We start from the raw sequence: 72,089 nt of genomic DNA, 5'->3' as shown, positions 1-72,089 counted from the left end.
CTTTATTACTTTGCTAATAGATGGCTCTTGCTGTCGCCAAACTCTTCAAATAGTTATACGCTTCTCTAAGAGATGGCTCTGTCCTTACGCATCAGTTTCTTCTTGTGTGAATAAGAAAGTGAATTTCCTCTCCTATATACAGCGTTAGCCAGTAGCTCAGTTGGTTAGCGCGCGGTTCCATAAAGTTTGTGATTTGTTTCTTACAACGTAGGTTCAAATCTTTGCCGAGGACTTGCGAATTTATATCTGCGGCCGGGTATAAGTTGGTAATTTCTCAAGGAACTGTAAAGCGAATTGAGCTAAGGGTTGTGTACCAACTCAGATGCCTACAGTGTCCTCACCTCTGACTCATGGGCTGGGCGTCTCTGATGCTTGGAACCAACAAATTAGAAGGAGATTGAAAGGGGAAACCTGGCGCCAGGGGTAGGATTGAGGACAATAAGATTGTGAGCTGTGTGGGTGAATGTCGTGACTCGTATTCAGATAGGTGACTATACCGAGGCTGGGTGGAAAGCCACAAGTTCACTTACAGACCTCAAAGTAAGGAAGGAAGGTACATAGAAGGTGCAGGTGAACAAAAAATCCTGGGATCTATCTGGGGGGAAACAACAACGACAAACATCAGCTCTGATCTCTCAGGTGGATCCAAGGATTTCTGCGACGGCAGTTTTGCTAAAATAAACTCTGATTTTTTAAACATTTATTTAACCTATTTCTTATGATCCCGTGTTAGAGCGTTCTAGTGCTGGTACTGGACTCGTTCAAATGAATCAGTGATAGATCATCTGTTCCAGCAAATGCTATATTTATTATACATTCCTTCTCATTGAATTTTTTAAGTTAATTTTTAACCGATTTTAATGATTCAAGTGTCAAATGAAAGAATGGAAACTGGAGATTAAGGTTCTGTAAATATATTTTGTGTAGGATCCCATTGTAAGATTTTTAGATGTAAGTTTTTATGATTTTAAATGTCATAAAGTAATATGCAATCTCACTTTAACATTGTGCTATCCTTCTGTGTTAAATAATATTTGCTAAAAGTATTGGGAGATGGGAATTTATACTTAAACTAACACCTGGAGGGAAAACGATAGTCAAAAAGCATGCATAAGCTATTTTTTTAAAGATTTGGGCTAATTCGTTGGTTAGGGGGTGCGCTAGAACCAGTATATACTCCACTGCTACTACTACTACTACTACTACTACTACTACTACTAATAATAATAATAATAATAATAATAATAATCCAGTCTTCCAGTCAAGACTCTGAAAGGGTTTCTACTTTCTTCCATTTTAGCTACATGACCCGCCCACCTAAGCCTCCTAGACTTGACGACCCTAACAATGTTGGGTGAACCATATAAATTATGTAGTTCCTCGTCATGAAGTTTCCGCCATTCCCCATTTCCGTTCCTCTTGGGTCCGAATATTCGCCGCGGGATCTTGTTCTCAAATACTTTCAGTCTATGTTCTTCCCTCAGAGTAAGTGCCCATGTTTCAAAGGCATACAGAACAACAGGCATGATTATCGTTTTATATATTTTAAGCTTCAAATTCCTCGATATAATTCGCGACGACAAGAGATGTTGAGCCGAATAGTAACACGAATTCCCTTCTTTTAGTCGACATTTAATTTCTTCGTGAATATGATTTTCGTCTGTTAATATTGATCCTGGATATTTGAAACTATCCACTTTATCAAAAGTATTATTTAATATTTTAACGCGTCCATAATTTGCCGTATTACGGTCCCGACGCACTTCCATGTATTTAGTTTTCTCTGCATTTACTTGTAAACCCATTTCCCTGCAAGTGTTAATAAGATCTCTGCATTTCTTTCTATTGTTCTCCTATCTTCTCCTATTAAATTTACATCATCAGCATATGCCATAACCTGGTGAATACCGTTCAACTGTAGGCCCTGGTTGCTATCTTTGATTTTTCTTATAACGTATTCCAGAACGAAGTTAAATAATCATGGCGACAACGCATCTCCTTGCTTCAGGCCATTTTCGACGTGCAAGCTCGTGGACAAAAATTTTCCTACCCTGACTTTACTTTGGGATTCATTTAAACATATCTTAATTAATCTAATTAGCTTGCTCGGTATTCCAAGTTCTGTAAGAACGTTGTATAATGCTTCTCTCCTAACCGAATCGTACGCCTTTCTAAAATCAATAAATAGTTGATGTACCGGGATATTGTATTCCCACTTTTTTCGAGTATTTGGCGAATGGCAAATATTTGTCGATAGTTGATCGATTTCGTCTGAGTCCGCACTGATAATCTCCAATAATTTCATCTGCGTATGGGTCAGTCTTTCTAATAAAATATTTGAAAGGATTTTATAGGATGTTGACAGAAGCGAAATGACTCGATAATTATTACAGTCAGTTTTGTTGCCTTTCTTGTGAATTGGAACAATGATTGATTCTTCCCACTCTTGTGGCGATTCTTCCTTGTTCCAGATAAGGAGAATGAGTTTGTGTATCTTGTTTTTCGCCTCCAGCTAAAATTAACTCTGCCGGAATTTCATCTACACCCGGAGATTTGTGTTTCTTTAATTTCTTTATAGCCGTTTCTACTTCTATTCGGTTGGGTTCTGGAATATACGGATTTGCGGTGTGTATCTCCTTTTCTCCACGCACACTAGTTTTTGGTTGCGTGTTAAGCAAATCGTCAAAGAAATATTTCCATCTATTTAAGATGCTATCCGTGTCAGTGGGAACTGTACCGTCAGATTTCTTTAATATATAAGCACGAGGTTTATAGCCTTTCTTAAATTCATTGATTGCCTTATACATGTCCCGGATGTTTTTATTTTTACTATTATCTTCAAGTTCCTTAACTTTAGCTTTCAAAAAATCGCGTTTCTTTGTTCTAAAAGTTTTGGAAGTTTCCCGCCTGATATCTGCGAAATTTTGTGTAGTTATTTCATTCGGGTTTTGTAGCCAGCGTAATTTTGACGGTTTTCTCTTCTCTGCTAGTTTTATGCATTCCTGGTTGAACCATGGTTTGTTCCTACGTATTTCCGTGTCCCAAATTTTCATTTGCTGAAATTTTAATGCTATCACTAATTTCAATCCAGGTATCCTCAACACTAGCACTCCGAATCTTCTAAAGCCGAGAATCTATTCGAAACTTCAGTCTGGTATTTCTCTCTTACCTGGCTCCCTTCTAATTTCTTTAAATTGAATCTCTCCGTTTTCGGACAATGAATATTATCTTTATTCAACGATAACCTCTCGTATTATCGCTGCTACCAGGTAGTGGTCAGTGTCACAATCAGCTCCTCTAAACGATCGGACATCAATTATGCAAGATTGTCTTGTTCTATCTACTAAAGCGTGATCAATTTGATTATGTGTTTTGCCGTCTGGTGATATCCAAGTGTATTTATGAACGTCGCGATGTGGAATTTTGTACACTTCACGATTAGGTTTTTGGATGTTGCAAAGTTCACGAGTCTAACACCGCTGTCGTTACTTTCCTTATGCAGACTTTCGTTCCCTATAATCGGTTTGAAAATATCCTCTCGTCCTACCTTCGCATTGAAATCCCCTAATAGAATTTTCATATGGTATCGCGGGAGTTGGTCAAATATCCGTTCCACTTCTTCGTAAAAACTGTCTTTTAAATCGTCATCCTTATCTTCAGTTCGGGCATGTATTATCTGTCAGGAAAGTAAATGTACACCTATACTTCGAGTCGGGCATTCTTGCGCTCCATCCATGGAGAGTATGAGAATTAAGTCAATCAAATGTTACTCAGGAGCAAGAAGAAAAGTCTAATCTGAATAAGATATTGTAGAGGGGCGCAAGCTGTGAATACGAATAGTGCATAGTGTAAGTAAAGGACGACACCGAAAGAGAAAGCCAGAAACAGCTGTTAAACGGAGAAAAAAGAGTAAAAATTGTCGAAGTGGGAACATAAAACACAAATAGAACAAATGCACCGTCTACTCAACGTTCAACAAACTATGATTTTGGTGTAGTGGTTAAGGTGCTGGTTTTCAAATGCAAAGAATGCCAGTTCAAATCCCCGGCAAGGACATTTTTTAATTGTTTTGTTAATAATACATACAGCTCATGACATATGGTAAAAGGGGTCGTATTTAGTCTTTCGTAGCAATTATTATTGGTAATGTTTAGTACTGATAATACTTTTTGCGTATTGCTTTTATTCTGGTCCTCATTTCGAAAGAGAAGAATATCCGAACAAATGCCACCAAAATTCCTCTTATTTTGAATGTAAACGCCATTTGCAATTAGTAAAGAATAAAAATTGAACGTTCCGACGTAGCTGCAAAAAGTAAAAAAAAAATATGGAAGTGGAGGGGTTAGAAACCCATACTCATGGTTATTAAAAATACAATCATTACCGGTATATGACTTAAACTTATCGACCATGCTTCTACCATAACTACTAAGAGGCTTGTGTTTAGGTTAGGCTGGTCAATACGTTTTGCAAAGAGGCCCGGTTTAGCTCTGGCGCAGCACAGGTGCGAGAAGGGTGAAGGGCGCAATACACTTTTTCTCTCTCCCTCTTTGTGTCTATCTATCTACCTGTCTCTCTATATATAACACTATTTGTGAATGCCATAACCACCGTAATTTTCAGCGGATTGAGACGGAACTTGGTACAAACATTAATTGTTGAAATATCTTGACTGAGTTCGTTAACCAGAATAATCAGATGAAAATGTTAAAAATGGTTTCCCTTCAAACTCTTAAAAAGTTCCAAGGCATCCAAATTTCGTCCATAAATGGGTATTCACAAAGTTTGAGTAACTTTTCCACTTTTACTGAAATATTTGTGTGTAGGGACTTATCCTCTTTTATTAAAATGTTGAACCTATTAATCACCTAAAGAAGGTTCACGCCCTTTCGCTACGGTCAGGCATTTTCTTTTGCAAGGGGGGGATAATTTCCTATCGGAACAAGATAATTGTTAGTTAGGATTTGAAGTTACACATTGAAAGTGAAATAACATGTGAAACGTGTTATTTGAAAGAATAATATAATAAATGTGCTGTCCCCTAAAACAGAGAACTGTAAATAATGCATTTCGAGTTCGGGAGCGTGAATGTCGATGAGTGTTATTTGATTTGCTTTTTAGTAACACATTGCTTTGCAAATAGTGGTAGGCAACATTAGTGCTAAGTAAAACAATAATAATAATAATAATAATAATAATAATAATAATAATAATAATAATAATAATAATAATAATAATAATAATAATAATAGGTGTTGTTTGTGGCAAGGCAATATCTTCTTCAATTCTTCTTCAAACGTAATGATTGTAACGCCATATCCCCATTACAAACAAAATATTAGCAATGTATATCGAGAGAACGGTAAATGGTAGAGTGATGGGAGCAACGTTGGACAGTATGCACGCATAGTACTCAGAAAAATAAGCGATTTCAATGCAAAAAGAACGAAGAGTCATTGTCATGGGGAGTCATGGGACCACGGCAGACCCCTCTTTAAGCAAAATGTTGATAGCTTATATCGAGAAAACAGGAGGTGATAGTGGGATGGGACCAACGTTGGACACTGTGGACCCATAAGGCGCACCGAAAAATTAGGGAGAGCGCAAGCCAACCTTACTTATGTCCACATGATAATATAAAATTATATAGTGCGAAATACACACACGACTTAGCTAGTAATATTTCCTATTATTATTATTATTATTATTATTATTATTATTATTATTATTATTATTATTATTATTATTATTATTATTATTATTATTATTATTATCAACAGCGTCTTTTTATTACGTCTGCATGTTTGACATGAAACGAAAGAGAAGATCAATCATTCGTAGAAAGAATAAGAATTGCCAGCTACTTTGACTGTGAAGGACGGCGAAAAATACGAAAAGAGTGACTACCTGTAGCGAAAAGAAAAATCAGTTTCTCTCACAAGAAATCAAGCCAAGATAGATTTGAACTCCCATGAAAGGCGCGAAAAGTCAGTGTTTTATAAACTCTGTTCTTTAACTTTCTCACCGAAGATTTTTCAGTAACTTACTTTTTGCTAATTTTACTTGCTTCACTCGTTTAACTTGCTTTTTCTAATAACTTATAACGACAGGGACACTAACGCAGAAACATCGAGGACAGTTAAAAATCATAAAGGCTCTCCCGCCAGGAATCGAACCCGGGACATTGTACACCAAAGACGCACGTGCTAGCCACTAGAACAACGGGAAGAGCACCACTCATCCTCTTTGTCGTTAGGGATTACGACCACTGTATTACCAGCTATCACTTCTGTGGGTTGTATACTATAATCGCATGTTCTTTCTTTGTTGGAAGAGTTAAACCTACATTCTATGTAATACATGAGGTATTTAGATCCACATGCTCTTCATATAATGTAATAAAAGGGTAATGCTGGGAATAAGAAAAAGAACATTCCTTGGACAAAACGGAAACTATTGGCATCAGAAATAATTATCTAAGAGGCATGCGCAGTAATATAATTCAGAATAGTTACTGTTTATTTCAGTAAACGAAGAATAGGGTATAGAAACCAGACATGATGCGTCAACGAGATCGACCAGAGTTGACAGAAGCGAAAGCAGATGTGTAGTAATACAACAACTTGATTAAATTGATAATTCGTTCTGTATCCTGTAGTAGATCGTATCACAACTTTACGGGAGAGCAGAGAAAGTCTTACTAACCCTATCATATAGAAAGCTTTACTGACCCGATCATATAGACACAAATGGAAGTAACTGTGAATACTACAACTTGGATTTAACGAAAGCCGTTTAGACATTCAGTGGTTTGCAGGGTTGTATAAAACACAAAAAGTAATATACAATACAATTCTTCATACCTCAACTTCCAGTAGCTAGATACATGCAATTTCTGGTTAGATACTGGAACTCTTGTGGGATTTTAATACATGACGCATTGCAGGATACAAAATGCTTTGCATTACTTCTTTGTTTGTAGACAGCTGTTAGTTTAGTGTTCTGAAAAGTTGTGTGTAAACTAGGGATGGGCAATTCCGGAATTTTTACTTTCCGGTCTCCCGAAAGTAAAACCGGACATATTCCGAAATTCAGAAAAACCCGATTTTGGAAAAATTCCGGAATTCGGTAAAATTCGGAATGTAGAAATTTCTGATTTCGTAAACATTCCGAAATTCTGGATTCTTTCCGAGTTCCGGAATTTTACTTTATTCCGTAATTTTCCGAGATCCGGAAAGTGAAACTTCCGCTTCCGGAAAATGAATTTCTGTTGATTAATCTGTAAAGTGGCGGACATGAGTCTTTGACCAGGTAAGGGCTTCAGTTTTGAAACAAATGCAAAGTATGAGAATTAAATCTGTGTATCTGTAGTTTCGTGTCGAGAAAAAACAAACTTGTGAACCAAAGGTTTAAGAACAACTCAAGTTATTAATATAAAGTTTGGCGAAGATTATTCACAAAAGAAATACGAAAGACGTTTCGAATCGAAGAAAAATAACATACAACTTTGCAAGCGGAGACAAAGAAACCTAACGTAACCAGACTAAACACGAATCGTTTACCACGTAGGGATCGTGGTTCAGTGGTCAAGGTGCTTGTTCGAATCCACGTTGCACATTCTTTTTAGGATTGTTTATGGCGATTGATTGGCGATGACATACGTTTTATTATATTCAGACATTTGAACACTCGGATATTTCAATACTTGAACTATCAAATCTTCAGGAATAATAATAGTAATAATAATGAACTAATAATAATTATTATTATCCCGTAGAAGATTAAAAGCTAGGAGCTAATTATCGCTCAGGCCATACCATTACAAGCAGAAACGTGACATTTGGAAAGAATATTTCTGTTTGGTTTAATGTTGCCCATGAGAAGAGGAATTCCTCATCTGGTTTCTAAAACAAACAAAATAACATGAGAATTAACATTTTACATTCTAGACGAAACGAGGCTAACTCAAAATGTTCGTCTCGCTTTGAAAACGAGAATCGAGACGAGACGAGACGAAAAGTATCGTAAACATTTCCCGTCTTGTCTCGATTCTCGAAATAGTGTATGTCCATTCTTTAAGTAAAAATTCCTCTGTAGACTGAATCTTATAGGCTATTTCGTTACATTGTATTTCAGAGCTCATTGAATTATGATCTGTGTAGGTACTTTTGTAGCAAAGCTTTTATATTTACCTGTGTATATCCTAAAAAATAGTTTATTATATGCCTTAATGTTGCGTGATATTCAGTTATTTTTATTACAGTTATTTTCCTTAAACATACAGTAGAATACTTTCTACATGAAACTTCACTGGAACGCTCTAGTTTAAAATTTTGGTAATTGCAGAATTGTGTCTTGAAGGTGCGAAACCCTTTCCCCGAAATCTCTACTTTTAGGTAAGTTATGCCAAATTTTAGGGCAAGTTATAATCTTTAAAATATATGCGGTTTGTATCTGAACGGTAAAAGCTAACTGACTGTCGATCTCGGTCGTCGAGAAATCTTCAAGAGGCAAGGATATCGGTCACGTTCTGGGTTTGAGTTCCGAAGGGGAGAGAATTCGTGCTCGAGCCAAAAAATTGTTAAAAGTTATAGGCTTCGGCCAAACATGTTCATCACAGCTGGGACCGGGTTTAGGCTTCTCAACGGCTCGAGCGGCTCGGCTTAGAGCTACCGAACCGAACCGAGAAGTGAGCCGAGCCAACAGCTCACCCAACCGAGCCGATGCTGCTTAGCTGAGCTGAGTCGAACCTTGCCGATGGATTAATTTCAGCTGGCTCGAACCGGTTCACATGAACCGAGTGAGTGACCCATATCAACCGAGAATATTCGAGCCATCGGTTCAATTGAGCCGAGTCGCTATCTCGCTCCAACTGAGCCTTCTCAGGTCATCGGCTCAATTTTGACGAGCCGACGGCTCATCCCAACCGAGCTGACTTTAGATGTTCGCTCAGTTGATACGAGCCGAGCCGGTTGATATCACCTTCCAGGCTGGTCTTCTACTTGTTCTCCAGAATTCGACCGTGCAGGTCTCAGCCTTGATTTTAAGAAATACACTATATACTTATATTGGTGAATACGACATTTGAGACTGTCTCGTAATAATAATAATAATAAACTCTTGTCCTCTCGTTATCTGGACGAGCCGACATACACTAAAATTGCACCACGAGATGCACTAACATTACGAGACGAGTTGCACCCCTATCGTGAGCAACACTAAAAGTGTTCCACATTACTGCTTACATTTATCATGGGTTTCGCTTTCCAGTCTAATAAGGCCAATATTTCAAAACGAGTTAAAAAGAGCATAACCAGCGAGCGAGCCATTATCAAACTCGACTCAACACGAAACTCGACCTCGGAAACAGCGACTTGGTTCGGAACTTATCTCAAGAAAATTACATTTGACTCGACTCGAATTGAACTCGAGTCAAGTCGAATTTTGGCTCGACTCGTGCTCATCCTAATTCGTATTTGTATTTTATGTTTCACTTCAACAATTTCTACTATTTTTTCTCCGTTTACCTGCTGTTTCTCGATTTTTCTTTCGGTGTCGTCCTTTATTTACACCATGCATTATTCTTATTCCCAGCTTGCGACCCGCTTCAATGTCTTATTCAGTTTAGGCTTTTATCCTAACATTGACTTCACATGTGTTTGAGTTGATTTTAGTTTAGCGTCCCTTTCAGCAGCGAGGCTATATGAGACGTGGACCTACTGATTAACGTGGAATCCGAACCACATGAGCTCCCGCCGGGAATCGAACCCGGGTCTCCCGCGCCAAAGGCGCGTACGCTAACCGCTTAGCCACGGAGGAGCTTTCACATGTGTTTGATTTAATTCTCACTTTCCACGCAGGACCGATGGAAAATTATTATTATTATTATTATTATTATTATTATTATTATTATTATTATTATTATTATTATTATTATTATTATTATACTATTGAACCTGCACGGCGAAATTACTGTATAATACGATATCATTTCAGTAATTTTACTCCATTGTATGTTGTGTGGTCGCAGGCTCATTTAATTAAAATAATTTTGAAGAGATATTCACATTAAATGATCCGGGGACCCACAAACCCTCACAACAAGTGAAAATTTCACCGTTGTCGGCCAAGGCAGCCAACAGCAGAAATACGCTTCCTAATTACTTACTTAAAACGCAGGTAAAACACATGTAAGAAAAGCTACAGCTAAAGGCATGCGATTCAAGCAGGTGGATGGACGAAAACAATTGAATATAAACAACAATTTTTATTAGGCTGATGGCCTCAATATTTAAATATACAATTTAAAATGTTTATATTTCAAAGTATTTAACTAAATATTTGTCCACTGTTCAGATATATTAGGATACTTATGAAGTTTAGTCTGCCGTGTAGCACGTCCTATTCTTCCTTCTTGATTAGGAGCTCACTACTTGCTCCTGCCTGCTCCAGCAAACGTCCTATTCTTCTTTCTTGATTAGGAGCTCACTACTTGCTCCTGCCTGCTTCAGCAACCGTCGAGTTCGAAGTGGTCGAGCCTCTCTCGCTGCTTTCCGTGTATATCCGCTTCGTAGGCTCGCCGACTGGACAGCAGTGTTGCTAACCCTTTGGGTGACGTCACCTGCATGGTTCTGTGGGAGGGGACTACCACAGATGGTGCTCCGTAGACGGGCGAACTCACGAAGTACAGGTCGACTGGATCTGATGAATTGGAACTGCGCCATCACTGAGACTCCTGGGCCTCGCTCGTACAGTGTAGGGAATGCAACTATGAATAACAGGAAAAAAATGCATTAAGTTTGGCGATTTAAAAAAAATGGGATGCAAACGCTGCATGGAATTGTTGATACTTAAAGTTTGTTGGACAACTTTTCAAATGACGTGGACTGGACTCTTCTTGAATATTGGACGACGAATACAATATATATATATATATATATATATATATATATATATATATAGAGAGAGAGAGAGAGAGAGTACACGAAATAACATTATATATATAAAAACAAGACGATGGTTGATATATACATTGAAAATCACTGCAGTCTTTTTTTTTAGGACATGAATGTACATATAAGCGTTCTAAACACTATGTCATTCGATGTAACGCATTTCCACTGAGTGGGACACTTGAATACAAGACACACATGAGACACTGGATTTTTTTTAAAGTGTTCCTGGTGGACATTTGGAGATCAAAGTCTATCCGTGGAGATTGATGACAGCTCACTATTGTAGTTATTTTGCACGCATTCTGGGAGATTGTTCATAGTACACAATGGGACAGTTTTTTTTTGTTCAATGAGATCACACCAAAAAAACTTTTTTTTTTTTAACTGAGCTTGACGTGGGATGTTGACGCTGAAGTTCGTGCTGGACGATGAGTTTGAATTGAGACACTGGTTGCACTTCTGGGATAAAGTTCGAGGCACTATCGAATATACTTTTTTTTGCAATGAAAATATTGAGCCTCCGCCTGTGCACTGTGTTTAATCAATCGTCTCGGTCACCCACCTTCGTCTGTCCCACGCCCCGCAGCCACCTTTCCCGCATGTGTGCTGTTGGTCTCCACAATTTCAAATTGTCGACAGAATGTGTGCCGTGCAACGAACCGTCCTTCAGGTCTAATAGCTCAAATACTTTATTGCCCACACGCCTGTGACAAAGATAAGGCCCCAGATAAACGTCAAAGAATTTATAAATTTGCTTATTGATGGCACTGCCGACTGGCCTCGACCGCAAGAACACGAGATCACCAGTTTGGATTGAGGGTAATTTTTCTCCCTTTTCTTTGATCTTGTCGTTCCTACGATCAATCTTCCGACGTCTCTTGATGTCAGCCATTAGAAGACGTTTTCGCCAATCTGAAACGTCGTCGTTCAACCCCTGTTCTCTCAAAGAGACTTGCCATACCCGTTCAATGGCAACACTAGGGTCATCATTGAAATGCATCTCTATCGCCGACATTCCAGAGGATGAGGAAATGGAATGATTCAATAAAATTACTATTTGGGACACAAAAAGTGTCCAATTTTGATGTTTTTGAGAACAAAACAATCGGAATAGCCGTGAAATGTCCGAATGTACACGTTCAGTGAGCGATGAAGAAGGGTGGTAAGGTGGCGTGCGTAGGCGTTGTATGTTATAATTTTTGAGGAACCGTTCGAATTGATGGGACACAAATTGTGGGCCATTATCCGGCAGGACTTTAAGGGGAACACCGAGATGCTGAAAGTACCTGCTCTCCAAGCACTTGATTACGGTCTGCGTATTTGCGGATCGCAAACAATATGCCTGTACTAGGCGAGAAAAGCAATCCATGATGGTGAGCAGATATGTTTCTCCATGTTTACCTCGTGGAAGAGGCCCATATAAATCAATCGAAATTAACTCACTCTTAGTGGATGGAATGATGGACCCCATGGAAGGTGCGGTGTGAATTTTGTGGTGTTTGGTCCGCATGCAAACGACACAATCGTGTACATATCGAGCGATATCTTTTCGCATCCGTGGCCAATGGAAGGAGCGGGATATACTGGACAAAACTTTGTCTTTTCCGAAGTGTCCCATGTCGTGGTATGACTTTATAACTTTGAATGTGAGCTGTGAAGGCAGGCAGATGCGGAAACGCTCGGGAAAACGGAAGTCTTTGATTGTGAGAACGCCGTCCTGTATGCGGTACAATGTGTCTCGAGTTTTCTTGCCCGGTGGGACCGCCGTGCTTTTGCTTCAATGTATTGTATGATCTTGGCGTACTCGGTGTCACTACGCTGCATCTTAATGAGTTCTTGCCTCGAGATACTAGCGACATCTTCATTAAGTACATTGGGAGCATGCGTTCTCACCACCTTCTGTTCGAGGGACGGGATTAGTCTCGTGAATGCATCAATGCACTCGTTCTGTTTCCCAGGAACGAATTGAATTGAAAAGTCAAATTTTTGTAATTGAATAAACCAGCGAGTTAATCTGGGGTTCCACGAGCATATGTTATTTACGGAAGTCAGAGCTTTATGGTCTGAAATCACAATAAAATGGGTGCCCAAAAGGTATGCCTCCCATTTCTTTACAGCACACACAATTGCATAGGCCTCAATTTCTGTTATTGTGAATTTAGACTGCGACGGTGAAAGTGTTTTTGAAAAATATTCGATGACTCGTCTATTGCCCTCTTCATCGAATTGCAAGAGAGCTGCAGGGACTGCTTGCAAATTTCCATCAGTTTGAATGTAAAATGGCCTTTCATGATCAGGGAAAGACAACATTACATCATCTACCACGTGATTGACGAGTTGGGAGAATGCCTTTTCGTGAGCTTCTGTCCACTGCCAACGTGAATTCTTTTTCAGAAGCTGGAAGAGGGGCGCCGCTAAAATAGAGAAATTTGGGACATAGCGACGATTCCACCCTATTATGCCTAACCATCTCCTCAAAGACTTTACGTTATGAGGTTTTGGGAGACGTTTGATGGCTTCAGCGACCTGGGGATTTTTTCGATATCCACGTGGTGTGATCTGAAAACTGAGAAATTGCGTTTCAGACTTGAAAAAGTCGCACTTGGCCAAATTCAGCGTCATGCCTGAATGTTTAATTTTTGAAAGTACTTCTTCTAGCAAAGACAGGTGTTCTGTTGGCGTGGAATTTGCAAGGCAGAGGTCATCAATGTATTTGATGGTCTGGCGAGCGAGTTCGTCACCAAGTACATGTTGCAGGCACATATTTAAGGCAGTTGAGCCATTCTTTAGTCCGTTCGGTACCTGGCATCACTGATACTGGACACCACCATATAAAAATGCAGTGAAAGGCCTCGAATTTGGGGAAATACCCACTTGTTGGTACGACTGTGAAAAGTCTAGGGTTGAAAATATGCTCTTTCCGCTAAATTTGGCTAGCAATTCATCAATCTTTTCTGGTCTCTGATGGTGCAAGGGAGTAACAGCATTAGTACCTCTCAGATCTGTCACCAAGCGTATAGATGGAGTGCCATCTTCATTTAGAGTCTTTTTGGGGACCACGTGAAGAGGATTCAAGTGATGTGACGAAGCTTTCTCTAAAACCCCAAGGAAAAGCAGCTTGTTTATTTCACGATTTACTGCATCTCTATATCTGTGTGCAACAGGGTAAGCCTTTCGTACAATAGGATCCGTGTGTGTGATATTAAAGTCGTATTCAAAATCGCGACACAATCCTGGGAACTTGGCAAAGACATGTTTGTGCTTAAATAGAATGTTAGTAAGACTATCTTTATACTCTAAAGGAACGTGTGATGACTCTACTGCTTTCATAATTTCTTCATCGGAAGCAAAAAGCTCGGGGTGACTTTCGTGAGATATACCCCTCCCATTGAAAACGTCAGTATAAGAGTCTGCACAATTCTGCGTGTGAGCTACAAGCATGGCCTCGCATTCTTGTGTGCACAAAATGCTTTCCGTATCGTCAATGATAACGTCATCAGGACTATAGCACAATTCGTAATCCTGTTCTGAGTGCTTCTCGGGAGTTAACTTTTGCCAATACGAGTCTTCCGTATTGGACGGGGCCACACTGGAATGTAGTACTATGTTGTTTACGGTTTTGCGAACTTTTCTTTCACTGACCACGGGCAGAAGGTTGCAAATAGCATAAAAATCCGAATGGTGAAATGTAGCGGTGCAGTTACCGTAATCTAGAATGGTACGTAACTGTGACAATACGTCAAGACCCAAAATGATATTTTCGTTGATGTTCGGAACTACTAAAAATTGTACAATAATTTCCAATTCTGCAAGTTTGATAGGAATGCAATCTTTTCCTTTCACATGTGCTCTCTTTCCACCATGAAACCCTACAAGTGATACATGTGAAACTGGGCTCAACCGTGGTGACGAAACTATTTTGCTTATATTTGACCACATATCAAGAACTGAGCATTGTGAGCCTCCATCCAAAAGACACGTGTACTCTTTCCCAAGAATTTCCACCTTAATATTTGAACTGCACGTGCACTCAAGAAATTCTAATTGTTTCGTGGATGGAGCATGAGGTTCATCATCACTCTCTGAATCACTGTCACCTAAACTTTCAAAATTGACAGTATCACTTGACTGGTCCACGTTGAGAAGAGACTGCCTCACGAAAAAGCTCTTGCAATCTGTCTCGCAACTTAAATTATCTCTAATGGAGGATTTGCTTACATTATCGTTACCCGTGCCATAGCTATTCTTGACCTCCGAACCAAGAAAGCTCTTTACAAGTTTAAATAGCTCTGTTGTTCGTGATACATGTCATCGTCGCTCAACGGTCGGAACGCCGAGGAACTGCGTCGTTCGTCACGATCATCAGTTTCCGGTTCTGAAGACGGTGATTGAAAGCGCACGTGATTTTGCCTTTCGTTCCTGCTCGGACGCTGACTATGTGAAGGCAGGCTACGGTTCCGGTTCCGTCCACGATGTCCATTACGGAACGAAAGTGACGATCGGGACTGAGCGTTACGAGAATGCTGCGAAGTGTTTTGATTTTCACGCGTGGTTTCGTTTTGCTCATACGAAATCCGGTTCACATGACTCGGAAACGTTCGTGACGACGTATTGTTATTCAAAGAAGCAGAAGTTTGCGTGTTGTTGGCGCGCGGAACATATGACGTTGTGTGTTGTCGCGTGTTGAAATTACTGCGTGGTGTAGTGAAGCGTGACGCGTTGTGAGACGTGGAACGAGTCTCATTAACTGATCCCTGCAAAGCTTCGAGTCTTTGTACGCAACTTACAAAGTCATGGAACCGTTCATGTTGAGTTGCGACTAGATACGTTTGAAATCGAGTGGGGAGCAAAGGAATGACAGTTGAAATTATTTCGGCATCGGTAATAGAAGGACATAACGCCTTGATATCTTGGAAGCGGTTTACGACGAATGACTCTACCGAAGCGTGCTTCGTGGGCGTGAAACGTTCTGTACGAAGAGCTGTAAGTCTGTTCGCGACGATGAAGCTATTTTGATAATAATGTTTTAACGCGACACAGAATTGACTGTAGTTGCTTATTTTGGTGCGATTGAGATGAAACCAGGAAAGCGCGTCACCCTGTAAACAGAACTCAAGCATTTCAAGATATTGGCTGCGCGGGACGTGTAGGAAACTCATTTCCCTTTCGAATTTTGTAAGAAAGCTGTCGGGCAAAATTGACGCGTTAGTTCCGCAGAACTTAGTGAGATGGGCAATATCGGAGAACCTAACTTACACACGTGGCACTACACGGTTGTGTTGTTCACCTTCCCCGTCAGACAATGCACTTTCATACGCTTCGTCACGATTCTGTGACTGCGTGTGAATATTGGGGGAGGGGGACGTTCGTGAAAATTGACTTGGTTGCGAAGAGAAATGGGATGGCTGGGCGTTGAATACGGTCACCGGAGGCGGCTCGTGGATAGGTGTAGTGTTACGCAGCTCTTGCACCTGCGAGAGTACAGATTGTGTTTTGTTATAGCTGATGGCCTTGCACGTTTCCAGTTCTTGTGAAAAACTCAAGAAGAGTGCATTATACTGTCGCACGAACTGAGTAAGAGACGAATCGACCTGATGAACTCGCGACGCTAAATGCTCGTAACCTTTAGTACAGTGATCCTGAATGGTTTTCGTATCGTTTGAAATCCGTGCTGTATCACGCTCGAGATCCACAATACTACTCTTATTCTTCGCAGTTACGGTTTCAAGGCTCGTACAGCGTTTGTCAAGAGACTGAATGCAATCACATGTTTCTTCAAGACCTTTCTCCGTGTTTTGCATAACTGTAACAACGACGTCGCAAAGTGACGACAATTCCGTTTTCATCTCGTCATTCGCGGCACTAAATTCAGTACGTAGATTTGTTTCTAAATCCTTTATTGAGCCAGAAAGTTTTTGTTCCACGCTTTGTATCTGTCTGGTCAGCTCATCCTGGTTGGATTTGAGCTGATTGTGTATATCTTTTGCCTGATCGTTCATTAACGACTTCATCATTTCTTTAAGCCCTTCCATGCTCATAGCCATCTTGATTTGGCCACTTCTTAATAACATACAATTATCATGAAAACTCTAATACCGTCGCAAAGGAAAGACTGAAATTGAACTTCGCAAGAAAGAAAAAAACTCAAAAACTGCAGAATGAGGGCTGCATGTGAATACAAATGATCTACAATCGATGGTCTAAAAGTACAGATTACGTTGATTTTTTTTTAAGAAAGTTGAGTTATATTGATATCAATATGAAAGCAAGTCAGACCAACATGCATGGGGGCATGGGAACACGTGATCAAACAAAAACTTTCTGATAGTACTAAATGAAACGGACATATAAATACACTTCACTCGCGTGCTCTAAAATCTTACATACTACGGACATTTATGGCACTTCACTCGCGAAATACAAGCAAAACAAAACAAAAATAAATGCACTGACACTTCATTAGAAAAATGTGAACATGGACAAATATTCATGAATTGAAATTGCTTCCATGGGATCTGGTGGAAAAACTCATAAAAAGTACAAGGAACATCAAAATGAAGGTAGAAATTAAACTCAGAATGCCAACGATAGTTCTGCCGAAAATAAAAACGTGATCATAAAATAGCACAAATTGACTCTTTTCTTTGTCACAAAACAGGCGTGAAGGCGTGTTAGAACCTGAAATCGGAGGGGTCGCTACCGACATCCACTCTGCATGCCACGTGGTCGAAACTATGGCGACCTTTAGCTTGCCTTGTACGACACAGTGTTATCTCGTTTTGCGAGCAAGAAAACGAGACATGAGTCTCATAATCTTTTAATTTATGGTCGCCGGCTCATTTAATTAAAATAATTTTGAAGAGATATTCACATTAAATGATCCGGGGACCCACAAACCCTCACAACAAGTGAAAATTTCACCGTTGTCGGCCAAGGCAGCCAACAGCAGGAATACGCTTCCTAATTACTTACTTAAAACGCAGGTAAAACACATGTAAGAAAAGCTACAGCTAAAGGCATGCGATTCAAGCAGGTGGATGGACGAAAACAATTGAATATAAACAACAATTTTTATTAGGCTGATGGCCTCAATATTTAAATATACAATTTAAAATGTTTATATTTCAAAGTATTTAACTAAATATTTGTCCACTGTTCAGATATATTAGGATACTTATGAAGTTTAGTCTGCCGTGTAGCACGTCCTATTCTTCCTTCTTGATTAGGAGCTCACTACTTGCTCCTGCCTGCTCCAGCAAACGTCCTATTCTTCTTTCTTGATTAGGAGCTCACTACTTGCTCCTGCCTGCTCCAGCAACCGTCGAGTTCGAAGTGGTCGAGCCTCTCTCGCTGCTTTCCGTGTATATCCGCTTCGTAGGCTCGCCGACTGGACAGCAGTGTTGCTAACCCTTTGGGTGACGTCACCTGCATGGTGCTGTGGGAGGAGACTACCACAGTAGTTTAGTTTATAATGGGCACTAAATTGTCACCAGATCATGGAATAAATTAACTTCGGCATGCACTTTCGTGGAAATATCATTACAGGAACATAACCGGTTCGTTCCAAACATCAGGATTGAACTTAGGCATATTTAGCGTATGATATTACATGAGAAGATAATGTGGGGGTGAAGTGCTGGAATTTTGCAATTTTCTTCCTTTTCTTTTTGGCATTTGTTTCTATTTACTTACCTGAGATGACTATATCTTACAAGGGAAAAGCAGACTTTGTTAAATGAACATTCGCGAGGTAGTAGTGCAAATTTAAAGTGTTAATATTACAAACTGGGAGAGCGCAATAGTCCACAAAATGCGTCTTAAAGTTTCGACTCGCCGTATATATGATACGACGCCGAAAATTACCAAGTGACGGCGTGACAGAGTGTGGATTCACAATTCATGTGTGAAGGATCGCGAGTTCGATTCCGGCTCGAGTCAACTTCTTTTTACTTTTACCAATAAAATACTCATTTATAACTACAAGTAAAACATTAATTCACCAAATGCATGAATTTTTAAATCAGTTGTAAAAGTTTTCAATGTTTCATGTGAACTAGATTCAAATATAACCTATTTCATAAAGTCGTTAAATAAAAAATGTTCTTGACGATTCGTGTCTATATCTGTAGACAGAGTGCGAATTGCGAGGGGGATAATTCGGAAATCCCCTTTGGCTATAGCATTCATTCAGTATTCCCTATCGGATTTCCCCCTCATCCCCCTTGCAATTCGCACATTGTCAACAGATATAGACACGAAACTTCGGACACAACGACTGTGGTAACCGTAATACAGCTAGTGATATCAATATATTTATGAAATAGGTTATATTTTGTAACTAGTTCACATAAAACATTAAAAAAAATTACAAATGATTTGAAAGTTCCTATCGCTTAGAATATATGAACATATAGTGAATTAATATTTTACTTGTAGTTATAAATGACTACTTTATTGGTAGAAAAACAAGTTGACTCGAGCGGGAATCGAACGATGGACCCTTTACACAGGAGTCGTGAATGCTCCACACTCTGCCACACCGCTACTTGATAATTTTAGTCGTCGTACCATATATACGGCGAGTCGAAATTTAAGACGCTTTTTCTAGGCTATTTCTGGCTATTGCGCTCTCGCAGTTTAGATGTGAGCTACTACCTCGCGAAAGATGGCCCCTAAGTTCATTTAACAAAGTCTGCCTTGTCCTTGTTAGATACTCATCCCAGGTAAGTAAATAGAAACAAATGTAAAAGAAGATGAAGAAGAAAATGGTGATCCTGTTGACCCACGGCCCACGATCTACTTCATCTCAGGTGAGAGACTTCCAATTCAGCATGGACGAGATAATATAGGTTTTGTTAAATCTGAGACGAGACGAGACGAGACAAAGCGTCTGTCTCGTCTCGTTTTCCTAGACGATACGTGACAAGTCCTTGTCTGGACTCGTCGCGTGTTAAATGTCTCGAAAGCATTCCATAACTCTCTCTTGTCCAATTATAAATTCTAACTTGTAAATTTCGTTACATTTTGAAGCCGCATGGCTTCCAATTTTACTTCTATTATTATGAGGTTTACGATAGAAAATTAGACGAAAGAAACTTGATAACAATTTGTCTCGTTTCGGAAGCAAGAGATGACACTGGGGTAGCCACGAAACCAGTGGCGGATCTAGAACTTAAAAACTCATGGGGGCTGCCTGAATTTAGACTATGATAAGTATATCATGAACTTCCTATAAATTTTCAAAAGTATATTAATAATAGCTTAAATTATTTTCGTCAATCTGAAAGTGGGGGGCCTAGACCCCCGCCCCCGAGCTAGATCCGCCACTGCACAAGACGAAACAGGTTTTTTCTCACCCCTCTGAAACGAGACATTTTCACATGACGAGACGAAACAGACAACCATATTGTGTCTAGCGCATCATAACCATTCCTTTTATAAAATTCTGTTGTCATCTCATTATCAAGTCATTTCTTCAAATCCGACCTCGGATCATCTTTCATTGACCGTCATTGTTTCCTTCACTAACTTGTGTTCATAATTGTATTTTTTTAAAAAAAATCATTCTATTTTCTACGTTTTTCATTCCACGGTCAGTCTACGGTTTTCATTCTACCACTTTTGAAGTGCAATTATCATATGATACGTTATAATGGTGTTGTGAATGTTTGTTATGTGTCTAATTGTTTGAAACCAGTGTATATTTAGACAATCGTGATTATGTGGGGTTAATTGCATTCATTTATTACTTCTTAACTGCCTATGTTTGGTATATCTATAAGTGTAGTGTTCTACGTTTCCCTTCGTAGAACAAAGTTGTTTGAAGGCTCTGGATTAAGTGTAATGGAATTTTATAATAGTCTAGGCATGTAACTTTGGTGTGGAAATGGAACTTAGAACTATAGCATGAAATGTGGAAAAAGGGATCTTTTTTTTTGTCTCTTCAAATGTCTGTAATGCATTGCTTGTTCCGTTCACTGTATCGCTATCTGTCCTCCCTACTTCCTTCAGGCGCTATTCAGCGTGCCTCGGTGGCTAGCCTCTGCATAGCAAAACTCGCGAGTGCAATGTGCATGATTCACTGTGTAACGCAGTGTTGCAATAACTTCGCTTTGTCGTTCACAAATATAGTGCTTTTGCTGTTTTGAATATCAATAGAACTGGTTGTGGAAAAAAAATAACTGAATACGAATCTGCTAAAAGTCTACTTGTATAGTTTAATATTGTAGGCTCAATATGGTCCCTCATCCCAAAACTTGTGATTGTTTTCACAGGACACATTTGGGGAGAGGGGGAGTTGTGTAAGTCCCAATATTTTGGCATTCGGGATATTAGTGATATGTTGTTCGGATCTTGGAACTTTAGGTGATAACGCTTGCAATTATTACTTTGCTATTTTATGGTTGTTTGTATTCCACATTCTTATTATGTAAGCGTCTATTTGTCATCTCGTTGATTTGAATGGATGCACCACACTCTCAGTTCGGACAGCATTTCTCTCTCCCTCTCTCTCTCTGCTACACGCACATTTCTGACGAAATTTGCCTATCGTAGAGACTCACATGGGCGAAATTCGGAAAATTTCCAGTTTTTTCGGTCACCACACTCTGATACAACCCCTGATTAAATATACTTGCTTCCTCATTTTCATTATTTCACTTATCTAATAAATTTCACCCAAAATTTTAAACTCGGTTTCACTTAATATCTTAAACGGGTAATACGCTCTCTTTTACCACCTTTCATGTGTTGTATGCATTATTTGAAGAAACATATATACTTCTTGGAGCAGATTCGAACTGCCGTTCTTTGTATTTGTAATCTAGCGCTTTACCACTACACCAAGGCCGTTAACTGTTAAACGCTTAGTTGTTGGCATATTTGTTGTATTTCTATTTTATGTTCCCACTTCGACAATTTTTACTCTCTTTTCTCCGTTTAGCAGCTGTTTCTGGCTTTCTCTTTCGGTATCGTCCTTTATTTACACTATGCGCTATTCGTATTCACAGCTTGTGCCCCTCTGCAATGTCTTATTCAGATCAGACTTTTCTTCTTGTCCCTCAGTAAACATTTGATTGATTTAATTCTCATACTCTCCATCGATGGAGCGCAGGAATGCCAGACTCAAAAAACAGGCGTACAATTACTTTCCTGACAGATAATACGTCTAAAACAATAATATCACACCACCGTCCTTTAAGAGTAATAAAAGAAAGTCTGTCAGTAACAAATTCAACCAGTTTAATAGCTGGTAATATACGTTTATGAACATAAAACACTGTTCCTAACTGGTAATTTTCATTTCCTTTCCCGTAAAAGAACGAAAAATTTCCGGAATTCACAGATCCATTTCCTTCCCACCTAACTTCCTGCACTCCTACTACGTCCATCCTCTATTTCTCTAACTCACTCGTTACGCATTTTAACGCGCCTGCCCAATAAAGATTCCTAATGTTCCATGTTCCAAATCTCATGTCCATTTTGTTTTACTGTGGTCGTGCCAAGTTATCAGTCCTTGTTCAAGGCTTTTGTGAATATTTCTGAACAAGTGCTTTTTTTACAGGATGAGGTCGTTAGCCCTACCCAAACCCCCAAGCTGGAGGACCACTCCTAGTCGGCTGTCCGCAGTCGCTTTACATGATAGCACTGCTCCTATTATCTTGCAGTCGCTTTACATGATAGTATCGCTCCTATTATCTGCGCAGGCGATTTCAATTGATCTCTTTTTGCGCAAGATCATCATCCAGGATGCAACATTTCGTCTACCCTACAACAGGTAGTCACTTCGTTTAACCTTATCGATGTTTGGAATTATTATAAGCCTACGGAACTAGGCAATTCATTCTTTACTAGCCACAGTTCTAGTCGGTTAGACAGATTTTACATATCTAAATCCTTAATTCCTTGTGTGGTAGATATACAACTTTACCCTGCTTCGTTCACCGATCACTGTGCTGTATTGTTAACATTGAAGTTTCCTGTTCAAAAATTTTATCACTGTTCGCCAGTATGGCATATGAATACATCTCTATTAACGGATCCTGAGTTGCAACAACGCCTTCTCAGTAAGTGGCGCCAATTTTCCAATTATAGTGGACGTTCATCCTTGCTTACTCGTTGGGAACTTTATATTAAACCAGCTTTAAGATCTGTATGTAGACATTATAGTAAGGAGCGTTGGCATGCTTATCATACCCAGTTTAATTATTATACTCGTTTACTTCATGACTATTACTCTGCATATCCTGGACCTATGCCTCCTTCTGTGTTTGTCAAGGTCAAAGAAATTAAAGCGTTACTGATATCATTGTATCGGAAGCGCACAAAAGGTTTTTTTGTCAGAAGTAAAACAGAAAGTTGTAATGCAACGGAGGATGCGACACTTCAACAAATTTGTAAACAGCGCAAACGCGGTCAACGTAAACTTATAAGTAAATTAGTAGATCAGACTAACACTGTGCATCAGGGTAATCAGGTGGTGCCATGCTTTCATACGTATTATACCAGTTTATATACAAATGTATCTTCTATTAATACTTCCTCTTCCCCCTTTTTTGCTATGCTTCCTAGCTTGGAGGCTGCCGATCGAGAAACTGGATGCACCATTAACAGAACAGGAAGTTAAAAATGCCATTCTTATGGCTAAACGACAAAAGTCAGCAGGTCCTGATATGATACCCAATGAAATGTACTTAATGTTTACTGACTTGATGTTACCATTCCTCACTCATATGTTTAATGGATTTTGGAGTCGGCCTCACTTGACTAGACACATGGAAAAAGGCTTTTGGGTATTGGTTCCTAAACATGCCCATTCTACTCGCATTCAAGATTACCGCCTTATTACATTACTTAATTCTGACTACAAGATTCTTGCCCGTCTTCTTGCAAATAGACTGAGGCACGTCTTACACCGTTTATTGTCTCCATTTCAGTTTGGTCATGGCTCTTGCCCCCCGTTGTATGTCGCCTTCAGTAATATCAGGGACACTATTGCTTGTTTTACTAATGTTCACGGTTCTACCACTGCATTATTCTCAGTCGATATGACACAAGCTTTTGATCATCTCCATCTTGATTATTTATATCAATTACTGTCGTCTTATGGTATCAGACCTCATTTTGTTTCTATGATAAAAGCGCTTTCTTCCGATCGCTTACTTCAAATACATTGTAATGATATTTTATCTAAGTATTTGGTTGTGAAAAGAGGTCTTCCCCAGGGATCCCCCTTAAGTTCCATTCTATAGAGTTTAGCTATTGCACCCTTAGTATACAAACTTAATAATCTTTTGCCTGGTGTCCGTATTGAAACAAGGGCCATTTGCATTCAAGCATACATTGATGATGTCCACGTCGTACTTAATTCCTCTGCAGATTTACAGGTGGTTCAGACTGAGCTTAATAAATTTGCTAGTATTTCGGGTGCTGTTGTTAATTACCACAAAAGTAAACTTTTTTGTTTTCACTCTGAGGTTGAGCAATTTTATCACACACCTTTTACTCTTGTTGATGGTTTTAAACTTTTAGGAGTTCACTGGCGACGCACAATAAAAGAAACCATAGATTATAATTATTCGCAAGTCACGGCTAAAATAATTTCTACTTTATATGCTAATAAGTTGCGAGACCTTACATTATATGGTCGTGCTTATTTTCTTAATGCATTTGCATTTTCTCAACTCTGGTTTCTTGCTCAAATTTTCACATTACCGGTCAAATATGAAAGTAAAATCACCAGCCATGCATTATACTTTCTGTGGCATAAACAAATCTTCAGAGTTGCTCGTCCAACGATCTATGAGCCTCTTGCTCATGGAGGTTTACATATTTTAAATATTCGCCAACAATGCCACAGCTTATTATTACACGTACACCTTGTCTCAAAAAGGTTGAGCGCATTCTTTATTGGTGTTTTGAGGCAAAAATTTTCTAAGTCCAGCTTCGGGTATCTTCGGGAAAAAGTAAGCCAGGTTCGAACCTCCAAGCCAGCCTTTGCAATCGGGAAAAAGTTTGCAGATGTGTTTTTCTTCTTTTAAATATAATAAGACTTGTTACCAAGTGTTTAAAAAAGCAACATTGATTGAAATACTTAATGATACAATATTTCGAAACCTTGCACATGCTTGTTTGTCATTTAGCTCTCTATACGTAATGGAGCATTTAAATACGTTAAAGAATCTTTCCATATGTAAAAGAATGCTCAAAGTTAAGAAATAGAACATAATTATCGCCTGAGTACTAAAATAAAAGTCAAAGTAGAACAGAAACAGCGTTTGTCATGGATATGAATGTCATAATTATCTTGAGATCCGTTATACATCGCTAGAAGCTTAGTTCTAGAAGTCCTTGTGTTAGCTCATTGGTAAGCTGTCGGATTTCAAATCATAAGGTTGTGAGTTCGAATCCAATTTGGGTCAATACTTTTTTTAAAATTATATTTTCCGCAATGCATGAAAAATTATATAAAATAATTACATTAAAATACATAAGTTGTTTATATATAACATAATAATTGCAGAACATAGTAATTATTATGTTTAAAATATAACATCTGAGATAATTTTCACAGTAGGTCGGTATTATATATGAGGATGTAAATACAAGTTAAGAAAATCGTTCAATAGCAATAAATAAATCATGTAGTGTATTTATTTGCAGCTATTTGTCATATAGAGAGTAATTCTCAACATTCATAATATAGAATGTCATTTATGTTCTTGAAAAGTTATTCGATGCATAAACAGAGGGTATAAACAGAGAATCCAAAGTCGGAACGCTCGCAAAAAAATTCATGAACCCCAAAGGTCACGTGAGCAGACTGGAATTGTCCTTATGAAGCATGCCACAGCAGAAAGTCTTTACATAGATTTTCAATTCAATTCCTGATATATGCTTTTGCAATGTGGAAGTGGTGATGCCTTGAGTCGCCCTCTCTCGCTCGCTCGCTCGCTCACTCTCTCTCTATTTATACAGAATATAAAAGTGGATTTATGTGTGTGTTTCAACATAATTCTGATATATCTAGAGCAATTTTAACTATATTTCTTACAGTCTGGAAAAAGAGTACTGTCGGGATACATATCAAAATTGCTAGAAACGGGTCGATATTATTATTGAATCCATAGTTTCGTGGTCGCTTAGGTGAATAGCTCTACTTTCAATTCAAGTCCAATTAAGCTCCCATTAGCACCCAGGGTGGTTACGTAGCGACATAAAGATATCGAAATCAACCGATATTAGAATCGAATCATAAAGTTTTCAGCGCCGCTAACAGTGCAGCATTTCCCATTAGTCCACATTAGTCCCATTGCCTAGAGGGCAACATATTTGCAGAGTGCAAATTTTAAAACTTGAATAATATTTTAATTTTTTCCGTATGAAAAAGTAAAAATCATGAGCAAATATACTATTTCACGAACAATCCTCTTTTACTATTCTAATATGTTTAATAATAGCGTAAGAAATGTAATAGTAATTCAGAACATGTTTCACAGTTGTTATTTTTTCTTACATAGTTGTAGCTGTAGCATGTAGTGAGTGGAATTTAACTGTAATAAATTCACTAATTAACCATATTCGAATTAAGTTTTATTTTTAAGTTCGGAATGAAGGGGCGGAGAAATATGGAGTTATTGGGGGCACCGAGCTTTTCTACATTTTATTTTCAAGATCTCCACTTTTCTTTTGTCATTTGTTCCTAATAAAAAAAGTTCAGTCACTTTTGGATTGTCATAGGATAGTAGGAATTGGATTTTGGGATGCAGCCTGTGAGATTCTAGAGGAGCTAACTGCTTGAAAAAATATTTTTGAATCATCTGTAACATATGAAATAAGGATATGTATCATAAAAAATTGAAAGTAACTATGTCTGCGTAATCATCACGGTCAAATTGCAAAGTCAAATGAATTGACGTTTGGTATATAATCAGGCTCCAATCCCAACTGGGGAGTTATCATACGCGTGTCACTTTCATTATAATACATATCCTTAGGGGGAGTAGAAGTCCGAATTTTTGCGAAAAATTTAGTATCTCACAAGCCGTTCAACTGAGAGCTGAAATTCAGCATATAACTCTTTATTAAAAATAAAGAGAATATGCCCTGGCATTTTTTAAAATTGTCTTTTATGAGCGGGGGGACGGGGGTGCATTTTCTATATATTGGAAATTGGTAGTGGGTTGATTTGTAAAAATAATCGAAAACGATTGATATTAGTTGAGAAAAAAATTGAGTAATGCAAACTAAAGTTCTTTTTGAATTTTATACCCACTGCTTTCTATTTATAATTGCTGAAGCTGGTGTTTAATATATGGAGCGTTCCGAGCATAAGGCAATCAAGCCATAAAGTTAGAGAAAAATGGCCATAAAATTTGTATTCTAAACTTAATTACATGGGAATTTCCAATTAGTACGGCATGCTTAATTATATAGAAAATTAGTCTCTCTCTCTCTCTCTCTCTCTCTCTTTTTTTTTTTTACGTTGGTCTACTTTTCCTTGATTCGAAACTTTTAAATTTCACCCTATTTTCTACTGAAATGTGTCTGTAAGGCAACAAAGAAATAATTACATATGATAAATTTAAATTCATTTTAATTCGGAAGATGAGAAACACTTTGCCATTATATATCGTAAAGGTCAGACCCACCAGTATTGTAACAAAGAGGTGCTTGAGCCAATGACGGTAGAAATTCAAACTCCGATAAGTGATAATTTCACAGTCTTGTTTTATTACAAGTGTAATCTCTTTACTCAATGGAGAGGAGGACGTGGGTCATCGGTCAGAGTTGATGTCGATGGGTTTTGGTGGGTCGGAGTTGGTCGCAATGGTTCAGAGTGGTTCATAGTTGGTGGTGGGTCAGAGTGGATCACGATGGTTGATGGGTCAGAGTGGGCCAATGGGTCATTTGGGTGGTGGGTCATAGTGGGTCATGGTGGGTCGTGGATCAACTTTTCATTGACCCACACCATCTCTGGTTAAAATTGTACTAAAGATAAGAGGCACCGAAGATGCATGTCGGCTATTATGCTCAAATTTTGCGCATGGATAGTACTCCACCAGATAGCAACAAATCTGAAACGGTTCACGGTATGACCTCCTAGAACTCGAGATGTAGGGGTTTGTCTGATTGGCTAAATTAAGACGTCAATGATTTATCCTTCAACAACCAAGCCTTTTTTGATCGTTTCCGTGGGGAAGTCAGAAGAACACGTGCCTAGTAATCGTAATATTGATAGTTCGCGTCCACCCCGGGGTATTTGTTTTGTGTTTTTTTGTTTCACCTAAATATAAACAAATCACACATATAGGCATTTTAACATATTTTGGGAGAGTAATTTTGTGTTTCGTTGGCGTTTCATCGCGTCTCTGCCGCTGGTAGTAAAGTTTTCAATATGGAACTTGGGCCATCACGGATCGTCGCTGCGGGGCCACCAATTTCTGGCGAGAGGTTAATAGTTGACCATCTGTAGTCCACCGACGCTTACAGCTTAGGGTAATGAACGATGTCCTTGCCTTGTAGACTTCATGACTACCGACGTCGGCAGTCAACTAGCTTTTAGTATTCCTTTACTAACCATCTATCGTTCATGTTTGTACACGTTCATGTTTGTACACGGATTTTTAACATACCTATTTCTATAATAGTAGAATCCATTTTTTTTTTTGTTTCCTTTCCTAACTTGAGTAACACACTTCCTCCGAAATGTGTGGCCCCTCTTTTCGGCGCCCGGCACTGACAGTGGATACAGTAACTGTAATATCTATATTCCCAACGACGAAGGTGCTGGTTCAAGATGGATGTTAAACTCCTTCATTGAAGAGGCCATTAACGTATTCGATCTAAGCCCACAACTTCTTGACCAAATAATAGAATGATCATGCGACAAGTCTTTGCAACTGGTTTTCTGTAACGAAGACTTGGACAAGTTCTGCCTGATGAGGAGAGAAGAATATCCTGGTCTGGTGATTGCTGCTTTAAAAGTAATAATTCCATTTGCTATATCGTACTTGTGCGAAAGTGTTTTTTTTTTTTTATGGTAAACATTAAAACAAAGATAAGAAATCGCTTATCAGTTGAAAACGGCTTGATAATATTCGTCATGAAGATTGAACCGGGCATTGCTGCACTAGTGAAATTACACCATGCTTAGGTATCTCATTAGGTTTTAATTTTAATTGTATTTCAATGTGCAGGTTTTGTTTCATGTGTATTTTTCTAGTATTTCTATATACAGTTCTCATTAGTTTTATATCATACCTCTTTGATTTAAATTCAGTTTTAAACAACTCTACTAACTAACTAACTCTATGGCCTATGGAACCCGGAGGTTCAATGCCGCGTTCACAAAAGCTCTACACTGACTTCTATCCTTAGCCAATTGGATCCAGTTTCTACTTTGTATTCTTATCTCAGCGAGATCCATCTTAATATTTCCTCCCATCTGCCCCTAGGTCTTCCTAATGGTCGTTTTCCGTTTGGTCTTCCAGTCAAGACTTTCAAAGCGTTTCTACTTTCTTCCATTCTAGCTACCTGACCTGCCCACCTAAGCCTCCTAGACTTGACGACCCTAACAATGTTGGGTAACCGTATAAATTATGTAGTTCCTCGTTATGAAGTTTTCGCCATTCCCCATTCCCGTTCCTCTTGGGTCCGAATATTCGTCTAAGGATCTTGTTCTCAAATACTTTCAGTCTATGTTCTTCCCTCAGAGTAAGCGACCATGTTTCGCAACCATACAGAACAACAGGCATGATTATCGTTTTGTATATTTTAAGCTTCAAATTTCTCGACAGAATTCGCGACGACAAGAGACTTTGAACCGAATAGTAACACGAATTCTACACCCTTTGAAAATGTTCAGTAGACTTATTTTTTATTGTTCTTTACAGTGTGTATAAAAAATAAAAGTATGCCTATCAGAACAAAATTAAAAATAATATTTAAAAATAATTTCTGGTATTAGATTCTAACTATATTTGTCTCTTCCGCCTATCTTCGCGATCCCCTAGGGGCCGCGACTCCCAGGTTGAGATACCCTGCTCTAGGCATACATGAGTTATGATGGAACATACATACATACACTTTTATATGTATAAATGCAGATAAGAGAGAGTTAAGAGAGAGCGATTAAGGAATTACCGCTCTCAATCTCTTCCCTTTACTTTTGCGATTCGTGAATTTCTTACGTGACAGTTTGGGGCTAACTAGTTTTTTGTCTTGAACCACGATCCGATTTTCGATATGCTCTACCTAAATGCTGTAATGCGAATATTGAGAAGTTATCTGCGATGAAAGTAGCTGCAAATAAATATATTACATAACTTATTTATTGCTATTACACGATTTTTTAAAATTTGTATTCAATATTCACACATAACACACCGACGTTCTGTGAATACCTCAGATGTTATATTTTAAAGATAAGAATTACTTATGTCGTGAAATGATATGAATATATATATTCAACTGATATATACAACTGATGATATGAATATATATATTCAACTCATATATACAACTGATGATATGAAAATATATATACAACTGATGAATTGTAATGTAACTATTTTACATAATTTTCATGCATTGAGGAAAGTAGAATATCATAAAGGAATCTCATCTGAACGGGTATCGAACTCACGATTTAAACGCTCGGTGGTGTACCACTGAGCTAATATGACCGCTTTTCGGAAGCTGCTTCTGAAATATAACTGAGCTCATACGTAAATGCTCTTTTCCGTATGGAAATCACAATGACGAAACGAGAGTGTGAATACATAGTCTCGAAATATTGTATCATTAAGTATTTCAATCAATGTTACTTTTTTCTACACTTAATACCATTTCAACATGTCTTATTATATTTAACAGAAGGAAAAACATATCTGTACATCTTTTCCCGATTACTAAGGTTGGCTTTGGAGGTTCGAACCAGCAGCTTTAGTTTACTGTTTTCCGAAGACACCCGAAGTTGGACTTCGAAAGTGTTCGTCTCAAAACAGCTATAATCATATCGCTCAATCTGTTTGGTATATGGTATATGTTTTTATACGTGTAAAGTCAGTATAACAATTCATTCTTTAAACAGCTTTTCGTATGTATTAATATTCCTTTATAAAAAACTGTTTTTATTATTATTATTACGGCGCACCATTTTCAGATTTCTTTCGCGAGTCGTTGACCAAGTCGTTCGCCACCAGCGTTGCCAGACTCACAGCTCGGAAATTATTCCAAAACCTGATCGAACTTATGCTAGATTCGGTCAAATTATGCTAGATCCTCATAATTACTAATTCAGGAGTTAAAAAAAAAAAAAAAAACAAAGTTGAGATACGATAACGTAACTTAAAATACACAGAGGGCAAGAATGCATGGATAGAACTCAATACTTCACGCACCAAAATTTTAACTCAACTAAATTACTGCAGTCGTTGCCAAACTCAATGGCGTATATATCGTATAAATGAATGCAAAGTTTTTGTTTACATATTTTGAAAGAAAATTACTTCGCAGCATAAGCGGAGTTGGGAATCGTCTGCTGGGGGAGGGGGCAGATTTTTGGTCGGTCTCGGAGCTGTCATTTCAGGAATAAATATGATCATGAAGTCAGAAGTAAAGATGGTGAAGTTGTCAAAAAGTTGGGGGGAGAATGGCCCCCATAGCTCCGCCCATGCCTCGGAGTTAAAGGATTAGAAAACCCTGGGTGGAGCCACACACACACACACACACAAAAAAAAAGCCCAAAGCCGTTCCGAACTTACTTAGGAAAATAAGACTGCCTGTATGGTTTACCGAGTGTATGAATCAATGGAAGAGGATACATTTCTGCCGTTCTTTTTCTTCCCACGACCAACTTCTCCAGGTTTTACGGCTTTTTGATAACTTGCTGAAATTGTGCTAGATTTGGGCAGGATGCTAGGTGCTAGAGACATGCAAATTATGCTAGATCCCCACAATAGGCGTGTCGTGCAAGTAACCAATCACACGTCAGGTACTTGCTTTTAGCTATTGCTTTCTTCTCACAGCTCAGAACATTGGTAACTATGGATAGACGTACAGCAGTAATTACTTTATGGGAGTTGGAAGGTTATTCTGCAACTGCAGCTAGCAGGCGAGTAGGTGTCCCGGCCTCTACAGGAAGGCAATGGATTCGGAAATATGGTGCTACAGGTCAGACTGGTAATTTACGATCTCCTGGTCGTCCGCATGTGTCAACCGAAGCCCAAGATGCGAGATTAGTAAACGAAGCCCGGTTAGACCCACTAAGGACGTCTAGACAGATAAGGGAAGCTTCTCTCTTTCCTGGTAGTAAGCATACAGCTCTGCGAAGCCTTCGTCATGCTGGGTTACGTGCCCGTGTTGCTGCCGTGAAGGAAAAACTCTCAGACGACCACAAAATTTACCGTCTCGCGTTTGCACAGGCGAATGTGGGTCTCAATTGGGAAAACGTAGTTTTCTCAGATGAATCCATATTCACAACATCAAAGGAGGGACGCCGTTTTGTGTATCGCCCGAGAGGCACCCGATATGACCATGGATATGTGGCTGCTTGCAATCGCAGTGGCCATGTATCTATTTTATGTTGGGGTTGGATTTCCAGTCGTGGAGCAGGACAGCTTCATAGAATTGAAGGACATCTGGACAATTCTCAGTACTTAGACATTATCAGTAATATCATGGTGCCATCTGTTTCAGCCTGATGGTGTAATTCAGTTCCAGCAATACCAGTCGCCAATACATAATTCCCGTGTGGTTCAGGAATGGTTCGCAGGGCACCCTGAGATTGATTTAATCGACTGGCCGCCTCGTGGAGCAGACCTCAATCTCATGGAAAATATGTGAGCAGAAGTGAAGCGTACTCTAAGGGAAAGTTGGCCTGAGGCAGATCCACCAAGAACTCAGGATGACCTGTGGCATCTTGTTTCCGAAGCATGGCTGGAGGTAGGGGAAGGAGATAGATTTGTCACCCATGTAATAGATTCCATGCCCAGAAGAATGGAGCGTGTAATAAATTCAGAAGGGTCTTGGACACAATATTAATGACCCCGCCTTAACTCCCGAAAACAGCCCTTTTCAGGGCTACCTAAAAGCTTCTGAAAATATTTCTAGAAGTAAACCACTCCTTGTATCCGATTTCTGTGCAATCCTACTAACAAAAGAATGATAATTAGCTGTAGGCTTTGAACTCAAGACCTCTTCAGTGGCAAGTCCGTAATCTACCAGTGAGCTAACATGAACACGCAAACCTAAACTGAAGAAACACGACTTTCAATTTCTGGTATTCGATGACAATGATGCTCATATACTTTGCAAATGTTGTATTCAACTTGGGATATTCTGCAACACACACACACACACATAAACAAAGCGAAAGAGAGAGAGAGAGAGAGAGAGAGAGAGAGAGAGAGAGAGAGATGAATACACAAAAGCATATTCAATGTATTCGAATGAGACTCTAAGTAACGACATTCCGTTCTAAAGAGAATTTGTGTTTCTTCCCGTGACGTTAAGGGGATCGGGAAAAGCTATGTGTCTTGAAGCAGGATACGACTTTGGATACTCTGTTTATACACTTTCTATATCCGTAGGAATATACTGTATTTCACGAATATAAATAACATACTGTAATGAGAATATTGAGAAGTTAAATCTGTATGACATATAGCTGCAAATAAATACACTACATAACTTATTTATTGCTATTAAACGATTTTCCTAACTTGTATTTAACATTCTCATATATAATAACAACCTACTGTGAAAATTATTTCAGATGTTATATTTTAAACATAATAATTACTATGTTCTGCAATTATTATGTTATATATAAACAACTTATGTATTTTAATGTAATTATTTTATATAATTTTTCATGCATTGCGGAAAATATAATTTTAAAAAAAAGTATTGACCCAAATTGGATTCGAACTCACAACCTTATGATTTGAAATCCGACAGCTTACCAATGAGCTAACACAAGGACTTCTAGAACTAAGCTTCTAGCGATGTATAACGGATCTCAAGATAATTATGACATTCATATCCATGACAAACGCTGTTTCTGTTCTACTTTGACTTTTATTTTAGTACTCAGGCGATAATTATGTTCTATTTCTTAACTTTGAGCATTCTTTTACATATGGAAAGATTCTTTAACGTATTTAAATGCTCCATTACGTATAGAGAGCTAAATGACAAACAAGCATGTGCAAGGTTTCGAAATATTGTATCATTAAGTATTTCAATCAATGTTGCTTTTTTAAACACTTGGTAACAAGTCTTATTATATTTAAAAGAAGAAAAACACATCTGCAAACTTTTTCCCGATTGCAAAGGCTGGCTTGGAGGTTCGAACCTGGCTTACTTTTTCCCGAAGATACCCGAAGCTGGACTTAGAAAATTTTTGCCTCAAAACACCAATAAAGAATGCGCTCAACCTTTTTGAGACAAGGTGTACATGTGTTTTATTTTGTGTGTATGATTCTTCAATCACAGCTGTGTTACTAAAACAATGTCTTTTTTATGTATCTTTAGACTCGCCAGCCAGTGTTCTACCTTGGTCTTATATGTACCCACACCTTACTAATGCTATTCTTGATATAAGTTATGTTCTAATCAGTCATGAGTATTGAAACGTATACTGTTAAACAACTATATTGTTCTTATCATCGCAATATTCGGTATGTTCATAAAATACAGCAGCAATTTCCGAGTGTTCAATGGTCGCAAATTTGGACCAATATCACGGCGACATTTTTTTTCTTTTAGTCTTAAATCGCTTTGGTTTCTTCTTGTACACAATTTAATTGTTACAAATGTACGTAGATATAACATTGGACTAAGTAATACTATGTATTGTGCTCGTTGCCCTACTGAGGATACAATTGAACATCGTCTTTCAGGATGTCATGAAAGCAAAGTGATCTGGTCCAAATATTGTTGTATTGTAAGCCGCATTCTCCGTTTGCACCCAAAATATGTCACTGTTACGAACATGTTGCTGCTTCCTGAATATAATCATTTTCCGCAACCAAAGCACAATCTTATTATCTGGTTAACGATAACTACGGCAGCTTTAATACTTGAGGACGATATCAAAGGAAATACTGATATGTATCTAAAACTTTTAATTTCTCGTCTGTCACTTTTTACATCTCAACAACAACAGAAATATTTTGCTAATTATGTAAACACCATTTATTAACGTTAAAATTTGTTTTCTGTTTCCTTTTAGCTTAAGTCTGTGCTTAATTATGTAATTGCAATTTTCTTGAATAAAGAATTAAGAAAAAAAGTGGTTAGAATTGTAGCTTTTCTAATCTGGTGGCCCGGGTTCGATTCCCACCTTCGCCGTTTAACCTTTTTAAAATGTTTCATTTACAAGGCTGAGCTCCAGTTGGATGCTGCTAAATGAAAGCTAATCTCCAGTGGTGCAATTCAGTGATGATGTTATCCTGAAAATAAGGAAAGAAAATGAATGGAGAAAACGAGTTACAGAGTTAAGTCTGTGAATGGTTCTATATTTGATATCATCCGTTAATTTCGTGTATTTTCAAGTTGTTTATTGACACTATATTATCCACTTTTCTCTTTGTGTCTCAATGTGTAAAATTTCACAAATATTATACAAATCATGAACCCTCAGTTATATTTGTAACCTAACGGAAATACGTTAATAAGGAATAAGTTCTCCAACTCGTTTGAGTGTTATCGAATTTTTCTTTTTTAACATTTACAAATAAATTGCCAATAGTTAGTATTTTCAAAAATTATTTAACGAATAATGAAATCAACAATTTCTTCTTTCGAAGTAGTATTACGTATGAATCAGCACCGCTGGAACCTAGGAGTTCATGCCCTCTTAGACCCCCAAAATTTTCATTGGGGGTTGAATTCTTCCTCCCAAACAATCCATCCATACTTTTAATTGATTTGCAGGTAGGACTAGCGCGAAACTCGACGCAAAGCTTTGGGTTAGTTAAAAGGAAATAACCTACCATATATACCGCATAATCTATCCGTATGTTGAGTTGAGTTGATTTTAGTTTAGCGTCCCTTTCAGCAGCGAGGCTATATGAGACGTGGACCTACTGATTAACGTGGAATCCGAACCACATGAGCGCCCGCCGGGAATCGAACCCGGGACTCCCGCGCCAATATCCGTATGTTATTTGATACGCGGATATGTATAGTTATATGACCTAAGTAAACTTGTTTGTATAATCCTCATTAGAGTTAATTATAAGATTAACTAAGTCCCCCGACTGTTAACTTCTCATCAGCAACTCTGGTATCCGTATAATTTTTCAAGTATCTGTGTATAGTTTTACGTGTGTATCATACAAACAGCACTGCTAAGTATCCAAATACTCCCTTTTGTCATTTCGTCGGCCAGCGTTTCACTCCACTTGTGCACAAAAATACTCTTTACGATTTGTGCTTTTAAGAGGTGAGACAACTTCATGCTGCTGTTCTAGCTACTCTACCAGGTGTAATTAATCTAGTAGCGGGCGTTAGTTGGGTTGCCTAACTCACGGACTTTGTACATATGAAATTTGTGAGGCCCACTGTATAACAGGACAACAATCTGTACAATGTTCATTGATAAATCCTAAAATGTGTTGTGATACTTTTGTAGTACCAGTCATCCATGGTTTAAAGTATGAGATATAAATACTTTATTTTTATTTTTATGATATCATACGTATATTTTCATACGTACGTATCATTTATAAAATACGTTTAGCAGAAGAATGCTATCCTGACGTGTTCCTAATTTCATTACGTTCTTGTTTACCATCAATTACTGTGTTTATGATAATTTTCTCGTCTTCACCTACATTATAAACACTCCACGGTTTATTAACTTGTGTTAATGCAACACCCTATTCACTGTCCTTTAAATCAATAAGTTCTGTAAGTTTTAAGCTATAGGATTAGAGTAAATCCTTATAGTGTTTGAACCTGCAATTTGTTTTTTTCATATAACTTCAATGTTTCTGAATTATCCCAATCTATCTTACTTGAATTTAGTAACTGCTTATTAATAGATCTGTTTCCTTCCTTGTGTGTGTTCGATACTGAGGTTAAAATTCCGATTCAATGGGTAAAATAGAATGTTTTTCATTAGACATTGTTGTTGTTACATGGGGTGACATTCATAAGTCCTAAACGACACAAGTCCTAAACGGCATAAGTCCTAAATATATAGGCATTATACCCAATTTTAGGTCTTGTGCCGCTTAGGAGTTATGCATTTAAGGGCTTCTGCCGTTTAGGACTTGGGCCGCGAAATGATTTTTAGGACTTGTGCCGCTAAATGATTTTTAGGTTTTGTGAGGTTTAGGTCTTAAGGCGTTTATGTCTTGTGCCTTTTTCATTCACTTGCTTTAGTTCTGAAATTCGCCACCACCATACGAAATTGAGACGATGCAGAAATTAGTAGGCGATAATGTTACGAACTTAGCTAATTCCAACGGTAACAACTATATTTGTACTACTAACATTACTAAGAGGTTATACTAAGATTACTATTCTCATTACCTGTTCTGCACTTATACACGAATTACATAATATAACCTATTTCATTTTAAGAATTAATTACATAATTGGTTAAGAAATTCGTTTCTTTCAAATGGAGATACGAGAGTCCCAAGACAAATTCCTTTAAAAAAAAAGAATTAAATAAAAATGTTTAAAAAGCATATTTTACCAGACTTCTGAAACCAAGCAAACATTGAAAATTGCAATATATACTGTGTGGAGGAAAAAATCCACCAAAGTTTACTTAATTAGGACAAAAGCTCACAAGACATTTCACGTGTGAACATTAAATACCAACTGTATTCATTAAGAAAGCAGTAAATTTAAAATTGAACAAAGAACATTTATTATGCAATACAGTTACTATATTTCACACTGTGCTTTGATAGAGTTGATATGTATAAGCAAAAAAAAAAAAAAAAAAAAAAAAAAAAAACAACAAATAACGCTAAATTACTAATGCAATATGCAATGCAATACGTTTGCAGAAACCACTACATAGTCATTTAGGAGTGTAGCCTGCAAATTTCTCTAGGGAGCAGGCTTTTTATATATCAAAAGCAAACCAAATGTTTATTTCCAGATTACGAAAGCTTCAATAATTCCCGTTCTGCCTAATCTTTGGAGGTGGGGAATTCTGTACAGGGTGGGATTTCTTCAAGGATTTTTTTCTTCTCAATTGTAAGAGATTCTGTAAGAAGAATAATTATTTCTTCAGGTTTCATCATAAATTTTAAATTTTATTGTACTTGTTCTTCTCGGAAAAATGAGTAGATACAGTTTTGTTGTTAGCAGTATTATTCACATCTATTTTAGTAAAAATGAATGTGATTTTTTATAAAAATACCTGCAGAGAAATGGAAAACTGATTGACTCAGTTGAAAGAAAGTCGTCTGACATTGTAACTGAAACAAACATAAAACAAACATAATTCGGTCTAATATAAAGTCATTTCAAATCTTTTTTTTTTTTTTCAGTTTTAGCAATTCATGTTCAAAATGCTAAGGATAGTAGTAAATAAAAGGTATCATATGTCACATCCACAAGACATGTTTGCCCATACATTAAACAAACAATCCAAGAAGGTACATAAGACGGTCCTTATCCCCGATTATCTGACCTTTTGATTTGGTTGGAACTCTATAAAAAACATACAAGTATTGTATATGTGATGTTGATATTTTTATTGGTGCTATTTACAAGCTTGTACATTGAAAATATAAATATGAAAATAGAAATATGTTATCGTATATAGTATAGAAGACAAATCAGCTGATAAGGTGATGCTGAAAAAGGAGTTGTGATGTACAAGACTAAGACTCTTTGTTAAGGTCCTCTTTATGAGTTCTTGTGCATTGTCACTTAATATGTGGCCAAACATCTCTTGAGGATGCCAACCGTGACACATTTTACGTGCTGAGAGCCTTAGCATGTTGGAAATGAACTTCTGGAAAACTGAATAAAATTTTGATGTGAAATGACTTTATATTATGCCGAACTAGGTTTGTTTTATATTCGTTTCAGTCACAATGTCAGAGACTTTCCTGCAACTGAATCAATCAGTTTCCCATTTCCCTGCAAGTGTAAAAGAAATTACATTCATTTTTACTAATGTAGATGTGAATAATACTGCTAATGACAGAACTTTATCCTAGTCATTTTTCCGAAAATAAAAAGTAGAATAACATCTAAAATTTGTGATGAAACTTAAAGATATGGTTATTCTTCTTACAGACTTTGTTAGAATTACTAAATATATTATTACGAACGCAGGTCAAAATCCAAGAGGACAAGACCTTGAAAATTTGGACAAAATGAACTAAAATCAAGCGACAGAATCATAGGCGCGTGATTATTCTTTTCTTCAACTATCTACCTTTGACAGAGGGAGGGGCGAAGGAGACTACAAATGATGGACGATATCAAAACAGAAAAATCATACTGGAAGGGAAAGAGGTTAGCGGAAGACTGTGGAGCATGGAAGGTTCTCAGTTGCAGCAAGTGACCTGCCAATAATGGCTGAGTGCCTATGATGATTATGGTTCATGCACCTAAAATATTATATGTAATTCTTTACTTTAATGAAGTAACCTTTTTAAAGTACTGAAAACTCAATAAGACACGTAAGACTGTTGTACAGGGGTGCTCAAATTATTGGAATCGCCCTCGAAAAATGCGAAATTGATGCTGCAGTCCTAATTACGGAGTTCTGGAACATGTAATTTAGTGGTTTAAACCACCAATATAGAATCCTTCATTTGTTTACTCTACAGTTGAAGTGGTGATATCACCGTTGAACAGCAGAAGGCATTACTAGAGGGGAGAGAGTTTTGAAAGTGATATTTCAGTTGTAGATAGCTATTGTGGCTTCTAACAACAAGTTACAATCTCAAGTATTGTGCTTGCAGTCGTACGCTTTTGGCGGAAGGAAGATATACACAACGACAAATTACTATTAAGGTTGAGATAGGGCAAAAATTTGTGAGTAAAATCTCTTTTGGGATGAGCAAGAAGCAAATGTATCAGCAAGATAGGCTTTGGAAGTGTGGACGAGATCCAAACCTATCGCTAAGAGGTATAAAAAAAACTAAAAAGATTGGCTCTCGGAAACAGAAACGCAACTTCTATAGACTTAAGCATAAAAATGGCTGAGTATGGTGTAGATATTTCGCCTGAAAATGTTCGAAGGATTCTTTGTGTTGAGGGAATAAAAGCAAAGAAGCAAAAATTACTCCAATCATTGCAAAGAAGCACCTCGAATGTGCACGAGGCCTACAACATTGGACTGCTGATGTTTGGAGAATAGGAATTTCAGTGATGAATCATATGTCTTCGTGTCTGATGAATATTCACAATATGTGCGACGTCGATCTCTGCCTCAATTGCCTCAACGAACAGTGAAGCATCTTACTTCAATCATTTTCTGGGATGTGATGTTTGTCTTCGGGCCTGACAAACTGTATAGGGGAGCTTGCCACAGTACCGGACTCTTCCCAGTGCCGGACAGTACTAGTTTTAGCAGAGCAGTAGCTGTTCTACATGCGTCTGTAGCATTTATCAACAGGGGTAAGTCTTTGGTGCCGCTTGACTATCGTGCGCGCCAGTCTCAAGTAAATCGCTGAAAATTGATCCTCGCTGCTATATTGCATTACACATATAACTTTTACAGAAGATTTTCACCCTCATCAGGTAAATGAATTAAATTTATCTTACGCTCATAATATTTCTTAATAATTAAAGAAGCATACAGTATGGAAGAATTCCATGGCTTTATTTCCATGGTCTTTAGTTGATAGTATTTTTCTCATAGACCGTGTGGTCCCAATACCGGACATTCCGAATGTTCCCAGTACCGGGCGGAAGAAATTACCCAATTAGTCTTAGTTGAGAAGATAATTAGGGTGGACTTGATTTCTAGGATCTTGGTACAAGGATGGCTACATAGAAGAAAGGGAAATTAATGAGTAAAGTATGAAGAAAGCTATGGATAGGGTGTTAGCAGGAAACTGTAATGTTCAGAGAGCTGCTGGACAAAGCAGAGGAAAACACTCTCACGGAGTGTCTTATTTGTGGAGGTTTCGATGAGGATTGAGTACAGTGCTGCAGTTGACGAAGATGGTCACATGTTGGGTGTACCGACAGTGAAAATATTGATTACTTCATTTGTGAAAATTGTAAGCAGATAGCATACTGAGATGAAGCACTTAATTTAAAAAAAAATCTTTCGGCTTTAATTTCCTACACATTATTGTTGCTATAGTCCTAGTTTTATTATCTTTGTAGAAGTGTATAAATATGTTGCTTGTGCCTACGGTTGTAACAGTTGTCGCTTTTGTGTACAATTCAATAGGGAGAGACACATTGTTGCAGTGAAGTACTATTTTATTGTGATTTTTTAAATTTTCTTCTCAATTTCCATACTTTTAAACAGAAAATACTAATAGAGAGTACAACTCATTTGTCAGCTAATATTGTAAGAACTGGAGTATGTAATACTATTAACATAGCAAATAAATTGTATTTCATAACTACAATATATAATTTGCACCACTCCTCACTTTGATATTTATAGTAATCTGTCCAGTACTGGGAACAGTTTTTTGACCAACGCCATTTTGAGCATTTGAGAGAATCGAAAAGGCTAATGTTGAAATCTTATTAAAAAATATTCTGTGATTATTGTCATTGTGTTTTCTTGTATCAATTTGTTTATTGGTTCTTAAGCAAATAGAAAAAAAACTCAGGTGTCCGGTACTGGGGCAAGCTCCTCTATATTAGAGGGAACAATGAAGCACGACCAATACCTACAAGTTCTTCAAGAAGAACTGCTTCTCCAGACTGCAATCTGGTTTGATGACGCACACTTCATATTTATGCATGATGAAGCCCCATGCCACCGGGGCAAAACTGTGACAAAATTCTTCGAGAACAACGCAATTAGTGTTCTTCCGTGCCGGGCAATAGTCTTGATATGTGCCCGATTTAAAAACCCCTGGAGCTTCATGAAGGAAAATCTAAAGAAGAAGCATATTACAACCAAACATTAATTGATCGAGGAGATCAACAATTTATGGTATCATGATACTGAATTGAAGTCAAAATGTGCTAAACTCGTATACAGCATGTCACAAAGGATAAAAGACTTAATAAAGAATAACGGATTTTACATGAAATAGTAATCTTTGTGTGAGAGATAATTTTCTTGTAAGTATTCCATTTCTTTTGTTGTTGTTGTTGTTTTCAATTTAGATACACACACTGTATGACATTTATATTTAAATGTCACGTACGTATTTGTTTAATTGATATTGAAAAGCCTGTGCCATGACCAAAAGAAATAATAACAGAGTTACAGAACAGTATTTGCACAAAGTTGAAAGGCGTTTTCTGATGTTATATTGTAAGAACTGTAAAATATTCAGAAACTGAATGTTGAGTCTAATAATTTGAACACGTCTCTAGTAAGTATAGACTATATTTCATATTTTGATCTTTGATAAAAAAAAATATCTTGATCAGTATTTCAGAATTAAAATAAATATTTATACAACGCTCAAAATAAGACTCCTATATGCTACGTCATGAAGAGGAACGTTTAAAAATAATCAAGTAACATCACACTTAGTTTTCATAATTAAAATCAATGGTCTAAAAATAACATGATGAACGTATTTCAAATGTATTAAATGTATAATAAATAGGAATACCTAGAACTTTTTATATGGGTGTGTGTGAAAATAATTAAAGCCTATCTATCCTTTTATTACAACATTTTTACGAATAAGTTTTATTGTTTTTTTTTGTATTTTAAAAGAAAGAAAATGTGACAATTGAAGGAAAAAATAATAATATAGGGCGAGCACTGGTAAATCAAATATATATTCATATAATGCTGTTCATATGATTTTCTCCCCCTTGTCAGAATTGTTCTTGGATTTTTTATCGCTTGGGTTTTGTCCCCGCTGTCGTTACTGCAGCCATTATATGCAGCTACATGACTTCCGATGTACATAAAAACACGCTAGGAGTCAAGTATTTCGGTGCTACATTTCCCTTTAAAAAATCCTACCAATATAAATTTTCCTCTTTCTTAAGATTAGGGAGAACGGGAATTCCCGTTCTTCCTAAAGATAACATAATTTAAAATATTTTCTACAAAGTGCTGGAGGGCCTTTAGGCAGAACGGGAATGAATCATGAATTCCAAACTAAAATTTCTAATATGGAGACATGTTTATATAAAACAGTCCTTTTTTCTACATTAATAAATTCCAGAACACTTGAAATTTTAATTTCTTTAAAGATGTACCAATTATATACGGAGCTTTTAAGCTTGAGGAAAAAAACTGCATAATAAACTTTCAGTGGGGATCGAACTTGATACCCTGTCTGCAAGTCACGCGCTAGCATCTACACAAGCAGGGAGTACTGTTTCAAGTAAAAGCTTCACCCTCTTCCTACAGAAGAAGAACTCCTTTGTAATTCACTTACACATGATGCCAACATTTAACTCTTCCCAATGGTAACATTCTGATTTTGATAAAATTTGGCAGGTAGATACTACACATAAAATAAACGAAGCCGTGTTTTGTACTTTCTGCGGAAAAGCGCTTTTAGAGGGCAAAAGTTCCGCATCAAAATTTTGAAAGTTGACACCCGAAAGGCAAGAAGAGGTGGATCGAAGTGAATGAAACTGTGAACACATATTGTAGACCTAAAATGAGGGAATAAGGTTTCGTATTTTCCTAAAAATGAAAAACAAGAATATTGGGTGGGGTACGGACCTTCTAAATTGTTGAATACGAAATACGAAAGGTGCAAATAAGTATATATTAGAAGTTTGTAAAGGATATGAAGAACTCAAACGAAACTTTGTGCAAGAAAATGAACACGTGTTTTTAGTTTGTGCAGAAAAACAGTTTTGAGGATAAGGCCCCTTCCGAAAAAAAAGTAAATATTACCGTAGTAGCGGAGGAAGGAGTGGACCGAAGGAAATGAAATTGTGTGTAGGTGTAAAGTAAAACCTCTCGGATTTCCCAAGTGTGTGAATCCGATTTGCTTCAAATCTGGCACATCAACAGTAAACAGAAAATAAATCGACACGTGTTTTTGTTTATGCGGAAAGAAATTGTAAGATAAAAGGCGCCTCCCGAAAACAGTATAAATACGCTATACTGTTTATGCTTACTGTTGATGTGCCAAATTTGAAGAAATCGGATGGGGCCACTTGTTGAACGCGAAAGGCCTTTTTTTACATTTATAATATTTACAAACAATTTCATTCTCTTCGGTCCACTCTTTCCGCCAACCAACGCTTCGGTCTACCTAAAAGTTTCTTTTTTTCTTTTGTTTCAGGAAAATACGAATCACGTATACCCTAGTCTTAAGTCTGCAATATCTGTGTACAATTTCATTCACTTCGTCTAATTCTTCTTGTCTTTCGGGGGTCAATTTTCAAAATTTTTAATGGGTGCTTTTGGCCCTAGAACCGTTTTTCCGAAGAAAAAAAAATCCGTGTTAATAAATTTTTGCGTATTGTCCCTACACAAAGTTTCGTTGCAGTTCTTCATGTCCTTTAGGCACTTATGACATACTGTTATTAGCATTTTTGATATTTTTGATATTAACATTTTTGATATTAGCATTTTTGATATGATATTTCGTCCGTGCCCCCAACCGTTTTTCCAGGAAAATACGAAACACGTATTTCCTCATTTTACGTCTACAATATCTGTGCACAATTTCATTCACTTCCGTCCACTTCTTCTTACCACTGGCAATCTGTCAATCTTACAAAGTCGAATCCCTCCTTCGTAATCACGACGTTGTATAAGGACGCAAAACTCAGAAACTCAAAAAAAAAAAAAAAAAAAAAAAAAAAAAAAAACTCAGCCATTGCTTCTACACTATTTCAATGGTTCGTACTTTAATACGTCCATTCCCCAACCATTGTTGCGGCATTGATTAAACGTAATGTTCTTGTATTCAATAAATTTATTTTAAATATATCTAAGTTTCTCATTAATTTCAATTAAGTTGCTTTTCAAAGATCCTCTAAAATGTTAGTGACACTATGAGCTAGAGCCTGCCTATCTCATCTATGCCCTCGGAAGGTGTGCGAACTATACTTGGGCACCGCCCCCGCCAACCTCAAACGTAGGAAATTCTCCCTTTGCTTACGGAAAAGAAGTGAATAACTTCAGCTGTGTTGCCAATTTGTCATTCAATCGTTTGGTCGTGACGGGTGAAGATCGTAGGCAATTAGAACGGCTAACAAGATAGAGGACAGCGAAGTTCGTGCAATAATTTATTTTGGCAACGCTTCCGCATCTAATAATTGAAAGATCTCGGCCGCAAAAACCTCTCCCTCCTCTTTTGAGGGAGGTACGGGAGCAATAAGCAATTAACTTATGTGGCCATTCCTGCTACAAAGTACAGATTTAAGTATTCGATAAAGCATTTAAGTAGTAAGTAGTTGTCACAATACTATTATGGACGTATTTAATTTTAACGGTAAGAGCTATGTTAGTAATACTAAAATTATTATTAATAATGATAACGAGTAAGGAGTAGTTAATTACGAGTATGACAACTATTTACTATAGAAAGAGTTAAATACAATAAAGGGCCACGGTGGTTCAGTGGTAGAGCGTTCGCTTCTAGTGCTTGGGATCCTGGGTTCGATTCCATCCCCCGCCAAGTGAACTTTGTGGTGGACAAACACCGTGTGCGTGGGTTTTCTCGGGGTTCTTCCGTTTCCTCCCACTTTCTTCATTCCACCATTTCACTCATCTCTCATAATCACCGTCTCCTTTAGCCTAACCGGCATAACGTGGGACGTAAAACTCAAAGATTTCATTTCATTTTTTGAATACAATAAATATATGTGTAAAAATAATTTACTTCAGAACAACACAAGGAAAGAAAAATTTATGACGTACCTAACTAAAACACATTATTATGTTACTAATATGAGGCCAATGGTATGGAAATAGAGAAAAACAGACATTATGAAAGATCTGGCAATCACATTTGGTAGGAAGTTGAAATTTTGTCACCATAGAAATATATAATGGAAAGAGCAAGAAAGGACAGTATGTTTCATTTATTTATTTATTTATTTATTATTTCAGAACGATAGAATATGTAGTTATGAAAATTACTTGTAAGAACTAAGGTTCTGTAATATGATACAGTATATACAAAACTTTGACTAACAGATTGACAGTATTCTTGGCACGGACGTGGTGGTAGCGCCACAAAAGATTTTTAGGCCCAGTGCCGTTTAGGACTTCTGTCGTTTAGGTTTGTGCCGTTTATGACTTGTGCCGTGAAATGATCTTTAGGACTTTTGACGCGAAATGATTTTTAGGACTTGTGCCGTTTAGGACTTGTGAAGCGAAATGACTTTTAGGACTTGTGACGTTTAGGTCCAATGCCGTTTAGGTCTTGTGCCTTTTAGGACTTGTGCTGTTTAGTACTTGTACCACGTCCCCGGAAGAACAAAGGGCTTCATTTATTTATTTATTTCTTAGTTCAGAACGATAGAATATTATTTATAGAAATTACTTGTAAGAACTAAGGTTCTGTAATATGAAACAGTGTATCTAAAATTTTGACTAACAGATTGACAGTATTCTTGGCACGGACGCGATGATAGCGTCACAAGAGATTTTTATGTTCATTGCCGTTTAGAACTTGTGCCATTTAGGACTTGTGCCACGAAATGATTTTTAGGACTTGTGCCGCCAAATGATTTTTAGGAATTGTGACGCGAAATGATTTTTAGGATTTATGCCGTTTAGGTCTTCTGCCGTTTAGGTCTTGCGCCGTTTAGAACTTGTGCCTTTTGGACTTGTGCCGCGTCGCCGTTGTATGTTCTTGTCCGACAACCGGTAATAATAGGCTTCTGTTTAGATGAATATTATAAATACTGATGTAATGCTTGCTGATACATTTTTCTTCAACACTAAGATCACGGCATTGTGAAGTAGTACTCATTTCTTCATCTAATCGGGATTGATGTGTATCCCTGGACTTAACGTGCGATTGGAATTGTTGTATAGTGTTTTCAGGAACAAAAATCATTATACGAAACCTGATCTGTTTTATTTTCGAGAATAGTACTTGCTACAGCTCCCAAGACCGGACCTACTAAAATGGCATGAATTCTCCATCTTTCTGAAGTAGTATCTTAATTTTCTTATTTAATGCTGTTCGTTGTTGAGAAAGAACTCATAAGATCCTTTTATGTCTACTGTAAACGCTGCTTCTGACGTAAATTTAAAGGAATGTTTCCTTTTATGATATTTTTAGCAACTTGTGAAATGGTAAGTATTAAATTGTCTAAATCATTTTCGCAATATGTTTTCGTTTTACTGCTTTATATTTACACATACCGCGGATTGTTTTAGAGTGCTTACTCACCTTCAACATCTTGGCATCAACTAAACTAATTCTAACTCCTTCGTCTTCGTCTTCTGTTTACATATATACTGTTTTATCGTAAAAATGTTGGTTCGTATCTGTAATGGTCATTTGCTTTCTGTGTTATGTCAAATAATAAATAAGTGTGAGGCGTGCGTGTTACTTCAACAAACAAATCTAAATTATTTTTACTTTTTCGTTGTATGATTTGTCTACTTAGATATTAATTTTGTAATTTATCACGTGGATTTTAAATACAATAATATAATGTGTATTTAAACTAATATAGCGTGCATATTTTCGTTTTGGAAATAAGTTTTGCACTATAAATATTGACGTAAATTTTTTATGATGTGCATATTTTGGAAATAAATTAGCAGCATGACCATTAGTTTCAGACATTAAATAATCTAATATTAACAATTAATTTTCTTAAATGTGAAAAGTATTCATATCTGTAATTCCCTCTACGAATCGAATTTCTGCACGTGTATTCAAGTTTGTTAGTATTGCGCCAGAGCGCCATTCAATGTCTCGAAATAATGTAGTAAACATTTGATCATGTTCGTTTAATAAACGATTTATGGAACAAGTTATACTAGTCCTTCAAAGACCAGCAATTAAAATGGTAGAGGGATAATTAAATTTAAACATCTTGATGTCAAATTAATACATGCAATAGGAAGATCACCTTTTTACATTCACTCATTCACACACTCACGCATAAAAGAAGTTTCAGAGGAATTTTTGAATCATAGAATTTTTGAAGCTCTCGAGTTTACACAGCAAACGAATATACTTAAATCAGACCTTTTCATGACTAGAATTCTTTCAAAGCTCTCGAGTTTTCATAGAAAACGAAACTTTAATAACAACTTTTCATAGAAAACGAACTTTCACAAACATCCATTCATATTTGGCATTCGTGGGTCAAACTTTTAAATCTCTTGGTAACCGTATTGTATAGTCCTGATCTTTTGTTTGTTATGTAAATGAATATAGTCGTCGTCATCGATCTGTTTATGTTTCTTATTGAGCATACACTGTGTTTTAATTTCTCGTCTTGAAAAGATTTGGAACTCGCTTTTTCGGGTAATGCTTGTGGCATTTTCAATGACCACATAATCAATTTCTTCTCGCACTAGTACATAGAAAGTCTCAAAATTAATTTTTCAGAGGTTCTTTGGTTCAGTGTTATTCTCTTAACTTTGTAAATGTGGCAAAACTCGCCTTGACTATTACGTAGGCGTATACAATAATTTTTGGTTCAAGATTAATAAATGTAGCAAACCTCCATCCCTCATCTAGTTCATCTGTTAAATCTTCAAGGTAATTACCCAATTGTAACACGGGTTTCTCATCCTTCTTTTCTAGAAACATGATATTGTCAGTATCACAGTAGATAGCTAGTTCAGGTCCCACAGCAGTCAGAAGATCATAAAGAGTTAGTTTGTCCCACGAAGTAATGAATGCGGCCAAGACGACATTGGAAAATCCGAACACAGTGTTGTCATTTTCCAAGTAATTGTAGTTTAGTATGAGATGCCTGTCACTGACTGTAATCACAGAGTAAACTTCATAAATTGGCGATGAGAGATATCTATGAAACTCCTTCAAGTTGTTCAGGATTGTACACTGCATCCTGTCCGGGGGTTAACCTCATTTCCCATACAGCGAATTAATATATAATTTCCATGTAGCACTCAGTCCCGGGCTCTTACGAATATTTTCACAGCTTAATTTAATGCCTCCATGGGCATAATATTCATCGATATATTTTCGTTTGTCTCATTCGGTAATACAGTAAGCAGGGAATCCTCAAGGCTCCTGCTTCATCTAAAGAAACGAGTTCACGTAACTCCAGAACATACTATCTGAATTCCCCTCTTCAGGATCTATAAGTTCCAGTTCCCTTCTTCAGGATCTATAAGTTCGAATTCCCAAGTTTCGATGGATCTTATAACAGTTTTTAAGAGCAATATGCAGCTCTGAGGTACAAAATGTACTTGTTGTGGCGCGATCCATATGTTCATGTGTACAATGACCCTCAACTTGATTCGCTTCTTCTGTACATGGCCGACAAATTCCGAAAAGTAAACGTCGTCCAGCCACATTTGAAAGAATAGGAAAAACAGATTTTTACGGGAATAACGGTGCATTTTACAATACCATGAACATTTTCCACTTCTGGAAAATCCGGATCCCTATTAATCTTCGGCATTCCAACCGGAATTGGTCTACTTGCCGTCACGAATGGGTATAACGGTTTAATAATATCGTAATAGCGAATGGTCTCATTATCCTTGCAATTCACATACGAACGATACACTTCTTTACGACCACCTTGGTACGACATCCTTCAAACAGTAGGATCCGTTAGATGTTTACAATGTTCTTCATTGAACTTTTGTAAAACTTTATCTGTCTTCATCATATTGTCTCAAGTTCATCCTCAAATCTCGTGTAAATTTACATCAAGATTCTGAATATATTCCCGGTCAGCATTGTTTTTCCATAGCATTCTTTGTACGTATCACAATAATCCTGAGAACAATGAATGATTTCACCATGGTTGTGAGGAATACACATTACCCAGCCTCGATAATAGCACCCATAGAATTCATATCCTTTATATTAGTTGTTCACTATGTCCGTGAGCCTTCTATTTACTAAACGTACGTCTGGACAAGTACCGCAGTACAGGATTTTCTTTCCCGTATGATTTTCAACATATTTCAAACACAACAGTGCTTTCGTACTTCGCTGTTCATTATGCTGAAAACCTTTTGAAGGAATTACTTCGTCGGTATTTTCGAGTTACTGCAAGATATGGTACGTTTTCATACTTAACCCTGCAACCATCCAAAAGCGATAAATCATTGAACACCATTCTTGTCCTCTTCGATGATGTTACTAAATTTAATGATATCTTATGTAAGAATTCTAACATTATTTTGACAGTAAGCTAACATTTCCTATTGCAGGCAATACTGCTTGCCACTTGCAGTACGTTCTTGGGGCCAAGAGATGAGTTGCTGTCGATATTCCGTGCTTTGTGAGTCAGAGTCAAAGAATTCTACTGTGGGTACCGAGCCAAGATAATTTTAATCCTCGAAAGTGTTAAATAATACGGGAGAATGTCCTATTTTTCAGAAAGGCCTAAAGTCTTTGGGAATTTCGACATCTGCAGTTCTGAGAACAAGCACGGATCAGGGAAGAAATGCCTGTTCTCAATTGAGTTACAAAATATTTTTGATATCGTGTCAAGACATTAGCAGTAATATCTCGCTTCTATATTAGTTTTTTAAGCAGAAGATGGGATCTAAGTGATTAGCATTATGTGCTAGAATATTTATTATCTGAAGAACTGCAAGTGCCAATAAAGCATGCCATCCAATGTCTTACACATACAGTATGAACAAGTATGTATGTTACAAATCAGGGCTATTTCATGTTTCCTCTCACCACTCTCATCTTCTGACATCAACTTCGTTTCAATATCATTCGCAATATACATAAACTTTTGAGATGTGTAGATCTCAATTTCTGCATAAAGCGTTGATGATTAGGTTCTACGTGAACCTTACAAGTGGTACGAAGGTGTTCATTGCACTTATGTGCAGTTTTTTCGAACCCTACTGTCAGTCATGCGATTTCTCTCGGAAAATATCTTCTCATAATAAATACATTAAAGCCTGCTTTATTAGTGGCCAAATGATTATTGAAATGTTCACTCTCAGTAAATTTTCAATTACATACAATGCACTTGATTTCTCGAAGAGTTTGGTGTTTGAAATGTTCCTGATTACAACTTGAACACCTCACTTCGCACTTGTGAGTGCGTTTTTGATCGTGATCTGCTTGAAAACAGTTGGTACAGAGTTGTCTATACAGTGAGGAAGGAAGTTATACACTTAATGAGTTGAAAGTGTCCAACCGGAATATCTCTCTTGTACAGTATATTCATTTTCTTCTCCATCGAAGTTTCAGGGACAATTATCTTATATTTACGAACATTACCGGATTCATCTGTTTCGAAAATGATAACCTGATACTTACCATCAAAATAATTCTGGAAAGTAACAATATCAGATAAATCACGCTCATTTTTTGCCCTAAACATTAATATTTACGTCGTCACGATGTTGGCGAGCACTGTTGTTGCAAATTTTATAATTATCTCCTTTCAAATTATACAAAGCAAATAGCTCTTTCGTGTTTTTCCAAATACCAAAAAATTGATGTTGGTAAACAGAGCTTATGTCAATCGCGTATATACACTACATGACGTGTACAGAAATTTCCTTGTTTTCAAATCGGGAAGCATTATATCTTTCTGGCACACCCTGTCTGCTTGTATTTTTTATTATATGAAACCGAAACATAATGTGGTCTCCGGGCAGATAGTCTTCATTGGAATTCAACATGTTTTCCAATTAAGTTAAGAAGGTCTTAGCACTCAGATCGCTTTTCTTTCACCAAAAGGATATGCACTGGCTCTTATTTTAACTGTTGGAGCTATCGATAAAGATATGTAGTCCCCTGCTGGTGTATTAGTGAGAACCTCATCTAACGGAAAATTCACAAGTTTCTGAATGTAAGCTTCCAGTTTTGAAATGACGTGGTCACTGGCAGGTCGTACAGTGATTTATTTTCTACGAAGATGGAAATTCATGAAAGTTTTTCTGCTTTCTCTCACGATTTTGAAGTTGCCATCGTTTGATTTTTAACGGTTTGTGACGAACTTGGTCGCGTCTATGCGATACATTTCCATGAGAAGGTCCTGGCTGGAAGATACTGAGCCGTAGTTAATAGTGTCCGTGAGTATTGCACATTGGGATCAACATTGCTTACGATATTTATGAGCTATTTGAGCAGATGGAACTGCATCGATAGTCAGCTCCTCTTCTAAAAATCTCCCAGTATCTCCATAGAATCCTCACTACCGTTAAGGGAATTTTGATTATATTGTTGTTTGGCACCATCATCATCATTAGCTTCATCAACAAACATTGTATTATTCGTCATATTTCTCAAGTTTCGATTCTCTTGAGGTACCTACTACGGAATTATTATTATATGAAGGTGCTCAACAGTACGATGGGCCAAAATAAAACCGGCGTAATGTTCATAAATCAGATTCCTCTCTTTCATTCACTCTATCAAGTTGTCCCTCTGCTCTATTAAAATGATAAATAAACTTCTCGTTCGGTTGATAATACGTGTTCTACCCTCTGAAAATACATTAGAATATACAGCTAAAACACCAGAAGAGGAGAGACATGTATTCAAAATTCTGTGTTCATCTATGGCCTATTATTGAAACAATAAGCAGAGCATATACTCACATCTTTCACCAGCACGATGTCTGTCATGCAGTAATTGTACAATTTTGATCCATGTTGCCATGACTCCTTTTGCGTTATCCAGGCCCTTCAGTTCTTGTTGGAAAAGAGTCTCAACAACGTTGAATTCTAAGTTGAACAACTCCATCCGGAATCGCGGATTGGCTTTGTTTAAATAACAATAAAATAATTCACTCCACGTTTGATATTATCACTAATTTCATCTTATATACTATGAATAGTCCACTTCTTCTGTGATAACTTCAATGTCTTCTTAAGTATAACACAAGTGCACAGTTAATAATTCAAATTAATTTTGATAATAAGTGCAATTTCTTCTCATTATGATATAATATTTCTTTTTGTGTGTATGCTAGATAGAAATTTTAATTTCTTGTTATGTGTAAAGGGGTACTTCAGTTAGTTTTTGGTAATAACTGTCCCTTCGATATCGTCCTATGTCCAATAAAATGGCATAGCTCAGATTCGCACAACAAACCACGTCACGCAAGTAACCTCACCACAACCAAGTGATAACATTGCCTGAACAATGCGGTATACGAACATTGCAGGACAAAGGAACTATAAGTGTTTCACGACAAGTTTCAACTTAATGAAACATGTCGAAAGAACTGAAGTAACACCAACAAAGGAAATTCCTGCAGACACCAATAAAAGAATTTTAGGAGAGAAGGGACAGATATCTAAGAAATACCGCAGACAAAAGATATTTCTGGCGGTACCAATGAGAAGACATTGTTCACGGTACGGGAAGAAATCAAAGGGATACGGCAAAAAAACAAATTTTTGTTGACACCGACAAAATGATGTTAATATAGTATAGTAGAGTATCATTGAAATGCTCCAGACAAAAGATGTTCCTATCGCAGCATACGAAGGGACATTTTTAAAGATGTGGGGGAGAATCAAATGATACCGCGGACATGGGAATTCGTGTCAGCATCGATGGAAATAAATTTCACATATCTTAGGAAAAATAAAATTTGGACAAAATTATATCTTTGTATAATGAGACGATGAAAGAACTTTGAAGTTCAGGTTATCGATTAGCGACAGTGATAGATGCCGTCATCATTATATTCTGAGTACCCTAAAATTTTCATTTTTACATAGGTGAAAAAACATAAAGTCGACTTTTATATTGGTGCATTTGTCCTCACAGTAGTAGTGGACCAGTCGTATTTCAAGTCCATGATGACGGATAGTACGTCTATATCTTCTGCATATATTTTGTAAGTATTATTTCCTACTGCAGAGCGTGAGGTAAATAATCAAGTGGAATAGTGTATACAAAACATGTAGAACCAATGTATGTTTTCTGTCCTTCATTTGTGCGTACCATTACCTACTGTGTATAGAAACTCACTAATATATGCATGGCGGGAAATATAACTTGTTCACGTTAATAGTGATTGCTAGCCGGTATGTTTGCCAAGCACTAAACATATCTTCTATACATCATTACGCACAGCGCATGGAAAGGCACTAATATATGCATGTAGGGAAACGTGACCTGTTTAGGTTAATAGTAAGTGGCAGATGGTATATTTGTCAAGGAGTACGTGGAAATGCCCTAATATACGCATGGCGAGAAATATTCAATGTGCACGTTAATCGTGACTGGTAGGCGACGTATTTGCCAGGCAGTGCACATATATCATATACGTCATTACCTACTGCGCATGGAAACCCATAAATATACTCATGGCGGGAAATATGACTAGTCCACGTTAATAGTGACTGCTTGGCGACATGTTTGCCAAACAGTGTGCACACCTCCTATGCATAATTATGTACTGCTCATGGAAACGCATTAATATATGTATGACGAGAAATATGACTCGTTCACGTTAAGAGTAAGAGTAGTTGTTAAAATCGACGACCTCTGTGCCTATCTCCTATATATCATTACGTACTCAGCATGGAAAAAATAATATAAACGTGGCGGTAAATTTGATCTTTTCACGTTAATACTAAGTGGTAAGTGGTATGTTTGATAACAACTGGCAGTATTGTAAGCTGTGTGGAACGTAGCATCCGTTGACGCTGATGCTAAGTGCCATACGCCATCTCTCCTATGCATATCTGCCTACAATCGTATATACTACACACAAGAGATGCGGCACGTCCGCGTTGATGACAATTGATACCCGACATCAATTGTTTTCGATTAGCGTAGAACTCTCACGAGCACACTTGTTTTCCACTCCACGCCAAAGGCGGTTGCGTGTTCCTAATTGAATGCGTTCTCATAATTATCTTCAGCGCATCGCTGGTTACTGAATCGGATGAGACGATATTCGGCTCGCCAAAATATTTGCGAGGAGATAGCGGACCAAAAAAAGTTACGCCCGCCCAGTGACCGCGATCGTGGATTCAGGTTAGCGGCAAGAGCCACTATATTTTCTCTTTAGATGTCGGCGATGTTTTCTGCGCACATCACAGCGCATATCCATTCACAATTATACACGCGAGGTACTGCCCGTACGCATTGATTCTAGTTGATACCCACTATGTTTATTTCCAATCACTGTTAACTCTCACATGCACCCCTGTTTTCCATTCCGCTTTTTACCCGTTGGCAATTAGGTGTTCATGATGTCGTGCGTTTGCGCAATCAACGGCTATATTTCCCGCGCGTCGTTGTTTATTCTTATGTATGAAACAGTGTCAAGTCCGCAAAAATGTTTGCGAGGCGATAGTCAACCTGAAAATGTCTGCCAGGGCCTGCATTTCGCTTTAGCGATTAAAAGCATTATATTCTCTGTTTACCTGTCGGCCATGTTTTCTGCATGCTTCACAGTGTATTTACATCCACAATCATATAACCAAGGTACTAACGTTAAGCATTGACGGCGGCTGATGCACGAAAAGCTATGTTTTCGATCAGCATATAACTCTCATGCGCACTCATGTTTTCTGATCTGCACCTAAGCAATATTTTATAAGTTGTAGACGGTCACGTGTTCATGAAAGCGGGCGTTCGCTGAATTATCTTCCACAAGTACTTGTTACGGGCCCCGCTTCAGACAGTTACTAGCCCGGGTAAATATTTGTGAGGCGATAGCCAACTGAAAACTGTCGCCCCAGTCGCAACTTCATTTTTCCGTTTATTCGACAACTGTTTTCCGTAATAGTTTGCTGTTTGAGACGAATTCAAAATGGAAGCCGCCATGTTTGTTTCTCTTTCACAGTTCATGTCGGTACACAAACAACCATTCCCAAATCTCTTACGCTTGTAAACACTGCAGTTTGAGCAGTCAAACTGAATGTTCAAGTGTTTTGCCGGAGGTGACCGTGTCATTTTATTGAAAAACAACGTGCACACTTTCCATAACTATAACTGCATAAGGTATTCGCCATTAAAAAGGGGAAAACTTTCTTTTGCACAATCGCTATATATATATATATATATATATATATATATATATATATATATATATATATATATATATATATAAACTGAATGTGGTTGTGCATTCTTATGTTATTAGCAATCTACCTATATACCACACATAGGCAAATACACACACATACACACACGAACATACACATAGACAGCCCCCACACATCCATATGCTTACAAGGATACAAATAATAAAGACAATCATATACATATGGAACGTTGAAGGTTAATCATTAAATTCTTCAAACAGCACAAACAATACATTACATAGTTTTTTGACGAGTATTCCTCTTTCCACCTACATTCTTGTACTACCATTCTCTTCCGTCTCATTCACTTGCATTAATCATTCATTTGCCTTAACCTCACAACGGTAATCATGGGACGTTATACTCAGATTTCATTTCCGATATACTGTACAATATACTACTCAACATTGTACATGTTTCTCAACTCCATTGGAAATGAACGTGAAAACAGTCAAAAGTCTTTTTCTAACCTGTTCATGAATATTTAAATTCGGTAATCTATTTTTTAAAAAATAAAAGTAATTAATGCAGGTTATATACTATTATCCAAGACCGTTCTATCCCATAGAAAACAAGTTCTTTTAGAGGATACCTGAACGAAGAAGGAGTGTAATAAAAGCTGACCATTGCTTGTTATTGACAGGTTTCAAAAGCAATAAAAAGTATTTCCTTTAGTAAACACAACTGATGTCAAAAATTGCATGCATGAATTAACATTTCAGCAAAGAAGAGGTTTCCTTCCTTTCACCCGAAAGTACTACTGTATTAACTCATCACTTTATACTGGTGTAACAAAATCAAGAAAAATGTTAAAGCACGTTAGAAAAGAAAATTTAGTACCTCCTATGAAGTTTTGTTCTGCTATTCTCTAACAGCGAGAAGTCCGTATAATTCATATACATTTAAAGATGAAAGAACAAATATTATAATAATTACTCACGTTTTTGTTGTCTCCTATGGATTTATACTGAACGGGTGCTATAGAGATATTTTATCTTTATTTCTGTACTGAAGAAGAAAGAAAGAAAAAAAGAAAGAAGTTTTTTTCTAAGGAGGCAAACTCACAACATATATCCAATTTAGTTATGCTTTCCTAACTCCAGCATGGTATTATTCATATACTTTCAGCTAGAAAGTGTCTCAGCCCCCCAAAATAAACTCATGTTAAGTTCTAACTCTGTATCTCAATCATAAATGGAAGATTATAATGGGTTTCAGATGTAAAGCATCACGGGCAGCAGCCATTCCTGCGCGACGTTTCGCACAGTGGTGCCGGATTTCGCACTCCCCCTCCCTTCTCGCTTGTCTCCACGCATATTCGTGGCAGCGTGGTTCGATTTTTCTCGCAGCCTTGCTTTTCTCTTTCTTCTGATGACTAGTATTTTTTTAAAAGATAATTTTCCGAGATAGAATTCGTAGAAGTTCTTTTTAGAAAACTTCGCACTAATACTCAGTTTGCTTAAAGACATTGTCAACTATAATTTTGACGTAACGTTTCTTTATAGAAACGAGATCGTCACTTGACACGGCCCTCCCACTAGTGGAGACCAGCTACATTAAAAAAATGGTAGAAGTTAAATAGTGCGTGGATGATAATATTTCTAATGGACACAATTTATACATAGATTGAATATAAACACAATATAGAATTTCTGAATTGAAGGCATTGCAGTATTTATACCACTAAAAACAGGTTGAAGGTTGTTATTCTACCTTAGTTGAATTGTAAGTTATTTGGCCAAGGTGTGATATCTTTATACCAAAAATTCAATCTGCATTTACATGGATTTGCATATTAATTCGTTTAGGTCACAGCTACCAAATGCCCTCATTTGAATCAGAACACAAAACGAATTTAATTTTGTATCAATAAAAGTTAGTTTAATAATGGAACATACAATGTTTGAAACAATGATAATAACACCTTCGCTTTGTTTTACGTAAATACAAATTAGTAAGTAGATGCTTGTATGACTAATCCAAATGTAGCTTGTATCCCATTCAAATATATAAGCAAGACTCCTTTAGAACCTGTATAAACCTTTTAAAGTAATGAAAGAAACTTTAACAACTCACCAATATAATAATTATATAAAGCAATCCACACTTTATAGTTTCAATTTAGACTCACTTCCTATTCTCACTTTAATAATTCAATCCAATAGTTATTTAGTACATTGTATAGAAACTCCATAGTATCTTAATGTTTCGTCGAGTACGATTTCCAGCAAACATCTAATCAGCATAGCTAAAGTGCTGGCTAAAATTGCAACGAAGTCGCCACCAGAGGCTCTATAATAAAAAAAATGACCACCAAAACTATTTACCAAAGATCGAATATAGAATGAATTAACATACAATCAATTTAAGTACAATAAAAGCTGTTACAACTTCTTAACATACAATCTAAGCTATTACAACTTAGAAAAAGTAACTATCAGAGTGACGTGTTACCAAGAACACAAGAACTACCACGAAAGAAAGCAACCCACCACTGATGAATTCTGTTTATGGTAGAAGAGAGATCTCACAAAAACAACCTATCTAATTCCTAAGCAACTGGATATGCTCGAGTTTGTTTTAGGTTAGTATAACTTATGACACAATTCAGACGCGTGTGCTTTGAATTCCTGGTAGAGGAGGAAAGAGGGAATAAGTGGACGCACATATGTAAGGTAGTGAAAAGTGAAGGAAAAAGAAACAGAAAACATACTGCGTTTCTACTGTCGAATAAGGCAGTGAATTCTGTCGAATAAGTGAGTTTCAAAACAATATTACTAACTTCGCATACATTCTGTTCTTATAATGCTAGGCATATTATATGCTAGGGGGGGGGGTGAACGAAAAATCTAAAAACACTATATACAGGATACGTAAGTTTGGCCCTTCACTGTACAACACGTGTTGGGGTTGTCGATCGTTTTTTGTTTTCAACGTGTCATGTGGATTTTCCTTTTTTGTCAGCAGTAACCCGTTCACCTGTTAGTGGTGTGAAAGTGATGCGGTAAAATGGGCGACCAGACAGACTTCCAAAGAGACATGATTGTTGGTGCACGGCTGGTTGGAGCTTCAGTGGCAGCAATGGCGAACATTGTGGCAGTATCGAAAGGCACTGTGTCCAATGTCACGAGGGCATACACAATTAATGGGCAAACGACGTCTGCAAAGCACAACAGTGGTCGAAAGACAATCCTGTCAGATAGGGACCGGAGAGCATTAAAACGGATTGTAGCAGCTAAAAAGAAGACCGCTGGAATGAAAATTACGTCTGAACTCAATTCCGGCATACAGAACCCATTTTCATCGAAAACAGTGCGACGGGAACTTCATAAAATGAAAATTCATGGCAGGGCCACTATCGCCAAATCCCTGGTAACAGCAGTAAATGCGAACAGACGTTTTCAGTGGTGCAAGGACCACAAAGCGTGAACACATGATCACTGGAAACACGTAATGTGGTCCGATGAATCGACCTTCACCTTGTTTCCAACAGCCGATCGTGTTTAAGTATGGAGAACACCGTCGCAGACCTATGACACAGACTGTCTACTCCCAAATATAAAGCATGGGGGTGGTTCTGCTACAATATGGGCAGTGATATCGTGCACTTATGCAGGACCCATCATAGCCCTGCATAGAATTATGAATGGTAAGTCGTATGATGCCATTTGGGGGGACCAGGTTCTACCCATGGCCCAAATATTGTTCCCTGATGGTGATGACATCTACAAGATGATTTGGCACTCTGTCACGCTGCGAAAACGGTGAAAGCATGGCTTGGGGAACATGACCAGGAGCTATCACATCTCCCCCGGGTCCCACAATCACCAGATCTGAACATCATTAAGCCATTGTGGTCTGAGGTAGAAAGGCGTTCGGTTTCATTACCCTCCACCAGCATCCCTTAAGGATCTGGAGCATGTTTTGGAGGAACAATGGTACAAAATTCCAGACATTACGATTCAGGAGCTGTATACGTCCATTCCACGTCGGATCCATGCAGTTTTGGACGCAAAAGGAGGTCCCACACCATACTAGGTATGATTTTGACACTTTTGCAAACGTTTTAAATTTTGTCCAACTTGTGTGTGTGTGTGTATGTGAATCAGATTACAAAGGAGCTTGATATTATTTAATTCACTCGCTTACTCAGGAATGGAGACACGGGCGAAAAGGTTGCCCTGTGTTTCCAAACTATTTCCAGCTCCGAAATGAGGTTCATCTGATATATGTTTAATAAATTTATTTAATAGTTAATACAAACGAGAGACATTTACAATAAAATATGAAAATTTCAAACAATCAAACATCAACAATACGGATTCCGTACCTAATTGAAACAACTAAAAATAATCATATGCTTCATATTGTCATTTCTCTAACTGGGCGCACACCGTGTGAATTCACTACTATATTTTTGCATAGTATCTGAGTTGATATTTTTTCGAGATTTTACCGTTACTATCTTAACCCATATAAACACAAAATCAGATTTGAGGAAACAGACAGCAATAAACAGCATCCATTTTGTTATGAATAGCTCAAAGATTCATCTCTTACAATCTGGTTTTTTACTTTAGTACTGCCAAGATCTGTTTCTTGATAAGGTAACATCAAGAAAATATATGTGTGTAGCAGGGTGCGAAATCATTTGAAAATGGTGGGGGGGGGGAGAAGTTCAGCAGTCCATACTAATGCCTCCCTGTGCTTCACACATGAAGTGGGGACTCCAAAAAGTTGAAATATTCATGTATTAATAATAATAATAATAATAATAATAATAATAATAATAATAATAATAATAATAATAATAATAATAATAATAATAATAATAATAATAATAAATGTTCAAACTAGTCATCGTTGTCATTTAAAATACTTTAATAATGGTGTTTATTCATTTAAACTAAATTGGTACACTTATCTACTGCATTTAATATACAATTCGGTGCGTATGGTCCAGGGTTAGACTCCCGTGGGAGCACAGCCCTCTTGTGTTTACCATCATAAGGAGGACTACATTCACGAAAATAGTGGTGTGAGATCTAGAAATCAGAAATAATAGCGCGTGAGAACCGATGTGCTAACCAAGCATTAGACATACGAAGTTGAAGCGCTCCACCTAACCAGCCATAGAGTCCCATGAAGTATAGAGTCAGAGTATAGTTTTTATTATTATTTGTGAAATTCACGTTTCTTCATTGTATTTAGTGTTTCAGTTTGGTCGCTCAGATATCCGGCCACCTATATAAGTCTAAATAATATTATGTACCCATATCGTATTATTAGGAAGAATGTATTATTATAAATAACATATAATTTCAAAAAAATACTTGAAAGCACAACGAAAAGTCGCGTTATCTAAGTGGTAGAGCGTTCACCTCAGGTGCATGGGATCCTAACTCGCGGCAAATTCTGCTTGTGGTATATAAACACTGAGTATGGGGTTTTTCTCTGAGTCCTACCGTTTCGTTCCACTTTCTTAATCCACCATTATTATCTATTAGTGAAAAAGTTTGTAAACAGAACGCTGCAGCCTAGTTGTTGCGCACCTAATCCTACATTTCCCCACTCCCTTCTCCGCGAAGATGAGGTTTTACAGTGTTGCAATCTGAAGGGAGCGGAATGGTCTGCGGATTTTCTACGACATTTGAGTGTAAATGCTGTATATTGACTGCACTAAATTTTTAATGCATTTTAATATTTTCTCTTTGAATATTAAATGAATTAAGTATGATTAGGGGTATTCCTTACCAACGTAATATATGAATTAAAAGGTGGAAAACTTGAATCTTAATGAAAAATAAATAAATAAATGATAACAGAAATCACCTTCTAAATGTTTTCCATTTCTCCTTCAGTTTCACTCCCCCACTCATCTGAGTCTGTATCGGCCGATGAATCTGAGTCTGAATCGGTTTCACCAAATATAGTTATCAGTTCATCTACACGCTCATCCATAAGTCCGTCTCTTTCAAAGTAAGAATCTTCAATTTTTTCACGTGTTCACAACATTTTACCCATTTCTATGGTGAATATTCATTAAATAATTTTCCCAGTAACTCTTTCTTTTCATCCAGTGAATCGGAAATGCATTGCCTTGCTTTGCTCTTGATTCCCCCCCCACACACACAAGTTCAATAGGATTTAAGTCTGCGTGGTAAGGTGGAAGTCTTATTATAGTGTGCCTCGCGTTTATAAATTTCTTGTCAATCGCGTATTGTTTCACATAAGGTACATTTTGAATTCTTAAGAAAAATTGTCTTCTGTTCATTCTCCACAATGTATTTACTCTATTCTCCGCTTCAATTTCGGTTTCGTTTATAGGTTTGTCTGTCGCTGATAGCCACTGTATCACGTCACTTTTAAGTGAAGTCATAGATAGTCTTTTATTGATTTGAACATTGTGATAACTGGCATTATCAACGACAACAACGCTGTTTTCGGGAAGATTAGGAAGTAGTTTTTCATCGATCCATTTTGAAAAATTTCTACTGTTCATGTCATCATGATAATCTCCACTTTTTTGCTTAGATTTGAACAATAATAGAGCATTATCAACAAACCCAAATTCTCCTCCTGCATGGACAATAATAAGACGTGGCCCTTTTCCAACAGTTTCTGTTGCACCTATTTCACTCTTACTTTGCCAACACGCCGGTACTGAATGTGATGCGTGAATGTAGGTTTCATCTCAGGCCGGGCCCGTGAATTAATAATGTGAGGCCCGACCCAAGAGCGCCGATTTCTCTGTAAAGTTGGGGGGGGGAATTCAGATGCAGAAGGTATATACATGAGGATTTTAAGACAAATTGCATTCAAATTATGCCAAATAATGTATATTCATAAATACAATAGGGGGCCCACATGACCTTTGGGACCTCGAACGTATAACTAGGGTGATAATTAAATCAAATATTTTTATTGCAACTATGCCAAATATTTTGATCCGCACTTCTGGAAGAGGAACTAACTGAAATAAAAGAAATCGTTGAACAAAGTTTTCTCTACTAGTTATCAGCTGTTATAGTTTTTTTTTAACACAAGTTGTATCTTCGGCCTTGGAAGTTGAATAATTATTCATTCTTGCTCAGAAGGATGGGGGGGGGGGGGGCGCAAAATGTTAAACATTATAACACTTGAGACATAGTTTGTACTAACAATAGACAGAAAGCAGCTTATTTGTTGTCTTATATTGACAAAAATACTTTTGTCAATTCGTCTCATTGAAGTAAGACAGAAATATTTCCCTTTCAGAAAGATGCGCCCCCCGTCCTGTATTCGCCCCTGGTTCAGTATCGTAATGTTCTAGTAGGCTCGGCTGTCAGTTCAGTCTTTAATGTGGAATCCAGAAAATTAAGCCATTCGCCTTTTGGTTTCTCTTCGTTATAAAGCTTAATAACGAACATACGCAGAATATACTACCGTAGAATACGAAGAGCTACCACCGCGACGCATTTTCTAAAGCGGGATTAAATGAAATGGACCACTGATATGAGAATTACGAGTCGATACTGTAGGTATAACGCTACACGGTAATATTTGTCATTTATTTTAGCAGGTGATATTTGTTGTAGCATAAGTTTGCTGAGTTAGTATCACTGGTACTTTCAAGGCCAGATCAGTGAATGGAAGAGTAGTGGGGAGGGTGGTGGAATACGAAGTGCTCCACAGCGATCTGCGCATCTTGGTTTGAAACTTGTCGAGTTATATCTCATCATCTGTCTCTTTCTTAGCCTTGGTGGATATTCGTAGGACACTAAACTTTAAAAAATGAAAGCACAATAATACGATTGATTTGCTGATTTAAGTTTACCATTTCGTTTCATCAGCGAGGCTATGAGATGTGGACTTACAGTTTAAGGTAGAATCCGAACCACCGTAATCGATCAAATTTTTGTGAGGCGTTCCCACTAGGAATCGAACTCGGGACCCCGTATACCAAAGATGGTACGGGCGTGCCCCTCGCGCGTGCTAGCCACTAGACCAGTGGGGAGAGCCGAAATAATACGAGTATTGAAATATTTATAGACCTAATATACAAAATAGTTTCCAATAACGTATTACGTTAGAGAAAATTTTTTAAATTAGACTTCTCCTCTTCACTTTCTTTCCGTGTGTAACGAGAGTTGGGCGTGTGATGGTCAGACGAACCCACGTATCAGCAGCAGTAACAGCATCCCATAATTTTAAAAGAGACCCATTCAGGGGCTGATCCAGGGGTCAATCGCCCTCCCCCAGAAGAGAAAACTTTCTTATTTTTTATATAAATAAAACCCATCCCAGAATTTGGTGCTCTTAAAAGTAGCTCTAAGTAGCAGTATTACAACCCCCTCAGAAGTCCGTCCTGGATCCGCCCCTGGGTTCATTGAATTGAATTGTCAATAAAGATTGCAAGGTACTCATCAACATAGGTTTCTTTCGGAACTTTTAATAATATGAGCAACATTGAATCCACGTTCACATTAGCAGTTGATAATGGAACAGAGCTAACTTTCCTCGTTAAGGCTTTAAGAACTGGAAAATCATTTACCGACTTAGAACTTGACTTGTACTCTCTCCATTCTGACACTACAGTGTTAGTATTCAATCCCAATAATTGAACTGCATTATACGGACCCTACGTCTATGTTGTCGTATAAACCACTCATGCTATTACGACCTTTATTTTCAAACACTGAAAAGCATTTTAGCCTATCATTTGAACGAAACCCACTTTTCCCACCCACTTTCTTTTCACTTCGTCTACTAAATCCTGGATTACCTGTCCCTTTATTTGATCAAACTCCCTATCATTATTCCCTGTATCAGACACTTGTCTGCAGTGCACTAAATATTTTCCCCTGATGGCCTATAAGGAAGTTATAGACATGCTACTGATTTGTTTTAGCACTATTTAGGTGCGACTATGAAGTTTTTTCATTTTTATTAATTTATGGCATTTGCTTTCCATCTGTCCTTCCCCACCTACAGATTTTGGTGGGGGGAAATGCAAGCATAAAATTTTTGGTGGGGGGGAATTCCCCCGTCCCCCCGCGATTTCGCACCCTGGTGTGTAGTATTATAAATGTATGGTGAGTTAAAATGCTTTCATATTCTGAAAGAGGTCATTAGTTCTGCTATTATTATGTGAAAAGCTTGCCTCGCTTTGAAAGTAATGTTAGCCTAGAACAGCCTGCTGGCTACACCCCTCACTATTCTGTAATAAAAGTTGTGGGGTTCTATTTCCAAATCGAAACAAAATCCACTGGAAATTAGACACGGGACTCAACGCTCGTTTTGCTAATTGTTTCATACGGAAAACTTTACAAGCGTGTACCATGAAAACCAGTTGACGGAAAAAGATATAGTTTACTCATATGTGTTTGTGATTATTTTCTCTACTTCGTAAAGTAATATGCTAATGTGCTAATTCAATATTTCTAAGTAGCGCCTCTGGCATGATCAAGATTCGGAGTAGAGCGATAAGTCAGCGTACAAAACTGCTTGCCTCGAATTGTCAACACTGCTCAAAGCCAATTTGATGCTGTGTGAAGCCAACTCAAAGTCATATCGCTTTACATCTAAAACACATAATAAATACATCTTCCCAAAAACGTTCTCTGAATGTAAGAAAACTGTGCTTGGTAACACTCATGCCTTCAATGAAACGGTCCAGAGTTCAATTCTGGTGAAACATGATGTACAGTATATAGCACAGTATATTATCCTAATAATAAAATCGTTCTAAATTAATCTATGATTTGAATCCCACGTTAACCTGTGGCTCATGTAGCTTCTGTGCTGAAAGGCGCGATAAACTCCAAATCAAACAATCAATGCTCTTTGTTGCTAAGCGTTTAGCGTACGCGCCTTTGCCGTGGGAGACCCTGGGATGTCAGAAGTCTGTGTATCTTACGAAGTTTTAAGGAATAATTACAATAATACTAATAATAATAATAAAATATCATTACTCCAAGAAAAGAAAACAGCATATCCAGCTGAGGGAGAAGGGGTCACGTGTGCCTCTTGTGTCATCATATATCTTTACTCTAAAGAAACTATTCGTTTCATATGCATAAAATTAATTATCTTACCTTAATTTTCTTCTAAACTGCAATGCACTTTGTATAACGCTTCCTCAGTACAGAGATACAAACTAAATGAAACACACAAAAAATCCAAAATACAGTAGAAACAAAGGGAAGTTCTCAAAGACAGAATGCAAGTTAAAGTTAATATTAAGACGAATATTTCTTCGAGTCTGTATTCATATGAAGTTAAAGAAAGGTAGGTCAGTTTTCCCCAGTTTGAAAAGAAAAAAGGAAAAAATTGTCTTCCCCTTATGTTCTTTTGGTCAAACCATATACGGTATACATTTTTCATGCTCCAATTCACTACTAAAGAAAAGATTCAGCTGCCAGTCACCTCAAGTTTTTACCACTTCAAAAAGAAAAAGAAATATCTTCTCCCAATACCTTCAAACAAAACACATTCTTTACCCAATCTCAAGGAAAAGTGGATGGCTTCTTGTACCGTTAACAATAAAAGGATTAAAAAAACAGTAAAAAGGGACAGAAAGTCGCTATTTTTTTAGCTTCTCTTTCAAGGAGTTACATCATAAGAAAAGGAGCAGAAAAGCGAAATTTATTTTCAAATATTACAAAGATTCAAAAGAAACATCGTAACGATTTTTTATAAAGTTATAACTGTTTTCAAGTTTCTCTCAAGGATAAACTGAACAATGATTTCACAATAGAGGATGTCTCTGTCAAAGCACCTATCACTGTGATGACAAAAGGTGATGACCACTTAGTATGACAAAAAGTGCAATAAGTACTTGGATCTATAAAGTTGAAACACCGTTTTTCGAAGGACAATTTTATCTGTCTCTGAATAAAATTCTCAGAAGACATCTTCTTGTGTGAACAAAGCACATACTTTGTATTGTTATAATCACTAGGTAAAAAATGAGCTACAACCAAAGCCGACTGTGTCCTTCCAAGAAGCAATCAAAAATTCCATTACATCATCTTGTATTTTACCTAGAGGTGAATGTCATTCTATATCAGTTCAAGGTTGCACCATTATATTCAATCAAGAAGGCCGCTTTTATCTTAAAAAAAGCAATAAATAGACTTTCTTTCACAGATATTTTAATAAATAATGCCCCTACGGCGTCTTTGAGGCTATAACTTGGACTCTCAGACCAAAAATATTCCGTCAGCTACTTTTTTTTTTGTCACACCAAAGAACGCTATCATCTTAAAAAAGAAATAAATAATTTTCTTTCATAAATAATTCAATAAATAATAGAAGCACCATAATGTATTACCACTCCTGTGCCTTTTAGGACCCTAATTTAGGCCCCTATGCCTCAAATTCTTAGAAGTTTAAACCCATACATGTTCAAAAAGTGAGCTACTTTTACGAAGATGCCCCGTAATTTCCATAACAATAAGCTGCATTGGAGTCCCACTTCAACTCAGGAGACGTTTATAAAATGTAAGTTTTGCGTGTTAAACACCACGCCGGCTGTCCATCACAGCTTTATTCTTAATGTACCAAATGCTGACATTATGATTGCATTTAGAGACATGAATAGTGTAAAGTTATAAAAATGCTTTTGTTCATATCTAAATATTTTGTATCTTAGGTAATGTTACTCACGAGTCGAAACGAGTAAATCTTTTGTTGTCCCAAACCCTACTTTTTGTGGATGTCTCGTTTCGACTCGATTTACGAAAAAGATTCGCCTCGAAGTTTTTCTCGTATCTTTTATAAATTTATGTGCAAAATTTATGTCCGTGCATTTTCTTAATTTCCACTAGAAGTGATGAGAATCCTTCCGAGTGAGGAGAGATCCACTAAGAGTGTGATATGACGTTTAAAACCATATTTATTATTGCAGTTTATTCCGTAATGACTTGTGGATCTTTAATTGTTCACAAAATGAATGCTCGTCGTTGTGTTCATACAATCGCTTTATAAATTGAGTTTTTCTTACTATGAATCATGTAACATTAAAGCAGTGTATGAGGTCTAATACTTGGGTGAACTAGTATTGCCAAGGAGACTCAAGAGAAACCTGTCATGGTTTAAAACTCGAAATTAAAAAGCTACTTCTCGTAGTGACTTGCAGACAAGACGAGACACTTGGAGGTCAAAATAAATTGTACAGGAATTGGAGTGTGAATGCCTAATCGAACTGAGGGAACTACATTTGGTTTGATAGTTTTCTTTGGCTGCAAGCCTAGAAGTTCATTTTCTTTTTAGATTTTAGGTGTCTCAAATAATGTTCTTCAGTGAAATGCATACTACAGACAGTCTGATATTTATTTTTTTTCTTTTATATTTGTTGACCCACTGTTTAGAAAGAAGAGAACCATTTGGAAAGTGTGATATACAATACCTGTAATTTTGTTTTTCTATTAAAGTTGCTGCACTTACTACAACAGAAGTTGGCATATTTATTTACACACGCATACACACAATCACACACGAGAAAATACCACTGTATATTACATGACAGGAACGGGACTAATACACGTAAAAATAAATATGTACACATGTATTCAAGTTCACCACACCATCTTGCAATATTGTTTTCAGAGTTTAAGCTTCTAGAAAACCCCGTGTGTCTGTTCAGCGAAGCCCACGTAAAGAATATTGTAAAATTCTCCCTTTAAAGGAGTAGGTAGAGCTTGGTAGAGTAAATTGTATGTCCGGAATCTTTTCTCACTACCGGTTTAATATTAAAAATCCAATGTAAACAGTATTCTACAAAAATATTAGAATAATGTAATTTATCTAAGTACAAGGGTTGATCCAGAAATAAGGTCCCCGAAGAGCTCCAGCCGCACGGGAAACTGCGAGGGAAAATCCGGCGACACCGCTGTGCGCGGCTGTTCCCCACTCTCGATTTTACCCGGCCGCACTTCGCTGCGCCGCTCAGTCTAGGCTCAGCAGCCGCCCAAGATGGAGGTGCCCATTGTTGCTCCCGTCAAGTGCGAGATTCGTTCCGCAATTCACTTTTTATACGCTAAAGAGATTCCACGTGTGGATCTTAATCGTCAATTGACACAGGTGTGTGACGACAAGTGTATGCTCTTTCAACACGTCAGAAAGTGGTGCAGGGAGTTTAGTGCTGGTCCGGAGGACGTTCACGATGAACTGAGTGGAATACCGTCAGTTTCGGAGGTGCCCCGCCCAGCGTGAAGTCCGGACCTCGCCCCTAGCGATTATCATTTGTTCCTGAAGTTAAAGGAACATTTGAAAATGAAAATGAAATGAAATCTTTAAGTTTTACGTCCCACGGTTATGCCGGTTAGGCTAAAGGAGACGGTGATGATGAGAGATGAGTGAAATGGTGGAATGAAGAAAGTGGGAGGAAACGGGAGAACCCCGAGAAAACCCACGAGCACGGTGTTTGTCCACCACAAAGTTCACTTGGCGGGGGCTGGGATCGAACCCGGGACCCCAAGCACCAGAGGTGAACGCTCTACCACTGAGCCACCGCGCCCCCCTATGGAACATTTGAGTGGCCAACGCTTCCGGAGTGACGATGAAGTCGAAGACAAGATGAAACATTTCCTCAACGAATTGGCGGAGCAGTTCTATGATGTTGGGATACTGACATTGGAGCACCGTCTACAAAAATGCTTAGAAAAAGATGGCAATTATGTACAGTGTGACACGTCATCCCCTCAAGGAAAGGCTGTTTTAAACTATGGTGTAGACATTAATAAACGTACACTAGCTACTGATGGTAAGAAATATAGCAAATAGTGTTACAGTTTGAACATCAGTAGTAGTGTTGTCATTAAAAGTATCTAATGGAATAGGAGATATATCAAGATTAGGTCGCTTTGAAGTTTGTGGAGTTGAGTGAAGGCGATAATATAGTAGACATAAAATAAATAAATAAAATAATAAGCACAACAAAAATTGTGATACCACTGCTGCAGAAAGGTGATCAATACTGAAAAAAGAGAGAGAGTTCTTGTTATAAACGGCGTGAATTGTTGGACATGTTGTATAAGGTTAAATGTTCACCTAGCATTCACACGAATGAAACGCTTATAGATGAAATACAAAAAAATATTCCGGCATAAATTAACAATATGATAATCAAAATAGCAACAGCGATAATAGTTCACGGAAATACAGTAGCTAAATGAAATTCAGGCATACTATCTGGTAAGAAACTTTCTTCATGTCGGAGTAGCGAATGTAGGATGTAACAGTACGTTGTAAATTTTGTAAATTAAAAGCCAAATTCAATTTTTGACTTTCTGGTGTTAAAATAATGCGGTAGTTAGTGATCTCTTGCCTGTCAGATGACAGTTAACAGATTACTAATTTCCTTTTAAACAAGCAAGACTTTATTTTACATGAATTAGAGGTTACAATTACAAATTTAGATTATGTTCTCTCGCAGGAGACCATTCGTCCAGCTTAGAGCCTTATATGAATGACAGCAAGTTATGAAAATGAAAAATACAACTTACATTAAGTATGCTGGTATACCACCCATGTTATTGCAGATCTTGGTTGGTTGCTGAGAGATCCGTTGGTTGTTCCGAGATGATCCTTGGACCTCTCCCTTACCTTTTTATATTCTATTAATTTCGTCAGCCAAACCCTGAGGTTCTCCGTAACAGCCTTGTTTGTTCACTTAATTACTTCTTACGCTACGTGACTGCCGGAGAACCTCATTAGTCCACAATAAGTGTGACTGTTTATTCCAAAATTCTTTTGTTATCTAACTTAAGTACGCATACATTTTATCACTAGAAATTAATGTCAAAAAAAACCTTTTTGATATATTCTTTTTTAAAACCATTGAGCTAACTTCTTTCTTTTCTTTTTTTTTCCACTCATATGATAGTTTCATTGCAGTCCCCCACTTATGAAGAACTGTTCTTGAACATCACCGTAGTGTGTGTCACTTTTTCTTTTTTTTTTTACTCATTGTTCTGTCCACACTATGTTTATAAACACTGACACTAACTAGGAGACTATTGGCCTGCACACACTTATACATAAAAAAACAGTTCACATCTTCTAGTGTTCATGGATCCGGAACACATTGAGACGTAGAGTCCTTGTTGGGGACCTTTACGCTTTGATGAGGCGCAGGGCAATTGGGTGTCATCCATGGCCGCCGCTCATGGCTTCTGTTCTTTAAGTCTTTTTTCAAGTCGAAGATACACACAAAATTAGGGTTGTAGGTGTGGCGGTGAGGGACAAGTAATGTTACGACGTAGAGTCCACACTGTCACAATCTTGATGACTCAGGCATGGGAGAGTTCCCGTGGCCTCAAACAGACAGGGAGCACAGGCAGCGTCGATAACTCTGGTTCCTCCAAGGTTGAACACGGGCATGGCTTGCTGCTGGTGGCTCCAGTTGGGCTGACGAATCCAGGCAAAGGAGATTTCCTGGTGGCTCCAATTGGGCTGACGAACCCAGGCAAGGGAGATTTCCTGGTGGCTCCAGTTGGGCTGATGAACACAGGCATGGTTTCATGTTGTACTTCTGGGGGCTCCAGGAGGGTTGACGCATCCAGACGAGGGTGATTACCTTGTGGCTCCAAGTGGACTGGAACTTCGGCGGTGCAGGTTCCTGGTTCCTTGCTGTGCCTTGCTTGTTGAAGGGTGGTAAAGGGATTTTGGGATATGGTTGAGGTGAAAAGGGATTGTTGTATTTTTCATAGTATTCTTTATACCAGATTGTATCTATTTGAAATAATTATCATTTTTGAGGTTCAGTAGTGTTATAGTGAGTCAGTGCAAAAGAGAGAATATGTAGTTTGTCTCTTGATTTGGTTTAACTATTATTTTTTTGTTTATCATTTATATATTTTTGAATAGGTAAAAGG

General features: G+C 37.5%; 1 protein-coding gene across 2 annotated transcripts; it reads right to left on the bottom strand.

The window, feature by feature from the left end:
- Positions 1-13,755: 13,755 nt before the first annotated feature.
- Positions 13,756-71,171, bottom strand: LOC145688413 (uncharacterized). 2 transcript variants are annotated; one of them, XM_081762623.1, is made up of 2 exons: positions 70,719-71,171; positions 13,756-18,403 (listed from the first exon to the last, which is right to left on the bottom strand). In XM_081762623.1, the coding sequence occupies exon 2, from the start codon at positions 14,892-14,894 to the stop codon at positions 13,764-13,766; it is 1,131 nt and encodes a 376-aa protein (XP_081618749.1). In that variant the 5' UTR covers positions 14,895-18,403; positions 70,719-71,171; the 3' UTR covers positions 13,756-13,763. The 2 variants fall into 2 exon arrangements, 1 of the variants encoding a protein (XP_081618749.1); XR_014131898.1 differs by lacking the exon at positions 13,756-18,403 and adding an exon at positions 34,649-35,413.
- Positions 71,172-72,089: the final 918 nt, after the last annotated feature.

The sequence above is a fragment of the Thermobia domestica genome, chromosome 6, assembly GCF_964235325.1.
Source record: "Thermobia domestica chromosome 6, izTheDome1.hap1.1, whole genome shotgun sequence".
Taxonomy (NCBI): Eukaryota; Metazoa; Arthropoda; class Insecta; order Zygentoma; family Lepismatidae; genus Thermobia; species Thermobia domestica.
Note: the sequence above shows the minus strand (reverse complement) of the source record. Positions and strands in the feature narration are given on the sequence as shown.

What these genes read in the sequence shown, in the direction of transcription:
- LOC145688413 (XM_081762623.1), bottom strand. Translation starts at nt 14,894, where the DNA reads ATGTGGTCAAATATAAGCAAAATAGTTTCGTCACCACGGTTGAGCCCA.